The 72,089-nt window shown below is 32.7% G+C and overlaps 3 protein-coding genes and 2 long non-coding RNA genes across 6 annotated transcripts in view; 4 read left to right on the top strand and 1 right to left on the bottom strand.

The window, feature by feature from the left end:
- Nucleotides 1-8,163, bottom strand: part of LOC139520638 (poly(U)-binding-splicing factor PUF60-like) — a 15,580-nt gene extending 7,417 nt beyond the window's left edge. Inside the window, exons 1-7 of one of the 2 annotated variants that reach the window (XM_071313461.1) lie at nt 8,037-8,151; nt 7,302-7,356; nt 3,359-3,436; nt 2,418-2,623; nt 1,868-1,926; nt 1,346-1,559; nt 590-717 (exon numbers count right to left, since the gene is read on the bottom strand). In XM_071313461.1, coding sequence (XP_071169562.1) covers nt 590-717; nt 1,346-1,559; nt 1,868-1,926; nt 2,418-2,573 — 557 coding nt within the window. In that variant the 5' untranslated portion in view covers nt 2,574-2,623; nt 3,359-3,436; nt 7,302-7,356; nt 8,037-8,151. Of the gene's footprint in view, nt 1-589; nt 718-1,345; nt 1,560-1,867; nt 1,927-2,417; nt 2,624-3,358; nt 3,437-7,301; nt 7,357-8,036 lie in introns of both variants that reach the window. The other variant, XM_071313460.1, reaches the window with a different exon arrangement.
- Nucleotides 8,164-14,564: 6,401 nt separating this feature from the next.
- LOC139520637 (grpE protein homolog 1, mitochondrial-like) lies at nt 14,565-19,821 on the top strand. The gene is made up of 3 exons (XM_071313459.1): nt 14,565-14,719; nt 16,420-16,600; nt 18,469-19,821. Exons 1-3 carry the CDS (start codon nt 14,631-14,633, stop codon nt 18,895-18,897), a joined length of 699 nt encoding a protein of 232 aa, XP_071169560.1. The 5' UTR covers nt 14,565-14,630; the 3' UTR covers nt 18,898-19,821.
- A 3,368-nt stretch (nt 19,822-23,189) lies between these two features.
- On the top strand, nt 23,190-37,689 carry LOC139520635 (uncharacterized). Its single transcript, XM_071313458.1, has 7 exons — nt 23,190-23,960; nt 24,713-24,966; nt 25,386-25,532; nt 34,275-34,498; nt 35,036-35,326; nt 36,406-36,726; nt 37,049-37,689. Exons 1-7 carry the CDS (start codon nt 23,666-23,668, stop codon nt 37,341-37,343), a joined length of 1,827 nt encoding a protein of 608 aa, XP_071169559.1. The 5' UTR covers nt 23,190-23,665; the 3' UTR covers nt 37,344-37,689.
- Nucleotides 37,690-52,220: 14,531 nt separating this feature from the next.
- Nucleotides 52,221-57,385, top strand: LOC139520636 (uncharacterized). Its single transcript, XR_011663934.1, has 3 exons — nt 52,221-52,328; nt 55,144-55,762; nt 56,935-57,385. It is a non-coding gene; the product is annotated as an uncharacterized lncRNA (long non-coding RNA).
- A 6,783-nt stretch (nt 57,386-64,168) lies between these two features.
- LOC139520634 (uncharacterized) lies at nt 64,169-66,803 on the top strand. Its single transcript, XR_011663933.1, has 3 exons — nt 64,169-64,276; nt 65,876-65,975; nt 66,642-66,803. It is a non-coding gene; the product is annotated as an uncharacterized lncRNA (long non-coding RNA).
- Nucleotides 66,804-72,089: the final 5,286 nt, after the last annotated feature.

The following is a 72,089-nucleotide window of genomic DNA, read 5'->3' as shown; positions in this document are numbered from 1 at the left end:
ATAATTTTATGCTGGGCTTATTTTTGATAAGAATTATTTCACATTAAGATACGTTTATAGCATTTGTTTTTGTTACTGTTTTCTTTAGGTGACATGTTTATGGCCTAATTAACACCTTTGATGGTCTTAAATCTGTTGATCACCTTATCTTGGGTTAATTAGTGTTGTCACTACAATTTACCATTTTACCGGGTCAATGTTTACTTTGAAATTTACTTCAATCAAGACAATTTGTAACCTTCGTTTCTAAAGCTTCAATTTTTCAATTTTTTTTTTAGAAAACTAAAGTCCACGAATTTAAAAACGCACGAACATGTTAATATTTCTCAAACCACGAAAACTGATACCCACGAATTAAAGTACTTTCACAGTATTAACACATATTTTTTTAACCTGCTTGTAGTTTATTTCTAACCCATGAGCATTATTTGACTGTCCACTTTGTCAGTAGTTGTATATGTCTCTAACAATCTGTTCCATAGCAAACTTTATCTCATTTGAAAAGCAATTTCAAAGATTGTTTTTTAAAATCAATGCTTTACAATTACTAAGCTTGATTTAAATGCAGTTTCTAGTTTAAATCAACTACCTTTTGATATCATCTTCCGTTAAGTCTTGATGAATGGAAGCTATGTAAATTCTGTTGTAATTTTTGGCTTCCTCTGCTAGCTGTTCAATAATGGGTTGTGCCTGAGGCATATTACTCGGTCTTCCAACCTAAAAACAAACAAAAAGCTATATGACATTTTTCTGTAAACATTTTACACAAGAGTTTCGCTTGTATAATTTGCATTACAAGTTTGACATTGCTTAAGTCAGTTATTTGATAGTTATATCCTTAAATCATTCCCCCCTCTTCATTTTGACAGACATTTAAGATGGTTTATGATATAACTTATAATATTTTCATATTTTCATATTTTTGAAAACAGCAGTTAATATCAAAACAAAAACAACTTAATAACAATCTTGGTTTCTTTATAGCCACATCATATATGTTAAATTCCCCATCTTTTAACAATTACAGAGAAATATCATATTTGTGAAAACAAATAGAAGAATTAAAACTATTAAATAATAATTTTGAACTATCATCTAAAAAAGGTAACTTGAATTTTAAAAATATTCAGAGATACAATTTCATAGGACAAATTTTTTAATGTTTGGATGTAATCTGTAGAATCTGAATTTGATACCCATATATAGACATTTGTAATTGTGCAAATAGTATCAAACGACGTCTTGTTTTTTTCTAGGTTACTGTCTCTTTGACATATACCCATATCTCCAATTATTCATGTGGGTATGTAACTTTATTTTAAAACAAAAATAATTAAATCTATACCTTAATATTCCTCCCTCCTATCATCACACCATTCATCTGTTCTAGAGATAACTGTGCTGCTTCTGGTATGTCATATTCTATGAAGGCAAAACCTTTGTGTTTGTTTGTTAACGGATCCCATGACAAATTAACAGACTTGATGGGACCAAATGGTAGGAATGCCTGCTTTATGGTGTCTTCTTTGATTTCAAAGTTAATACTTCCTACATAAATTCTGAAGAAAAAAAACCCCAATAAACAATAAAACATTGAATCATTAAGTCTTTCAAAATGAGAGCTGACTGGTTCAAAGGTAGTTTGATACTTAAAGTGTATGTAGTGTATCATTATATAGATTTGTATTTGGCTTAATTAATATAGGAATTCACCTGGTCTGGTGATAGTCAAATATAATTGAATAAGTTTCCTTTATCAAAAGATAAGATAGCATTTGAATAATAATTTCCAAGTTTTTTTAATTTTAACTATAATATAAAATTCCTTTTTGTTTCATGTCTTTCTTATGGTACAATTTGTACTTACCTACACATAAGTGCAAGTGCTTGCTGTCTCTGCACTGTGTTCTGAAAATTTTGCATTTGCTAAAAAAAATAGAAAAATTGTATTATATTCGGCTGCTCAGAATATTATTTGTACATGTTTATTGTCAAAATATTGTAAAATTCAAAGCCTAGGCAAACAGAAAGTAAACATATATGTCAGATCCTTAAGTAACTAACATGCTTCCTTTTAACTATCTTTAATCAAGCGTCACTGATAAGTCTTTTGCAAACAAAATGCCCATCTGGTAATGGGTTTATGATTTAACTATTCAACTAACCTGCTGGACAAATTCAGTTAACTAGTGCCCGAGACAATTGAGGAAATTATTTGTTGGATGAAAGAAAAGACAAGGACAAGGTGTTTGCACCACTCCTAGAAGTTCAGTTTAATTTCAAATTGAAATTTTTACTAGGATAAATATCACATGGATCTTATTCAAAATATAACAGACTAAACATTTTCCTGCCCCATTTTCAAATAAGTAAAAATGTTATCAAAACTGTTCTTTAATTTATATTACACAAAATACCTGATGTTGATGAGCTATAGTTTGTTTCACCAAAACACTTTTAATACTTTGTTCCATGGCATACTTTTTGGCCCTTTGTATGGACTCTTGGTGAGATGAAGAAAGCTTAGGTAAAACAAAAGGTTTAACATCTCTCTTTGCCCCTGGACCTTCCATGAGAGTCCCCAATTGATCAGCTTGTGGACCTCCAATAGTGCCATTGAAATCTGTAAATTTGAAAAATACAAAATAAGGAACATTTCTTGTTGTAGATACCCCCCACAAGGATTAACATACAGAATGCTGAATATGCCAAATTAATTTCAACTACTTTTTCAAATTTTTTATGTCGATTTTCAAAAAGGTGATTTAATACATAATTAAACAAAACCAGCAAGCTTATCTCATGAACGCATACCCTATCTCTAATCGTAAAAATACATGTGCATAACAAATTCCATGTTTTGCTCAACTGAAGATCTCCTTGAACCCCTGCTTAGTAAGCAGGAATATAAAACATGTTTACCGCTTACTGTTTCCCCAAGCATGTTTAATATGAACAAAAAATACACTTTTCTTTTTCTTATTTCAAATTGAGTAAGATTTTATCAGAGGATATATTTTTTCCTTTTTTGGGGCAAATATTCAGTTCAATTTTATTTTTTCCCCCAGCTATTGCAAATTATTTGCGAAAAAAAATTACTTGAAAATAAATTATGTAAAATCTCTCTAAATATGTATTTCATTTAATATTTTTTTTTTTAGTAAATTTAGCTTGTTCTAGCATGCTAAGGGAAACAATATTTTCCTTACATTATGATTTGAGCTTTCGTTATACTTATCTTCTACAATACAAGACCTGAATAAATTGTGGATTCAGTTCGTGTTTTGCATTATTCAATTGCAATACAATTCTTAATAAGAAAATAAAATTGTTGTCCCCATCTTAACACAATCTTTACCGATAGTTCTCCACTGATGTTATGGCAAACAAGCCTTCAATGATTTTTGGTCGGTGGTGCATGTTTTTTCACTCGCTACTTTTATATGAAAAACACAGAAGTAAAAAGAAAGAAACCACATGAGTATGACAATCTAAAATTTTCCATAGCGTGAGTGGCACATATCTTATTTAATACTATGATAAACGATGTATACAAGGGGCAGACAATGTAAAATAAGTTCATTTAATTTTAGTTTCTCAAAATATTTAAAAACAAATTTACAATTTTCACATAATTTCTTTTGACAAAATATTGAATATAACTGTTTTTTAAAAGGATGTTGTTTTTTTATATTAATTTTAAAAATTCTGAGATTTTGAGAAACTAATATTTTATAATGAGCTAATTCAAGACATATTTCAAATTTAAGTGATAAAAGATATGATAATTTATCATTTACCGTGTAATTTTACATTTACTGTATATTTTCAATATATACAAAACTAAATTATAAATGGCTTACAACCAAATGATAATGAGTTTTAACAAAGAGAATTTATTTAGCTAATATGAAAATATGTCTTGTAAACTGAACAGTATGATATATATTCTTCTCTGGACTGCATAATCTTGTGATCTATGGAAAAAACAAAGTTTATTAGTAAATGCAGTAATGAACGCCTGCGAAGAAAAAAAAATATACTTATATGCAACTATTGAATAGAAATATACAATAAAACCTTGTTATTCTTAAGAAAAAACAAACATCTTCATATGAAGAATAAATGACAAATGGGGATATCACACTCATATAAAGCAAAATTTTAAATTTCATAAAAATCTATAAATTCTATCAAAAATCTACAAATTCAGATTGTATTAGTTATATTTTTTTTATCTACCAGTATGCCTGAAACAAGTTGCAATAAAATGCAGTTTTATTCAATCAAATTGTTTTATTTTCAGTGAGTGAACTTATATTGGAATGTATTTAGATAAACATGAAAATGATGAATTGTTATACAAATTTATAAATCAAGGCTCAAAGATAGTTTAACAAGGTTTTACTGTATTTACATAAGCCTTAATAAATAATACATTGGGGAATGTGAAATCATATCATTTAAGAACAAATATACCCTAATCTAATTAAATATTTTAGGAGAGAGAAAAAAAATCCCATATAAGCATTTTCAAGTTAATTCATCAATGTATATAGCTGGCTGCAATGAGGCTACGTGCATCACAAAAACATGGACTTAGCATAAGAATTTTTCTTTAAACTGATTCTGTTGAGAAAAATAAAAAACTTTTCTAGCTTAGTATTTAATAGTGTTGTTAATTGTGACAATAAAATTGTTCATCTATTAACCAATGACCATGATAATAATAAGTTGTCAGAACAAAATTCTACTGTAAAACTGAGTTATGATTTTTATGAATTTTTAACAAAAGCAACTTTATCTCTTTCAGTTAATTGTTTATTTCATTTCCATGAAAATTTCATTATTTTTATCATATCACTTGACCTTCCCTTAAGGTTGAAAAAAATGATAACAGTTAAACACTTTATTAAGTTATCATAATTCAGTACAATGTCAAAATTTGAAACACTTTAGATAGAAAAAATCCTCAAAACCCTGAACTATCGTAACAGATAGCAGAAAGTATGACATTATTTAGACTCATTCAAATCACTTATCACTTTTGTATTCAAACAATCTAAACCTAAAATACTGCTTCATTTTGTGTGAAATTTGTTAATGTCAACAGACTAAGTAATAAATTCGAAGATTTTTTCCCTAAACTGTCCCTTACAATTCTATCATTAAAAAAAAACATACATAAGTCTTTTTCTAATACCCTTTACAGATATTATTATAGTAGCACTTGAAACTTTAAATTCATATCAATCAATAACTTCGATTCTTTAAGGGCTAAAACTACAACATATTTTGACGGCTTATGTTATTATATTACATTTGGCCTTTCCAGATACCAAATTATATATTTAAGTACCAAATAAAGTCAAGAGATATCAAGAACCAAATTCATTGAGAGCATTCATTTTCATGGAATAAAAGATTGTAAATCCTATTAAACATGTGTTCAGTTTATTCTATGCAGCTCATAACTTTTTAAAATGATTTAACTTTTGTTATCACATGGTTTTCAGTCGTTGTGATATGATTTAATTCAAAACGGGCAATTTGAACATTGAAATGTACAACAAAACTTTACAAATTTTATCCATGAACATGAATTCATTGCACTTTTATCATTTTAAAACAGCCCTGAAGGTGAAGCCATCTACAAATGCCCTAAGGTGCCTTCAGCAGACACGGTTACAGCTGTTAAATCATTCCTGAAAGCAGAAATCAAATTCATATACATGTAGGTGTAGTCTACGAGAAAAACAACAATAAATCACCATCTTTTACTTTACCCCCAAAACTGTCAGTAAGGGGCATTAGAACTTTCACAAACTTGTTTCAAAAAAATAAAATTCAATTACAGGTATCATTACAGATTCTTATTTCTTTTTTAATTTAATCTTACTATAAAATTTCTATATGGCACTATCAAATTAGAAATTCTTGAGAATTTTTATTAAAAGAGCAGGAACTTAGAAAACAAAATTCTATGTTTCTTTGGAGTTTTGAATATATTCATTCAATAAGGTTTCATCAATCTCAAATCTTCCTTAATTTTTCCTTTCTACAAGTTACAACCCCTTGTCAATTTATATTTCCTATCACATTCATACAACAATTTCCATTTTCAAAAGAGGTCCACAAAATTCTTAGGTCATCTGGACATTCTTTTGGACAAATCTTGCCTGCTTTGGCCATCTCCAATTGTCAGTTACTGCAAATACAGAGAAAGAAAAGAGAAACTCTTTCAGTATGTGTCCATAAAAATCTTCTGTTGACATAACAATGTATGTATTTTATGTATTTTACACATAGAACACTTTTAGTTTATCTTTTTAATCGTTTTTATAGTACAGCCTACATTTATCATTTTTTTCTCCTCACACTTGTATTACGAATGAAAATATAAAAAAAAATCTAGTGTCTCCTGCAGTAACAGTTTAACAAAGTTTCAACATTAAACAACATTAGTATTGAATTACAAGAACATGGATTTTAAATATTTCAAAATTATTGTGTTGAAATTGTTAGCAAGAAAATAATGATTATGATATAAGTAATGCAACAATAATTTTTGGATGCACGAATGAACACTCCATTTGTTATTCTTTTCTACAGGTATCTTCTACGGCAGAGTGACTCTGTTCTTTTCAACTTTTGCTGCAAACCTGCTTGAAACAGATAAAACAGAAAAAAGAAATACCATTATTCTATTGGTAAACATACATGGTTGTTATAATGAAAAACTTGCAGGTCTAAAGATAATGAACAATGGTTCTTCTTTGAAGTAATTAATGAAAAGTCTAGAATCAATCAGTTTTAACCATTTTCAAACAAAAAAATGTCACTGATTTTAAATTTTCATAATCAAATTAAGGGGTCTGGTAAAAAAATACACAATTGGAAACTCACCAGATATTTCACATGAACTTATATATGTATATATAAAGCTAAGCGATTTCATGTAAGAAAATTTAATGAAGAACCTGCATGTTTTGTACATATATATTTAACCCAAAAAAATATTTCAATATACCTACAAAACTTATGAACCTATAAAAAATAACGATTATATAAGCTACATGTAGTCTCACATAAATATATACATGTAGATTTTGTATTTTTATATTTGGGGGAAAACATATTAGAAAATCACAAAGATATATCACAATAACATTAAACATGTCATGTTAAAGGTTTATTTGTATTTTTGCCCAAGTGTTTTTCTGTGCACTTTTGCTTTGTACAAGTTCTACAAACATATGTGACCAAGTTCATTTACTTGGCCCTATGAGATCCAAGTTTACCTAGAGCTGAAAGCTTCATCATCTTTAATTCTGGCTCAGCCATAGCCATCGCCATCTGAAAAATGAATGGAAAACATTTAATTTAAAGCTACTAAAAAACAGGATAATTTTAATTTACAGTTTTAATGTTGTTAGTGTTTACTCTAAAAAGGTTTTAGCAAGGTATAAACGGTACCTCGAATGACCGAATAACACTGTTATTATCCGAATAACACATGTAATGACCGAATAACTCTTCAAATATCAATATTAACACATTTGAGTGACTTTTAAACATATATTATTACAATTCGGCAGTGTCAAGTCTCGTCAAAATATATGTTCCTGGCGAGACAAACCCAAAAACAGTTTGTTCTGATAACAACCAGCATAGGACATATATGGAATTGTGATGTTGATTCTGTTAAAGTGTTATGGTAAAGTTTGTCAATAAATAAATGAGGGGGGAAAACATTTGACATGATGATGATTGAGGTATATTTTACTTTGCCAACATTTTTTTGATATTTGCTAAAATATTACCATGTCCTAAAAGCTTCTTCTCATTAAAGTGAAAACATGAATGCTAAAATCACACGCATTAATTGATTAAATGATTACAGTATACATGTAAATAAATGTTCCAAGTGACGAAAATGCTTGATGATGAATAATGAGTATGACACACAGAAATACACAACAATTGGAATAATAGGTTTTCTTAACTTTTATACTGATATTTATGACAATTTATACCTCTTCGTCTAACGTAAAACCATTTTCGGTAAAAGGAATGCTGCCAATATCGGTCGCCATTTTGTCTTTCTGTAATAAATAAATTTTGCACAAGCTAAAACCAACCAACATTTCCGTGAACGGGACCGTGAGATGTTTCTAGATGAAGGCTTTCAAGGTATTACGCAGTATAATGTGAAACGTGAAATATGCAAGAACATAAAACAAAACATTACATAATAAAAAAGAGGTTAATCTGTAAAGTAATAAGAATGTAGGAAAAACGTTACAGGAAAAAATGACATGGTCATAAGAAATAAAGTCACAATAATAAAATAAAAAAAGAAGAAGAAGAGTTAAATAGTATCATACAGACATATAATACATGTCTCTGATAGTATATTTCGTGTTTGAATATGAATAATATCAGAAGATATCATTATATATATTTTGATTATGATGTAGACAGAACAATATATGTTTTATATGACTCTACCATAGGAACAGCCTATATCTATATAATACGTTCCTGATCTATCACATGGAAATGGCCGGGCACAACTTGAGATAATCATTTCACCTGAATTTGTTTGTAGTAAAATATCACTGAATATAGAGTTTTTGAAATAATCCAACTAATTATTTTTTCGGCTTAAAGAATTATGTCCCCTTTATAAGTCTTTAAGAAAAGAATTTTATGATCATATTTCAGTAGGTTGTAAAAAATTTGAAAAGTTAAGCACAAGTGCCAAATTTAATTGGCTTTTTATTCAAGAAAACCTAGAGGTATTGAAAAATATTGCTATTAATATATTAATAAATGTTTTGAACTGAAATTTATAGTATAGATATTGTTTTATTAAAGATGTTGAGAATATTTGCCTGTTAATAATAAATATATTGTTATGCCTTTTTATGTATATGGCTCTGATCTGGTTGTAGATTAGCATCTAAGAAATAGTTAAATTCATGTTTATGATTTGTGTCATTATTGTTTCATTATTGTAACAATTATAAAAATCATTGTAATAAATTGCTTTGCTCTTCATGGGTCCTTTAATTGGAAAAAAAAATCTTATCTTATCTTATCTTATTTATAAATTATAATTTCCATCTTGTAGATCAAGCAAAATAGACTCTGGTTTAAGTATCATCGATAATAATGTTTTTCAGAAAAATATTGTTTTCGGTTCGAGTTGGTCAGTTTTATGTAAATTTAATTTCGTTTCGTTTCGTTCTTAATCAGTTTCGCACTTGTGACAGGTATCCCCTTTTCAGTCCCTTTCCAATATTTTAATCAAAAATAGAAACATTTAAACTTTCAAAAAGCAAAACGATGAAAACGGGGTTTACAATTTCAAAATTTTAATTATAATCATGATAAGGAATAAAAAGCACGAAATATATCAAATATATTTATTAAAACTTGCAAAATTCGGAAGATTTAAAGTAAAAGTCGTTTTTTTTTTAAACAAATTGGACATTTCATGAGATAACAGTATCCTGAAAATTTTAAGGTTTTGCATCTATTGAAAAAAAAAAACCTATTTAAACCTGCATTAGACAAGTGGATTTACGTTTTAAAAAATCTCTAACATAAGCTTTATACTATGATAGCGTTTCGGATAAATAATTCAAAACTTTTAGGTTTTCCCAGCGCCCATCATTTCAGAGTATAAGTGAAAAATGACCAACTCACAGTAGGCCAAATAGTCACATGATGGTATAGGGTTGAGTATGTATATATTTATATATTTTCTTCTGAACTTTAAGCAATAAAATTTCTCAATACACGCGTGTATTATCTCAAATATTTCATATTTTTTTGTTTTGCTCTCGGACCTCTTACTATCTGCAACATGTCGGCAGATGTAATCATTGAATGTACATTTTGAATGATCAATTTTAATAAACATTTTATCAACTATTTCGGTTGTTATATAGTGTTGGCCTTCAAACTTTCGGTTATTGAGCGTTACTGATGAAGGTTTGCCCAGAAAAGCACGTACTTCGGACGCATGCAATATCTAACGTTTGGTTTTCCTTTTTCATCGATTACATGACGATCATGAGGGACTGAGGTTGTTGATATCTTTTTTAGAATGTTACCCGCTCTTTTTCATCGATTGCATGAAGATCATGAGGAAGGTTGTTGATATCCTTTCTACACTGCTACCCGCTATACACGCTGAATTTAAAATAAGTCAAATATTAGTAGTTTAGCCGTGAGCCAGGATACTGTTTTAAAAAATGTATATAATTGCTCACTAAGACAACGTTCGGACTGCTGGTTGTAAAAAGTATATGCATTTATCATATTTAGCTCCATTTGGGGTCCGAAATCCGCCTCTGTTTTTTTCAAAATCGAATAAAATGAAACGGGATTTTTTTTGTCACTAAGGGATAGTTCCATATTTGTTATTTGTGCATTTTTTAGTTATCGCACGACAATCAACTTAGAGTAATTTACAAGTATGCAGCGAAGTCTAGTCAGAATGAGGCATGTAGAAAGAGTGCCAAACTCTCTTCACTTTAAGAACCCCTCATGATCAGTAACTCGTTGGTTTGTTTCAAGGCAAAATTTCTGTCCCTATCCAATATACCCTCATTTTCCAGTGGCATAAATTTACCAATCTTCATCCTGAACGGACTCTTGAAGTACCTAACTATTGTATGTATTGTTAATTTATTATCGTCCTGAGCATGCATGAAATATTTGCCACTGGCAACCAACAATCAATCATTTTCTATGTCGTTTTCATGCGAATTACTAAGAAACTGAGGTTTCAACTCCCTCGTGATAAGAAGCCCTTTATAGATGATATTATTAACTTTCTTGTGGCCATACAGCTCTTCCATTGTTTTCAGGTTCTTGGATTAACTTGACTTTCAAATTTTCAGTTTTCTGCCAATCTAATTAAACCATCGATCTCTGATTTCGTTATACTACATATGAATCTAATTAAAATATTGATATAACGAAATCAGAGATCAATATTTTAATTAGATTGAGTTTTCAGCATCCCGTAGGTAAATGCTTCACTTATAAAATAATGTTTTTAAACTATCCAGGTTTTTCTAGAGCAATATTAATGTATGGCCAAATTGGACGTTAAAATAGCAAAATCCATCCTGCAGAGAGCGTAGTACTCTCTCTCTCTCTCTCTACACACCCCATGCGATGTTTAGAATTTTAAATTTTAATTATTGAGTTACTGTAGGATTCTTAAAGTGAAGAGAGCTTAGTACTCTCTCTTCACGCCCTATTCTGACTAGACGTCGTAGCTGCGTATTTGTTCTTTGCTCAAAGTTGAGTGTCAGTCGTGCAATAATTTTAACTTAAAATGCGCAAAATACAAAAAAAACTATCTATTGATAAAAATTATTCCGTTTCCTTTTAGACACGTTTTAAAAACAGATGTGATGTTTAGAATTTTAGAATTTTAATAATTTGGTATGATTTAATTTTGACAAAATAAGCTATTGCGAACCCTATCATAGTTTTCCATAGATTCACCTGCAAGTTACCTGTCCATTTAACCTTTTGTAAGTTCTATTGTCCCATTGAACAAATACAACAGGTATTGTTCTCTGTATAGTTTATTTGATGGGACCTTTAAATTACTTCCAAGAGAAATCTATCACTCTAGGTGGCTAGACTAAACCAGTACGAAAGGAATGATCAATCTACATAATTTCGAGCCCATGTCTCTGTAAATTGTTTATTTTAGACTTTTTGTAATTTGTATTGATGTTTTACATTGTTATAAATCAAATATGAGAATTTATGAGGCGCCGTTTTACTATTTATTCCTTATTTTCTGATATCAAAAAATATTTCTTGATATCAAAAAATAGAATTTCTGATATCAAAAAATTGAATTTCTGATATCAGAAAATATTTATTGATATCAAAAAATATTTCTTGATATCAGGAATTCAATTTTTTGATATCAAGAAATCCATTTTTTGATATCAGAAATTCGATTTCTTGATATCAGAAAATAATCGTTATTTCTTGATATCAATAATTCGATTTTTTGATATCAGAAAATCATTTTTTGATATCAAGAAATCCATTTATTGATATCAAGAAATAGATTTTCTGATATCAAATAATACTGACGATTATTTGATATCAAGAAATACATTTTTTGATATCAAAAATTTGAATTCCTGATATCAAGAAATGATTTTTTGATATCAGAAAATAAGAAAAATATCAATGATTGCCCCCTGTATATAAATAAAAGCTTCCGAGCTCACCCATGAGCCCTAACATTTGGTAAAGTGTTTCGGTCTTGTTTAAGGAAAGAATATTACAGAGTTTGGATTCATTAGTTATAAGAAATTTTGTATGATTGTGTATCTCACATATTTTTTTCATAAGGTTTATAGTCAACAATTGTATTTCTTGATTGAAAAGCAATTGTACGTTCCAGTTTCTTTTATAAGCAATTGTTAGTTTCCTCTGAAACAGAATTTTTCAACTAGGTTTTTGTGAATTTAAGCCCAAGTATTTGGTAATATCGTTTTTTAAGGTTTTTTTTCCAGTCGATGATGTTGCGAATTTAGTAAGTCAATTAGTTCTGTTTAGTATATAAAAATCAGGAGATGTGGTATTATTGCCCTTGAGACAACTATCTACCAAAGTCAAATGAAATGAAGTGGATATAAGAAATTATAGGCAATCGTTCGGCTATTAAAAATGAAAAACCCCATACCGTAAAGTGGGCTATAAAATGTCCCGGCATGAAAAATATGAAAAGATTTATTAAGAAAGCTAACGGCCTAATTTATAACAAGAAAAATACGAAAAACAAATATGACAGACACGAACCAACGACAATTATATATCCTTACAGGCTTCTTACGTGGGACAGACACTTAAAGATTGTGGCGGCCTGGGACACTGGTGTTTTGTCATATAATACTGTAAGAACAAACAATTTATGTTTTTATTGGTATTAATATTGATTTTGTTATCAGTAAATTCAAAGCAAACTGAATATTATTGTCTTTTTGTATATTGGATATAGAAGTATCCGGCCACGTCCACTCTGTGTAGTATTTGTACTTGTATTCATCTGATGAGCTAAGCCTTTTTCAACGGATTTTTATAGTTCGTTCTTATGTTGTACTGTTACACCCCTATCCTAGGTTAGGGGAGGGTTGGGATCCCACTGACATATTTAACACCACCACCATTCTGTATGTATGTGCCTGTCCCAAGCCAGGAGCTTGTAATTCAGTGGTTGTCGTTTGTGTATGTGTAACATATCTGTTTTTCGTTCATTTTTTTTTAACATAAATTAGGCCGTTAGTTTTCTCGTTTAAATTGTTTTGCATTGTCATTTAGGGGCCTTTTATAGCTGTCTATGCAGAATGGACTTTGCTCATTGTTGAAGGCTGTACAGTGGCCTATAGTTGTTAATTGCTAAGTTATTTGATCTCTTGTGGAGAGTTGTCACATCGGCAATCATACCACATCTTCTTTTTTATATATAAAAATCAGTTAAAATGGTCTTTATTCATCAGATCGATACAACGAACAAAAACAGCCAACAAAAAAACACAGACTGGACGTGACAGTATAACAATACCAAGAAGAAGAAAAATACAGATGGGAAAGCATTCTCACCTACTTACAGCTAGTTCAAAGCCAATAGCAACAAACATTTCTTGTATTTTAAAATATTTCTTCTATTTACGTGACATTTTTTTAAAGACTGCTATAGCATCTATTATACTGCGCCTTCAGTGGCGGATCGAGAACGTTTTAAAATAGGGGGCCCACTGACTGCCATAAAAAGGGCCAACTACAGTAATGCTTCAGTGATTCCCAAATATAAACAACCAAATTCTTGACATGATATGTTTGACCGGGCCATCTAGATCCGCATATGGCCTTGTATTTAAGAATTGAATGCTCCTTTTTATAAATTCATTGGGGTATACAAGCGTTGACCGAAGTACATTGTGTATGCAGTGCGGAAGACCTTCCTTCTAAAAATGTGCGCACGGTCAAAGCTTTTACAACCCTACGAATTACAAAAAGAAGCATTCGATATTATAATCACATTTTTAGCTAGGATAATGAAAACACAATTTCTGTCAAGTTTTTCTTTAATTTACATGTGCACTTTATTGTGGGAGTTCGGGTCATCACGAATGTTACATTTCATTGTGTAATGAAAGTAAATTTCAGAAGAAATGAATTTTTGATATCAGAAAATATGCTTTATTTCTTGATATCAAGAAATCGAATTCCTGATATCAAAAAATAGAATTTTTGATATCAGAAAATAAGTATTAAATAGTAAAACGGCGCCTCATAAGAATTTGAGTCAAATCGGTGAACATGTTCTTGACAGCTAGTGACCCTTCAAGTAATAAAACTTTGAATAAAATTCTCAAAATTTAAAATTTGAAAAAAAGATGAATTGATAAGTGTTACACGGACCCTATATCAATATTATTTCACCGTGGTTTTGTAATTTGATTTCAATATTTCATCATAAATTAATCACAACTATCATAATACACTGGACGGAAGATAAAATCCGGAAATAGTAACCTAACTATCCGGAAATCATTTTGTATATTACTATCAGGATGGCGACAATGGCGAACATGTGGATACGGTCAGCTCAAAGACTTTCGAATATTACTCAAATTCATGCAACTAGGCAAGTTTCAAGAAGGTAAAATAGCTTTTTGAGAGTCGTATTAATATATATGTATATAAAAATGATAATTTTGAAGATAGAACATTCAGAAATAGATGCATTAGTTAAATGATGTAATGCCCTTTTGACGTTTACATAATTTCGTTAACAAGATTGTCAAGAATCTGTTTTTGTTGAATATGAGTGACTTAAAGTCAGATATTTGTGTGACACAAGCCATCCAATGACGAATTTGAGCATTCATGATGTCAATAATTGCATGCTTCAAGACATACCATTTAGAAGCAGTATCCAACATTTGTCTAAAGGTCAAGAATGTTGTGGCAGCTGTAATTTCATTGTCATTGATGTTGTATCAAAGACTTAAATACCCTGTCCATAATTATATATAAACAATGAAATGTCCAAGATTTTTTATTTATATAAGACACAGCAATTGGATTAAATATCTATCAGGTTGTTCACAGGAATCGGAAGTTCTATCAATCAAGTTCTGTAAATAATAAAGTCGACTATCAATAGAGCTTCTAAATAATAAAGTCAACTATCAATAGAGCTTTTTGTAGAAGCTCTATTGATAGTCGACTTTATTGTTTACAGAATTTTATTGATAGAACTTCCGATTCCTGTGGTTTGTTGTTACTTGCACATTTTGTTCTGTACATTTTTTTCAATTAATATAGCATTAGCATGATAAATTGCTAGTAATTAAGCACATATTATGCACACCATTGTTTAACCAAAAGTGCAGAATTATTATAACTGATGGCAACTGCCAAACAGAAGAAAAAATCTCTGACATAATTTTGATTACCTGAAACATAAATACTATGTGACCCCTACATTTTGTACATCCTTCAACATTCGTGTGTACAAATTAATATGTACATGGACTATTAGCTGCATACAACATGTTATACACTGTATTTAAAATTATTGGAACTGATTAAGAAAAGAAAATCTGTTTACGAATGGCTGTTTTTCAAATTACATTTTTAAAGAAATTTTGGCTGTACATCAATCATGTCAATAAAAAACAGCTCAAACACATTAAAAGCCAAAATACATCTCAAGGTCCATGTGGTAGCTTGGAGTAGCCGCTAGCGGTATGTCTAGTCCTCGGTAGAAGTCTAAGTGGAGACACACAATTTTGAAATGAAAATTATGAAATTCATGCTCTCCGGTTACATTAATTGGTGCCCAACAATAAAAACCCACGCTTAGAAGAATAACCTATCCAGGGAAATGCATGTACATGTATATAAAAAATGGAGATATCATTATTATAGAGTATAAAGACTTGTCATGCTTGTGAGGTGGGGGAAATGTGACAGGATTGCTTCCCTTAGTAAATGTGGTACAAAGATACTTAGTCAGCCGTAAGTGGTTGAGCTAAGGAAGTACTTCTTTAGCTCAGTCAGTATATGTGCTGCCTTGTAACATAGAGGTCCTGGGTTTGAGTCCCAGTGGGGACTAGCAATTTTGCAATGAAATTCATGTTCTCTGGTTACATCTGAAATTACCAATTCACAATAACCAGCTGTATAGACAATTATATAGGTCTTTAATAAAGATTCACATTTTTTGTTTTTCATTTATGCAACTCGTTGAAATTATATAAACAAACAATAACAGTACAACAGCTAGAATATTTATGTGTTTTTTCCCCCTTTTCTTAATCTGTTTTTTTACTTTGTATAATACTTAATTTACAGTGCACACAAGTCAAGATTTTGGTCAACAACTGCATCAGATACAAACAGTCAAACAAATGATGCACCAAAGACATCAGAAAATACTGAATCTAATGATGCATCTAAATCAGAGATTGCACAAATAGAGTTAAAATGGAAAGAAGAAAAATCAAAACTAGAAGAAGATTTAAAGTCTTTTAAAGTAAGTTTCTTATCCTTTTAGCCAGAGAAACTTTAGGATAGATATAAATTTTTAGCAATTGCTTCCTTTTTGGAAGCTCACCTGACTCCCAAGGTCAAGTGAGTTTTTCTAATCATTTGTTTGTACACAATCATCAAATAGGTCATCAAAGCTGAAAATCTCAGTTCACTTTTAATTGAAGTTATTGCACTTAATAAAGATAGCTTTTACATACATGTCAACCTCTGACAATGGGAAATCATGTCATGACATGACATGACATGTCAAAAAGCATGTAAAAACGCGTGACATAGATGCGGACTTTTTAATATGAATGTGGTAATGTTCTTAATTCACATAAAAATTTGTTTATATACAAAAAACAATATATATTCTACTGTGAACTTTTATTGTATTAAACAGTGGTCTGTTATGTTGTTTTTAAGGGTCCACCACTAGGCACATATTCAAAACAACTGCCAGTTTCAAGTTTAGTTACATTTATTTGATAACAGCATACAACAATGTACAATATAAATCTAACATAGTCAAGATCTGATCAGAATTCAGTGTCAATATTTCTTTATAATTGAAAAAGCTCTCCCACAGTAGGAATTGATATTTGAAAGAATGTCATTATGTTGTTTTTTTGGCAATGTAAAATGTCATCTATTATCTCTGCCATTGCTCCCATTACCTGGTCAAAACTGGGTAGTTCATCAGAAGATAGCTGGTACTATGAAAGCTGATTCAACAGTTCTGTGATATTTTCATTCCCATGGCCTGTAGTGAGTGTAGAATCTGTTGGCTATATTTGAAACTGAAATTAAAAGAGAAAAATGTTTTATAAATTTGATTTCCATTAAATAAACATGTTAAATGGTTATTCAACTAGCTACATTGTATTTCTCCTCTCACATGTATTGTTTTTGATCATTGCAATAAAGAATGCACAATACGTTACTTGTCACTCGATCAATAAAACTCGAACTCCAAAATATAATTTATAAACATTGAATCTTGGTACGTACACATCAATCGGCGCTTTAGACGACGGTACAGACCTGGAAGCGACCTCTTTCTGTGCACATTTCCCCTATAAAGTGAATTTGAAAGAAAGTAACAAAATCGTTTAAACTAATCACAAAGTACTTACCTCTTACTGTTATGTCTATATAGAAAAATAAACAATATGGCAGACAAACTTCGAAATTTTCAGTATTTATCGCCTAATAAGGAAAAAAACCGAGAATAGCGATATCACTAACGACCACAAAGTGAAAAGAACGAAAATGTGTGTAAAGTGTTGAAAAGCGTGTACACGCCATGTGACAAAATCCTCGCGTGTAAACCGTTGAAAAAGCTTGTATTACACGCGAATATCATGTCACTTGACATGTATGAGCTTTTGGACAGAGAGAAACTATATAAACAATTATCAGTAATTCAAGATCAACAAAAAAGGTTAATTTAATAGACAAAGTCAACTGGTTTATTGCATTATAGAAAAATCAAAAGATACAAATGTATTAAAAACCTTGTTGAAAGATTTCTACTTGACGTAAAAAAAAACCACAATCAATCAAAATTTCTGTCGGGAATAAGACGAAATTAAAATAAGAATGTCTTTTTTCATTATTTCTTTATGTGTAGAGTTTGTCTGAAGGATTTCTAAATGTTTATTACCTTATTGTTTATTTGATGTGGTTTTATTTGTCTTTTATACAAATGTATAGCAGACATTTTGTGGAAAACACTAAAATGCAAGGTGTAAATCTTTAGTTCTGCAATTAAGGATTGTATTGAATTTTGCAACTGAAAATAAGTTAGACTTTAAAATTGCTATTAAAAAAATGATACATTTATTATATACATCTTATCTTTTGCAGGATAAATATGTACGGTCGTTAGCAGAAACGGAAAATGTGAGACAAAGGATGATCAAACAAATAAATGATGCTAAAGCATTTGGAATACAAGGCTTCTGTAAGGATTTACTGGAGGTGGCCGATGTGTTAAACATGGCCGTTGACAATGTTCCAAAAGAAGAAGTACCAAAAAATATTCATTTGAAAAATTTATTCGATGGTTTAACAATGACTGAATCACAGTTACAGAAAGCGTTTAACAAGCATGGCTTGGTGAAAATAGAACCAAAAGTAGGAGATAAATTTGATCCTTATGTACATGAAGCCATGTATCAAGTTCCCACAGAGAATAAAGAATCGAACTCAAATGTTGCTGCTGTCAATAAAATAGGGTACAAGTTGAAAGAAAGAACAATACGGCCAGCAATTGTAGGAGTATTTAAAGCATAGGTCATGTGATAATATTGTAAAGTTTCATCATTGATATATTCAGTCAAACCTTTTTGTATTGTGTTATGTATTTGAATAAGAGTTGTCTGCTATTGGTTAAGGTGAAAGAATAAAGCTGTGTGTAAGTTTATATCTTGTAATAGCAATTGAAACGAGCCATGAAATAGGGGTTTGATAAGAAAATATGTTTATATGTCACAATAACAAGTTTTAAACAAGTTGACTTGTTTCAGAATCATACCATAAGTATTTGCATGTAATTAATAACAAACTAGATGTAATTGAAAAATATTGTTGTACCGTAATCAGCATGGATTTGGACAGACAATGACAGATGATCAGTTTCAGTGCAACACAAAATAAAGTTCATTTATTTTTGACCTATACACAAAGTTGCATTCATTTACTTTCATGACTTTATTTGGTCTTAGTGGGTAGTTGGCCTTTTGGCAATCATACCACATCTTCTTAATTTTATAAAAATGATAAAACCTGAAAAATAGAAATATTGAAATGAATGAGTTTTGATGACAATTATTTTTTTTCAAATCAGCTATAAAATACAAATGTCTTGTTCAATAATTTGTTTTAGAAAAGAGTAAAAAATATAGATTTCTATATCATTATGTATTAATTTATTAAATTTTGAAATAAAAAAAAAATGATAAACTTTTATCATTGGCTGGTTGACTAACATGAGTTCATTGAGATGTTGGGCTTCAAAATTAATTTTTCACATGTCAGAAAAATATTTCATTAAAATGAGCAGCTACAGTTGATTTAGATATAATTTCAAATAAAATATGAGTTGATAGTGAACATTATATATATATGCATGTTGTGAATATTTTAATTTGTATAATGTTTACAGAATACTGAATTGCAAACTACAGATCAAATACATTAAAGCATTATTATTTAGAATTATTTCCTTATCTGACTTGCATAAAATGTACATGTATATGCCAGTGGCATAGCTAGGTCATTTTGAAGTGTGCACCCGCCCTTCTTACCATAACCTGAAGGTTCAAGACAAAACACCTCCAGGTAGGGGGTTTGAAAGGGGGCATAGCCTCCAGAAGCTCATGTGTTATTGAGAAACATAATAAACCATTTCTGTACCTGGTAATTAAAAAATCATCAATAACATTAACATTATATATAAACATAAGGAGATATGGTATGATTGCCAATGAGACAACTCCCCACATGAGACCAAATGACACAGAAACAACTATAGGCCACTGTATGGACTTTCAACAATGAACAAAGCCAATTCATCATAATCAGCTACAGTATTAAGGGCCTGGCAATGACAAATGTAAAATAATTCCTGAGTGAAAACTAACTACCTAACTTATGTACAAAATAATGAATGAAAAAAATTAAATATGTTACACAGCAACAAACAATAAAATTTAGATATATCAATAAGAAGATGGGGTATGATTGCCAAAGAGACAACTCCCCACATGAGACCAAATGACACAGAAATTAACAACCATAGGCCACTTTGAACTTCAAAAATGAGCAAAGCCCATGCATCATAATCAGCTACAGTATTAAAGGCCCGGAAATGACAAATGTAAAATAATTCCTGCGTGGAAAAAATCAAATATGTTACACAGCAACAAACAATATAATTTAGATATATAAATAAGAAGATGTGGTATGATTGACAATGAGACAATTTCTCACCAAGGCCCAAATGACATAAAGGTTTAAAACTATAGGTCACCGTACGGATTTTAACCATTAGTAAAGCCCATCCCACATATTGAGCTTATAGGCCCTGCAATGATGAATGTAAGAGTCCATTGTTTTTCTTATTTTTCATGTTTAATCTTCGTTGCTGTATGAAAGTCAGTGATAATGAGATGTGGTAAGATTGGCTATATCCAACGGGGTTTAAATGAACTAGAAGTCAGCAATTAGGTCATCTTTTGAGAGCAATACCATATAGTCAGCTACAAAAGTCCACAACAGGAAAAATGTAAACAATTCAAAAAGAATTAGCTAAGGGACTAATTTAGAACAAAATTTAATGAAGAACACAACCACTGTACTTTTGTCTCATTGGCAATCATTCCTCAACAAATGTAAAACGCAATGTAATATTAATTGATATGTTTTTCTGTATACCTTTGTTCAACTATTAAGGTGATACCAGAATAAAATGATATACACAACACATAACACTACTAGCTCCTGGCACATAGAGAATATGAGGGGTAAAGGGGGGTGGGGGTAAACATGTTTTTGAGTCCCCAGCCCTCTGACTAACATGGTACAGTGATGTAACAGTACAACATTTAGAATGAAATTCAAAACAGTGTGGCTGTGGCCATTGATTGACACATTAAATTCATCCATTGACTGGGACATTTTACGTGAACGTTTGTATGTAACGACCACTGCTCACTATGTACTGACACTTAAACTATGGGGTCACCAAAGGTTCTCAACACCTTAATAAAGTAATTCGAAAAAATTAATCAGAAATAACTCGATGTTTTGATTTATATCAATTATATAAATCAAAACTTAAAGGTTATTCCTGATTATTTTTCGAATTATTTTATAATTAAAGGCGTTAAGAAACCTTTGGTGACCCCACAGTTTAAATGTGTCAATCAATGGGCCACAGCCACACTGTTTTGAATTTCATTCTATAAGAACAATCTGTAAAAATCAGTTGCAATTGGCTTAACAAAACAGATTGGAACAAGGCACAAAAAAATATACTAACATTAAAACAATAAACTCAAAGCACCAAAATTAGACTACTCACAGTTAAATCAACTGCAATTTATACAACAAATTGTTTATTTCAATTTTGGAATCCATAATGGTCATTGGTTTAAGAGAAAAATTTCCAAACCAGTTACTGGAAAATATAATTTATAATAGGAAAAGTGGGCTGAAACAATCAATTGAAAAAAAATTGGAATTGTAGAAATAATTACCAGGCTCATGTGCTTTAATTTGAAATTATTTTAATTTATCAAGAAAACTATGTTTTTTCTCTAACTGAAAATAGTGCAAGTATTTATACATGTATTATTAGGAAACTTATTGACCAGATGACTAGAAATTAGATGTGGTATGAGTGCCAATGAGACAACTCTCAATGTGTTACAATGTGTAAAAAATATATATAGGTCAAGGTACGGTCTTCATCACGGTCGGAGGTTTGACTCACACTGAACAGTAAGCTATAAAGGATAAAAAAAAATGACTATTGTAGTCCAATTTTACCAGGAGGACCAACGGCTGATCTATATATAAAAAAAAGAGAGAAATACTTATGAACCACATCAACAAACGACTACCTCTGAACAACAGATTCCTGACTGAAGCATTTAAATTCCAAAAACAAAATTATTTGGTTCATGTACGATTAAAGTAGAAAAATATGTTTGTTCCCCGTGAAGAAAGGGGGGGGGGGGGGGGGGTGCACCCACCGATTAAATATGAGTGAATGGCTGATACCTAAGTTTGTGTCGTCCATTTGGTGTTTTTTCAAGCCATGATAAAACTTGAAACCCGAAAGATAACTGAGGAAAGTGGGTAATATTTTTTAATTGTGATTATTAATTCAAGTTCTATTCAGTGAAATTAAGGTTCATGTGGACCCTATGGCTAAAATGGCCGTATTTTCACCTCAAAATTCACTCTGAGTACAGACAAACCTGCGCATCTGTAAAAAAAATTCTGGCATAGCATGCCCTAGATAAATGACTTATAAGTATGTTTTATGTTTTAGAAATATAAAAACTTACCAGGATTTTGCTGTGCACTTTTTTTCATTCCCCCAGAAGGTGCCAAAATAAACTAAGTTGGGAAACAGGTTTGAGAACTTCCCCACAAGTAAAAATTAAAGTGAGCATTTTTAATTGACACGGACATTAGATGGACAATAGATACCTTACAATAATTGGTTAGACCATATCAAAGTAAACTCAACTGATTGTTAATTTTATCATCTTCTGCAGAGACGAAAAAAAGTGTACGGCAAAATCCAGTTAAGTTATGAATTTTCTAAATCATACAATGCATTTGAATTCTATTTATCTAGGGCATGCTATGCCTTAAAACTTTTCCAGATGCACAGGTTTGCCTGTACTCGGAGAAAATTTTGAGGTGAAAATACGGCCATTTTAGCCATAGGGTCCACATGAACCTTAATAGAGAGAGAAAAGGAATACAATCCATTCCTCTTAAAAAAATATAACAAAGGTTTCATATACATGTCCCAGATGACCCCGTAATCCATTCGACCTTTTGGCATATGGATAAGAGATAAAAATAGAAAAGCTGAATGATGCAAAATATTGCAATCGTGAATAAACAAGAAAATCCATTGATTATTTATAGAATATATAATATAACATATTACTGCGCCGATTTGTGTATTTCACAAATTGCCCTTTAACTCCTTATATTGCAGTACTGAATTTAATATTAATAATATATAAGTATTGGTCCAATTGTAGTGAGCAGATACTTATGTTTTGTCTTTTCATTACATATATATTGAGGATTACTTTCGGTCGTAACTATCCAAATGTTTCTTTAACTACCATCCTAGTTTCATTTTGTTGTGCAATCCCCTAAACCGAAAGTACACGCCTCCGTCAATAATCTTATAAAGAATGTGTGTTAAACTTCAAACACATTTAAAACGAGAATGAACACAAGAAATTAAAGCTATTTGGATCTTATTTTGTTAGTTATCTTATATATAAGTTTTCTTACAAATTTTAAAATGTCTGGAAGAGGAAGAGGTCGTGGTAGAGGAGGGTCAAATCGTGGCCGAGGAGGTAGACGGGGTCGTGGAGGATTTGGTCGCAGCCGAGTTTCAAGATCACATAATTGTAGGTCGCGATCCCCATCACCTGTCGCTACTACAGAAGTGGCAGAACCTTCGATGGATGATGTGAAGTCGTTTTTTATGGGGAAAGTGTCTTTTGAGCAGCACTATCAAGGACAAGAGGAAAATAGAGATAAATATGCTGCTGCTATATCTACAATGATGAACAGTGGTGTAGATGTTGTACAAAGTAAGTAAAATGTTATTCTGTTTTTAATTATTCCTCATTAATATTTTTATGAAGACATTAAACATGTTAATGACTTGTACGAATACTACCTGACCAACTTTTTATTTTTAGATATCAAACTTATTCTTAAATTCTTTTATTTGAATTTTTTGGATGAAATTCTTGAGTACGCTTTTCGAAAAATTGATTCTGAAAAAACTCGCAAGTATCCATAAAAGTAGCAAGTGGTATGAAAAAGGTTTGTCCCCTTAATTCTCCCAAAGAACAATGTACCTACCTTTACTTAAATCATATTGAAACAATATTTATTGCTAGCATAGGCGGATCCCGTGGGTGCCCGGGCCCCCCTTTCGTGGGAAAAATTTAGTTGATATATGGAATCACTTAAGCGTGACTGAAGCCCTCTCCCCCTTTACAAAAGGTTCGTGAGCCATCACTGGTCAGCAGAATAATGATATGCTATAAATGACACTGGTGTGGGGATTTCTGAAACATGAGCATGAAGGGACCCAATTGGAAACAAGCTTTAGTTCATTCTTAGTATCACCCTTCATTAGTTGAGATTGTTTCGTTTTCATATAAATTAACAGTAGGCATGGTAGGTGCAATATAACTGCCGCCATTTCCTGTCTGCTTTGTATTATAAGTAACTTAAATATATATAGTTACAACCTTGTCGTAGACTTACAACACATACACGTGGATTTTTTTATAACATCTTATATTAAAGACCTATGTTAATTTATTTACAGATGCACGAGTACGTGCGTTAGCAGCAAGCTGGGCAAGAAAGGACCAGGAGCTGGCCGGTGCATTGATTTCTGTCCGCAGTCAATACACATTTGTAGAAGTCTTGAAAGCATTAACTATCTTGGATGCAGGAAGGTCGGCACGTGTTGTTGAGAAAAAAATCAAAAGGCTACAATGTCAGAAAACAAAAGTGTCAGCCGCGAAGCTCGGGAAACTAAAATCAGAGCATGACAATTTGTTAGCTCTTAAACCGAATGTAAGTGCATTTTTTTTATGGCGTTTTTAATACATAATGTATGTTTCGTTCTTTATCCACACTACAACTTTCAGTAAAAAATAAATTAAAAAAACAAAGGTTATTGTTGCAAATAATTGACCTGAGTATTGAAATCTATTAGGTAGGTTTAACTTCATTATTTTCATATTATTTATACAACTCGTCTAAACATCAACCCAACAATGTTAGATCTGTAAATTTGCTTTCGCAAATGTTTGGTTCTTCCCTCGCCGGGATTCGAACCCATGCTACTGTGATATCGTGACACCAAATCGCCTGCACTGCAGCCGTCCCGCTAGACCACCTGGGCTATATATATATTAAACTATATATAATAAACTATAGTGTCAATATATTTAAATTTTTAGTATTAATTATTTCATAATTATTTCATTCAGATCGGAACAGCAACTGGTGCCGTTGTAAAGCAGGTGAGTAAATGGGTGAAGACGTTTACAAAAGATGAACTAGAGTTCTTTGCTTTACATTTCCCCGTAGACCCTTGGAAGAAGCTAACGGACATTTGCCACTTCAATCCTGAAAAAGTAAGTACATGTATTCTTAAATAATGCCCACCCTTCCAGAGCATATGGTATCACAGTGTTTATAGTCTACAAAGTTGATGGCGCGTCTGGTTTTGTTGAACAGTTGTTCGGAGTTTTTGCGATCAAATATTGTCCTCGGGACTTTAATTATCCGATTGCACTGTTTAAACATTTGCTCTCATGCTGTATTTATGGACCGACTAGTGCAATTATCGCCTTTTTTTTTTTAGCTCACTGGTACCCGAAGGGCCCCATGTGAGCTTATGCCATCACTTGGCGTCCGTCGTCGTCCGTCGTCTGTCGTCGTAAACAGTAGTCATCCCTATGAGACTAGACCACTTTTTCCCCATAGACCCAATGTTAAAGCCGCCATTTTGTTTGGAGGAGGGAATTTTCGACAAGGGTCAAGTGGTCATTTTTTTTTTTATTAAGTAATATAATTAGGGAAATGTTGTGTTTTCTTTATTAATAATTAATTGTGACAATTAATAATATAATTAAGAATATTGATTAAGTTTAATCAATATTTAGTGATGACAATGGTTCAAATCTAATTAATATTATCGATTTATATCTACTCTTGTAGCGCAGGTAATAGGGTTTGACCAAATCAATTAAAACAAAACCTTTTTTTTTGTTGGTGACCAGTGGAAGAATAAACAGTATGTCATCTTTTGTGTTAAAACAATACGTATACCATTGTAAACAACGGCGTATTCCAAACTATTTTCTTCAACATTGTCAAATGTAAATGACCTACTAAATGAACCTTACATTCAATGTTTACATGAGTATAAATAGATGTTTGTGTACATATGTTATTTTTTTTATTTAAGAGTGAACGTTTATTCTGTTTTTGTTTGTGAAAGTCGGGTGATATCTATTATGTAAATTAGAGACAATTGTTTTAAATAAATATGATTAAATAGTGATAACTTGGGTCATGTTTACATTTTGAATATGTTAAAATTTGACGCTATCTATTATAACTGGATTAAACCGGTTTATACCTATTCATGAATAAACATAGTATGTCGGGTTAATGAAATACTAATTTCAATCCGATTTTTCTTTTTTAATTCTTCAGAACGTTTCTCGTAAATGGCATCAGAAATGTTTAGATTTTCATGTATATTTATCTATTTTTATGATTATTAGTTGGTATATACGAGAAATTACATATGCAGTAAGATGGAAAAAAAAGTTTGGTATAAAAATAATATACACTGTCAATTTCAAATTTTTTATTTGTAATACATGTACAATTATAAAAGAAATCAATGAGATTGAAAGTCTTTAACATCACTGGCTTTCACCCATGAATTAAACTTGGTTGGCCAATTTAACCATTTGATATAATATTGTTTATAGGGTCCTCTTCCTTTTGTTTTTATAACTTTCTCAATTTTCCACAAGGAATTGTCTTTGACGTTTATTCGTTGAAGTTCAGATTGGTAGTAGGATCCAGAAATTTCTTTTCCATGGTAATCTTTGATGCGATATAACGGTGTCATGCTTCTCCAGAATCGTCCGGATATCGTGAATACTTCACCCGTCCATTTTTCGTCATATTCCCGAGAAAAAATATTTCTCAAATATGTAAGTCTAACTCGATCTCCAAGTTTAAACCTGAAGTGGTACTGTTTCTTTAACATTCCAGAATGCGGTCTTGAAAAATATGTCGATAAGCGAATAGCTTCTTCATTTTCCTTTTTCACTTCTACAGGTGCCATGTCGATAGTGCTATGAATAGTATGGTTGTATCCATTTACAAAGCTTTGAAGCTTGTCTATGTATCTGTAAGACTGATTGTACGAAAAGTAGCGATATATTTTCGTTTTTATTGTTTTTATAACACGCTCGGACACTGATGCTTTGACCTCATTAAACGCATAAAAATGATTAATCTCTTCCTTTTTAAAAACTGTCTGAACTCTCTTTGCCTTGAACTCCTGTCCCATATCCGTTCGTATTTTATTTGGAACTCTTCCTGTTTGAAATATGTCTTGAAATGCAGTTGCCACGGACTCTCCTTTTTTGTCTTTTAGTTTACGTAGCCATAAATACTTTGAAAACACATCAATGACTACCAATACGTATTTATATTCTTTATTGTATTTTGAAAACTTCACCATATCCATAAGGTCAGCAGACCATTGGTCATCTATCCCGGCCACAACGATTTCCGTTCTATTCTGTGGTCTCCTTAATGGTCGTTGTAAACTGTATGGTTCCTGGCTTTGTAACCATTTTCGTATCTTATATTTACTAATTTTGAATTGCCCATCTTTTTGTATATAATTATAAAGTTTGTCTGGTCCCGAAAAACTAGCAGGATTTGATGGAATGTAGTAGATTTCCTTTAGATATTTCTCCAATGCAGACATGTTGTCAATACAAATATTAAAATGGATATAACGAAATCCATGTAATACAGTATGTTATAAAGGACTAGTCTTTCTCCTGTACATCTTCGTCAGTGTCCTCTTCATCGTCCTCATCGTCTGTATTCTCAGTGTCACTAGTCGTTTCAAAGTAATCATCATCAAATAATTCATTAAATTGATGTCGATTTTTCATGAGAATACGCCGAATTTGAGTTTCGTCATCTGTATTGTTTTCAACAACATCCTGAATTTGTCGTACAATGTCAGAGTGCACATTGCTTTTATCTAGGGGAACAATCAGTTTCAACAACTCAGTATAGCGTTTAAAAAACTGACGTTGAACAAGAGGGCTTATTTTTTGATTGCTTTGTTGAATTGCGTCTTCCTCATTCATACCCTCTTTCACGTACTTGTCGTATTTTTTATCCCAAGTGTCTTTCGCTGTATCAATGGCTGCATGTAATATGGTTTTGTATCCTTCATTGTCGTCTATATTAACATCTTCACTACTATCGTCTGAACCACTATCATATTCAATCCATTCTGAGGCTGACTTTTTTGAAGGATTTTCGTTATCTAGGTCTTTGCTGTCTCTTTTTCTTTTGAAAGATTCGTTTTCTGGACACCAATGTTTGATATGTCTTTGCAAATCGTGCATACTGTCAAGCACTACTCCACAATCGTCACAAGAGGGCATATTTTCATACGTCTGTTTACTAGGATTGTCTTGGTAAGAATAAGGAGCGGCTGAATGTTGCTCTGTATTTATATCATTTGAAGTAGGAATTACTTCATTGGTCTTTGCTAATTGTTGCTGTAAAACGTTTCCAAGCAATCGGTTCGATTCTGATGTCGTTGGTTTTAAATCCACAAGAAGATATCCAAATGGTTTACTAGTTGCTTCTTCAAATTTTTCTAAAAAGTATAGTACTTTTCCCGGATACATTTGTCTGCATAGAGTCATTATCTGTTGCTTATCGACAGGGTTGTTAAATAATACCAAGTAGTGACAATTTCTTCTTTGTGTAGGATCTTTACTGAAGTAAAGATTCTGATTTAATACTACAACTGATAGATTCCTATGATGGCTACCTTCCGTAAACAAGTCAGTGATTCTAGGATCTTTTGCTGATGTTGACATTAAATCGTCCAAAACTATCATATTTCTTACACTTGGATCAATAAAGCTATCCTTCTCTAAATCAACTGGTATCCCTTGTATAAATTCGACATACGGTCTAACTGTCTTTTGAATGTCGTCGTAGAGTGGTTGCCAACGTCTGTAAAGCCATATTATTCTCTGAATAGTAGGCTGAATAAATCTTGAATTTTGGAGAAGTTGTTTCACAAAAAAAGTTTTGCCACATGATGTTGGTCCGCTTACTGTCATCGTGAATGGATGTTCAAAAACCAAGTGTTCTGTTTCCTCCTTCTGGGGCGCCGCCGTATCCTCATCATGCGGTGGCGGCGGCGGCGGCGGCGGCGGCGGCGCTGTTCCTTCCCTCTGCGGCGGCGGCGGAGGTGATGTTCCTTCCCTCTGCGGCGGCGGGTCCGCATGACTGGTCAGCGGATATGGTTCAGTGATTCCATGTTTATTTCTATGATGTCGCATCATAACATCTTTTCTAGAAAATTGAAGTTTACATACGGGACACGTTTTATCGTCCATCTGTTCTCGTATGAAGGAAGCTGTTAACTGATATATCTTTCCAGTGTTTCAATTTATAAAGACAACAACTGGTTAGTGTCTTTAAATATCAGCTGTATTTGTACGAGGCTAAGAAATAGGTGTACTGCGAGCTGTAGCGAGCCATTCCTGTTTCGGGCTCGCTACAGCTCGCAGTACACCTATTTCTTAGCCTCGTACAAATACAGCTGATATTTAAAGACACTAACCAGTTGTTGTCTTTATAAATTGAAACACTGGAAAGATATATCAGTTAACAGCTTCCTTCATACGAGAACAGATGGACGATAAAACGTGTCCCGTATGTAAACTTCAATTTTCTAGAAAAGATGTTATGATGCGACATCATAGAAATAAACATGGAATCACTGAACCATATCCGCTGACCAGTCATGCGGACCCGCCGCCGCAGAGGGAAGGAACATCACCTCCGCCGCCGCCGCAGAGGGAAGGAACAGCGCCGCCGCCGCCGCCGCCGCCGCCGCCACCGCATGATGAGGATACGGCGGCGCCCCAGAAGGAGGAAACAGAACACTTGGTTTTTGAACATCCATTCACGATGACAGTAAGCGGACCAACATCATGTGGCAAAACTTTTTTTGTGAAACAACTTCTCCAAAATTCAAGATTTATTCAGCCTACTATTCAGAGAATAATATGGCTTTACAGACGTTGGCAACCACTCTACGACGACATTCAAAAGACAGTTAGACCGTATGTCGAATTTATACAAGGGATACCAGTTGATTTAGAGAAGGATAGCTTTATTGATCCAAGTGTAAGAAATATGATAGTTTTGGACGATTTAATGTCAACATCAGCAAAAGATCCTAGAATCACTGACTTGTTTACGGAAGGTAGCCATCATAGGAATCTATCAGTTGTAGTATTAAATCAGAATCTTTACTTCAGTAAAGATCCTACACAAAGAAGAAATTGTCACTACTTGGTATTATTTAACAACCCTGTCGATAAGCAACAGATAATGACTCTAGGCAGACAAATGTATCCGGGAAAAGTACTATACTTTTTAGAAAAATTTGAAGAAGCAACTAGTAAACCATTTGGATATCTTCTTGTGGATTTAAAACCAACGACATCAGAATCGAACCGATTGCTTGGAAACGTTTTACAGCAACAATTAGCAAAGACCAATGAAGTAATTCCTACTTCAAATGATATAAATACAGAGCAACATTCAGCCGCTCCTTATTCTTACCAAGACAATCCTAGTAAACAGACGTATGAAAATATGCCCTCTTGTGACGATTGTGGAGTAGTGCTTGACAGTATGCACGATTTGCAAAGACATATCAAACATTGGTGTCCAGAAAACGAATCTTTCAAAAGAAAAAGAGACAGCAAAGACCTAGATAACGAAAATCCTTCAAAAAAGTCAGCCTCAGAATGGATTGAATATGATAGTGGTTCAGACGATAGTAGTGAAGATGTTAATATAGACGACAATGAAGGATACAAAACCATATTACATGCAGCCATTGATACAGCGAAAGACACTTGGGATAAAAAATACGACAAGTACGTGAAAGAGGGTATGAATGAGGAAGACGCAATTCAACAAAGCAATCAAAAAATAAGCCCTCTTGTTCAACGTCAGTTTTTTAAACGCTATACTGAGTTGTTGAAACTGATTGTTCCCCTAGATAAAAGCAATGTGCACTCTGACATTGTACGACAAATTCAGGATGTTGTTGAAAACAATACAGATGACGAAACTCAAATTCGGCGTATTCTCATGAAAAATCGACATCAATTTAATGAATTATTTGATGATGATTACTTTGAAACGACTAGTGACACTGAGAATACAGACGATGAGGACGATGAAGAGGACACTGACGAAGATGTACAGGAGAAAGACTAGTCCTTTATAACATACTGTATTACATGGATTTCGTTATATCCATTTTAATATTTGTATTGACAACATGTCTGCATTGGAGAAATATCTAAAGGAAATCTACTACATTCCATCAAATCCTGCTAGTTTTTCGGGACCAGACAAACTTTATAATTATATACAAAAAGATGGGCAATTCAAAATTAGTAAATATAAGATACGAAAATGGTTACAAAGCCAGGAACCATACAGTTTACAACGACCATTAAGGAGACCACAGAATAGAACGGAAATCGTTGTGGCCGGGATAGATGACCAATGGTCTGCTGACCTTATGGATATGGTGAAGTTTTCAAAATACAATAAAGAATATAAATACGTATTGGTAGTCATTGATGTGTTTTCAAAGTATTTATGGCTACGTAAACTAAAAGACAAAAAAGGAGAGTCCGTGGCAACTGCATTTCAAGACATATTTCAAACAGGAAGAGTTCCAAATAAAATACGAACGGATATGGGACAGGAGTTCAAGGCAAAGAGAGTTCAGACAGTTTTTAAAAAGGAAGAGATTAATCATTTTTATGCGTTTAATGAGGTCAAAGCATCAGTGTCCGAGCGTGTTATAAAAACAATAAAAACGAAAATATATCGCTACTTTTCGTACAATCAGTCTTACAGATACATAGACAAGCTTCAAAGCTTTGTAAATGGATACAACCATACTATTCATAGCACTATCGACATGGCACCTGTAGAAGTGAAAAAGGAAAATGAAGAAGCTATTCGCTTATCGACATATTTTTCAAGACCGCATTCTGGAATGTTAAAGAAACAGTACCACTTCAGGTTTAAACTTGGAGATCGAGTTAGACTTACATATTTGAGAAATATTTTTTCTCGGGAATATGACGAAAAATGGACGGGTGAAGTATTCACGATATCCGGACGATTCTGGAGAAGCATGACACCGTTATATCGCATCAAAGATTACCATGGAAAAGAAATTTCTGGATCCTACTACCAATCTGAACTTCAACGAATAAACGTCAAAGACAATTCCTTGTGGAAAATTGAGAAAGTTATAAAAACAAAAGGAAGAGGACCCTATAAACAATATTATATCAAATGGTTAAATTGGCCAACCAAGTTTAATTCATGGGTGAAAGCCAGTGATGTTAAAGACTTTCAATCTCATTGATTTCTTTTATAATTGTACATGTATTACAAATAAAAAATTTGAAATTGACAGTGTATATTATTTTTATACCAAACTTTTTTTTCCATCTTACTGCATATGTAATTTCTCGTATATACCAACTAATAATCATAAAAATAGATAAATATACATGAAAATCTAAACATTTCTGATGCCATTTACGAGAAACGTTCTGAAGAATTAAAAAAGAAAAATCGGATTGAAATTAGTATTTCATTAACCCGACATACTATGTTTATTCATGAATAGGTATAAACCGGTTTAATCCAGTTATAATAGATAGCGTCAAATTTTAACATATTCAAAATGTAAACATGACCCAAGTTATCACTATTTAATCATATTTATTTAAAACAATTGTCTCTAATTTACATAATAGATATCACCCGACTTTCACAAACAAAAACAGAATAAACGTTCACTCTTAAATAAAAAAAATAACATATGTACACAAACATCTATTTATACTCATGTAAACATTGAATGTAAGGTTCATTTAGTAGGTCATTTACATTTGACAATGTTGAAGAAAATAGTTTGGAATACGCCGTTGTTTACAATGGTATACGTATTGTTTTAACACAAAAGATGACATACTGTTTATTCTTCCACTGGTCACCAACAAAAAAAAAGGTTTTGTTTTAATTGATTTGGTCAAACCCTATTACCTGCGCTACAAGAGTAGATATAAATCGATAATATTAATTAGATTTGAACCATTGTCATCACTAAATATTGATTAAACTTAATCAATATTCTTAATTATATTATTAATTGTCACAATTAATTATTAATAAAGAAAACACAACATTTCCCTAATTATATTACTTAATAAAAAAAAAAATGACCACTTGACCCTTGTCGAAAATTCCCTCCTCCAAACAAAATGGCGGCTTTAACATTGGGTCTATGGGGAAAAAGTGGTCTAGTCTCATAGGGATGACTACTGTAAACTATTTAAAAAATCTTCTCCTCTGAAACTACTGGGCCAAATACCTTCAAACTTAAACTAAATGTTCCTTAGGGTATCTAGTTTTTAATTGTATCCGAAGTTCTGATCCATTGACAAACATGGCCACCATGGCTTAAATATAGAACATAGGGGTCAAATGCAGTTTTTGGCTTATATCTCAAAAACTAAAGCTTTTAGAGCAAATCTGACATGGGCTTGAATTGTTCAATTGGTCAAGATCTATCAGCCCCGAAATTTTCAGACTAATCGAACAACCCATTGTTGGGTTGCTGCCACCGATTTGGTAGTTTTAACAATATTTTGCAGTTTTTATAAAACTGCCAAATTTTTTTGCAGTTGATATTGGTATATATGACGTTGGCGTCGTCGTCGTCGTCCGAAGACGCATTGGTTTTCGCACTATAACTTTATATTGATTGTACGAGTCGTTCGTGTATTGTCCTATTGAGCACAGATAGCAATACATTCGATACGTTTATCTGTTAGTTCGCGTCACTGGGAACTATGATGTTCAAAATGGTATCTGAAATACAAGGATAATTAAACATGTTTAAATAGGGAAACTTCTGCTGAAATTAAAATTATTAAATTAATTTTCTGTCAAATTTATGTTTTAAGGACTTTCCAGCGTTACCATGGTTCCTAGGATTTTGTTTTGGAAACACAGCTCCAGAAGATTCAATTGTACGCAGTTGTAAAGATATAAACGAACATAATGTAAATGAATTGGTCCAATCACATCCAGTTCCGTATGGTCACGTGAAAAGTCTGGACAAACACCTTACAGATGACAGTAAGAGAGCTATAGCTTTGAAAGAGAAGAAAATTGATACATTATTGTGGTAAGATTGAACACATAAATAGGCGGATTTGTGGGATTAGAAACTCTATTTGGTAATATTTTCTTCAAAATCGTGAACTCGTACTAAAATTTTGCCAGAAACACCACCCTTCTGTGATATGAGCTTTCCTGATAAAGTTGAATCCAGACGCAACAAATTTTGATTGATTGATTGATTGATTGATTGATTGATTGATGTTTATTTTAAAGGTATATAATTATATATATACGAGTCTAAATTGAAAACTATGTTCAAACCTATGATTGCGTTGGATAAAAACCGCAATTTTTATACGTGTGCATGTAAAACAAATTTCGTTGTAGAAGGGTCTAAAAACAGCACAAACAACATTTTCCAAAAGACCAAAAAAAGTGAAAAAGTATATTTAAACAAAACGCATTTGACTAACAGGTCGAAAAACTGATGTTCTTAAACCCTGCTGACTGCCATTGGCGATTGCCAAATAAAATTGATCACAAGATGTAACAAATATATATAAGGAAAATTTGACATAACGTTGAAATCTTTATTTTGAAGGTATTATGAAAATTTGACCTGTGCATCGTTCGACAAAGTTTTGATGGAACGGTTAAATGAAGGCGAAAAAGTAACATTGGCAAATGGCAAATTAATGGAACGTTTATTGATCCTTAAAATGGCCAGAGAGGGCATAAAAACAAACCCAGAAGAAATATATTACACATGGGATTGGGATGCACAGCCAAATGGACCAAACCTAGAAAATCAGGAAAATATAGTTGATGAATCGAAAGCTCCTTTTTTAAATCATCTAATCGGACAAGCTGATGAAAATATCAGCAAAATCAGGTATGTATCAAAAGGAATTGACATCATTGACAGGAATGATACGGATAATTAGTATAAAGATAATCTTGAAATGTACATGTATCAGGGCAAGTGGAGATTTATAAATAAAATATGTTTGAACAAATCAAATCAGAGTTTCCATATATTTGAAATGAAAAAAACTCCTTTTATATATCAGGATTATGATTTAGAATGCCAGACTCGCGCTTCGTTTACACAAGCCTCGCCATTAACGCTCGTATCAAAACAAAAGAGAGGCCAACTCAATCACAAAATTGAAAAAGTGCCAAATATGGCTAAAGTTATTTATATAATGACTGGTAGAAAAGTTCTGGGCTATAAGTGTTCTGAAACAAAACGTCTACAAACAGTTGCATCGACCGGGTCACTCAGAGGTTGCGAAAACTCAACAGATACCAGCCTTATAACTAAGTAAGCCTGATTGTGACACGTGTTTTTGTCAAAATAAGACTAACCTTTGGCGCTAGAATCAAAAATCAATAACGAAGTAGAAGAGCACTGCAACGAATAAATACAACAAGTTGTGAATAATGTTGCTAATACAATCTTTGCCCAAAGGTAGGACACCTTACTGTTTCTTTTTACATAATATGATCCATAGGCGGATTCAGGGGGCCCTGGGGGGCCCGGGTCCCCCCTTTCGTGGAAAAAATTTGGTTGATTATATAGGGAATCACTGAAGCATGACCGGAGCGGCCCCCCTCTTAGGTCAGTCAGTGGGCCCCCCTTATAAAAAGTTCTGGGTCTGCCACCTGGATATTTATATCCTTTTCCCAGGTGCTTCAAATTGGTTTTTTTTCCATCTTTTTATCAGCAGTGAATTTACAGATAAGCATTTATTACCAATAGCCATGTAACTTGGTCATCTATAGATCAAAGGAAGAATCCTCATGATATACGAAAATGTACCAAGTATCAATTCTTTATAATTTATGTTGAGCTGCTTCCAATTTTCCTGCTATTAAAAACCATACATACACTGAAGTAAAAACCATTGAATGTTTATAGATTCTTACTTTTTTTATATATACATTTAATCGATCTTGGTTTATTTTCAGTTTACCACTTGAAGAGCCGATTGTTATAGTTGGTGATGCCTCAGGTTCGATGGAAGTTGCTATCAAAACTAGTGTTATAATTGCTGGAATTTTAACAAAAATTACCTCTGCAAAATTGGTTTTCTTCGACGATCACTCTAGAGATGCCCCTTATATCCCCGAAAATGTAGAACAAGTTTTAGATTTAGCACTATCCACCATAGCTGATAATGCAACAGCACCAGCTGCTAGTCTGTATCCATTCTATAAGAACAAGGAAATTGTGAAAACATTTATCATCGTGACAGATGAAGAAGAAAATGAACAATGCGAGGAATTCTGGTGAGAACTTAAAAATATTTGTAGTGTGTAAAGTTCAGAATCTACCACCCTGTGTTAAAGAAACGCAACATGCAATTATCAAACCAATAAAATTGTTTAAAACATGTTTGAAATTTTGAGTACTTTCAAGCGTCAAAAGCCTCATGTAAAAAAAATGTTATTTTAAAAGCAATAACCAAATAACCCAGACAATAGCCTCTAGATTCTCAATAATTAAGTTGAAACAAATAATTAAGGTGTTTAATTCTGTTATAGCTTACAATTACAAAAATTGTAGTCAGAAATATTTCACTTTACTAGTTTATAATTTGTATATTTTCAGGTTTGCAGAGTTATTTGACAAATACTACAAAGAGGTATTCCCAGCTAAACTTGTCTTTGTGTCGTTTTTACCACAACATAGTGAAGGTCATATGGTCAGAGCGCTCAAGGATAAGGGGTATAGTCCACTCCAGTTTAAACTTGATGACCACAAACCAGATTTAACTAAACTCGATAGTCTTATAGCTTTATTGTCCCTCGAGACTACAGACTTTGACGATGAGGTCTTGACAACAGAACAGAAAATTAAATTAAACGGACTATATTCGGTGTTTTCAGAATTGAATTTAAAATGAAATCAAATGTTTGTGTACTTAACAGTAGTTTGGTCATGTTGAGATCACCAGATAACCAGAGATAACCAGCCAATTGCTTACAGCGTCCATGGTTGGTCTTGGAATGTTTTAAGAAGTGAATGTGTACATACATAACATTTATACATTGGCTATTATATGGTCGTTGTGTGAAGATCATATTTAAACGAAAAGAATGAAGAGAGGAATTTGTATGACAAACACTTAGTGTCTAAAAAAAAAGACGGGAAAAGTGCAATATGTTATCTCCTAATTTCCAGTAATATGTACCATATGGGCTTTCAGTCAGTTTGAAAGTTTATTAATTAATGAAGTTATATTATATTTAGCTGTTATGATTTTATACTTACTACTCCATATTTAAAAGCAGACGTTTCTTCGGTACTCAAAAAGAATTTCTATATATATTAAATGTGGACACCATGCTAAATAAGGGTGACTGAATTATACAGAAATACATGTACGGGCACTTTTAGTCTTTTCCCGACCGACAATAAATGGACATCTTGCCAAAGTGGGACATCCGTTTACTTGTGATGAATGTATAAATTCGCAGCCACGTTCTGTCCGGTGCCTCGTGTTTTGATAGTGTCATGCTCCCTGTACGCGAAAATATACTGACAACATTTCATTGAGGAGTTCGTCCTTTGCGAAAACGTTGCCCGATCCATGACAACATTGTTTTTAAGTGGCTGTCCAAATTTCCCGTCTTTCAACCCGGTCGACCTCAATTACGTGACCGATTTATTGTATTTATATTGTTAATTTGTTCCAAGTCCTGGACAAGAAATCAATTTTTCTTACACTTCAATTCAAATGAAGTAAAACAAGAAATCAATCTGGTTGACGCAGCAATGACAATCTGTTACACAGAATAATAGTGGTGCATTTCTTTCCAGTGGGTCTCAATCAACACTGATTTACAGAAATCTTGGTAAGAATTTAGTCTTAGATGCTTGATTTTTTTATTATTTGTTATTGGCTTTGAACAAGCTGTCAGTAACTGCGTGTAGTGGCGGATACAGAGGGGGGCATGAGGGCGTACGCCCCCCTTTTTACTTGAACTTAGACTAGACTTCGTAAACTTTGCCATTTCCCGTGTATTTAATTTTTATGAGACATTTCTTTTCATATACAGATTTTTTTTTTCGCCAGTATTTACTGATTATTTCAAAAGTAAAACTACAAAATACTGAACTCCGAGGAAAGTTCAAAACAGAAAGTCCCTATAATCAAATGGCAAATTCAAATGATAAAACACATCAAACGAATGGACAACAACTGTCATATTCCTGACTTGGTACAGGCATTTTCAAATGTAGAAAATGATGGATTGAACCTGGTTTTATAGTGCTAAACCTCTAACTTATATGGCAGTCGCATCACAGTAGAGTGATTCGGTATGGTTGAGCTGACCAGTTCGTCGAAAAAACGTCACTCAGTCATTTTGAAATTCAAATTACAGGAACACATTTGCAATTCTGAGCATGAAAAATCATGACACCTTCAAAGCGAGAATTGTCCATGTCAATTTTTTACTGACAAGTCCCACATCAAATATATCAGTTCATAGCTTTTGACCCATACTATAATTTTATGATAGACAATTTATGTATGGGGAGAATACAACATCAAAAATGTCCAACTCTTACACTTAACAGCAACTATTAAATATACATGCCCCACGTCAAGAACCGTTTAAAAAGTGCATTTTACACTTATTTTATGTTTTTTTAGCTCGGCGAATTAAAAAAACTTCGCCCCACTTTGCAAAATCCTGGATCCGCCCCTGTATTCTATATGTAGTATGTCAAAACTGTCCATACAAAAACCCTATATTCACTGGGAAAAGACATCGTGTAGCAGGAAATAAGCAGAATGGGGGGCAAGTTTGGGACATTAATACTAAACTTAGTCTTGTACGGTAAGACTAGATTTCCCCTATTTTAAAAATTATCACACCATTCGGAACAATTAAAAATATTTTCAAAGTATCGAAAAGGAAAGGAACAACATAAATTAATACTGGTCATAAATTATCCGCTGCTGTCAGTCAGTCATATAGATGACACTAAACTATAATACATTTAAATTTTTAACCTTCTTTACGGTCGGAACAATAATTTAATATTCATACAACAGTTTTTAGACTATAACAAATGAAAAATAAACAAAAATGATGTTTCACGATCATTAATCCATCGCTACATTTTGTATTCTGACGTGTTTGTTTTTTTCTAATGGTGTTTTCTTTCACGTCCGCAATTTTGTTGAAAGTTTCGATGTTAAAAATAGAACACAAATCTTTTTAATAGATACATGAACATTTTACTATAAACAATAACCACAATAAACCTATTTCTCGTATCAAACATAAACTAAAAGAACTAGCCAAGGAATTTTTTTTGTCCCGGCAGATAAAGCTGCTAATAATATTATTATTGTTTGACGTAAATTTTACATTGAGGTTTTGAAAAAGGAAATCACCAATTCGTCAACATTCCAACTGACTCCATTTTCAGAAAACGAAATCTGTAACAAACATAAACTTTTAGCCACCGCTTTACAAGCAGAGCCAAATACAATGAAAGTCCCAACTATGTATTGGCTTCCGAAGCTACACAAAACCCCTTACAAATATAGATTTATTTCGTCTTCAAGCCATTGTTCAACTACTAAATTGTCTATTCTTCTTACCAGCACACTTGGTACAATTAAAAACCTGATAATAAATTGTTCAAATAAGGCCTTCGAAAATAGTGGAATAAATTACTTTTGGAGTGTCAAGAACTCGTTGGAAGTACTTGATAAATTGCATGCTTATATTGGTGATTTTGAATCTGTTCAAAGTTTTGATTTTTCTACCCTGTATACCACATTGCCTCACATTCTCATTAAGAAAAAATTCACACACCTAATTAAATGGGCATTCAAAAAATCAGAATGTGAATTTATATGTTCAAACTCTTTTAGGTCATTTTTTAGTAGCAATAAACAAAAAAACTATGTTAATTGGACATGCTTTGATACTATATATGCCCTTGAATTTTTACTAGATAACATTTTTGTTCGCTTTGGAGATTCCGTATATCGTCAGATTATCGGAATTCCAATGGGGACTAACTGTGCACCACTTATTGCGGACCTGTTTTTGTATTGTTATGAGTTACAATTTATGACAAAAATAAGCAAAGACCCATCGAAACAACATCTGATAAACAAATTTAATAATACTTTTAGATATTTGGATGATATTTTGGCTCTCAATAATGACGACTTCAGTATGTATATTAATGGAATTTATCCTGTTGAACTTACTTTAAATAAAGCTAATACTAACAATGACCACTGCCCTTTTCTCGATCTTGATATCTATATCACTAATGGAAAGCTGAATACTAAAATTTATGATAAAAGGGATGATTTTTCATTTCCTATCGTTAATTATCCGTTTTTAGATGGTGACGTTCCCTTGTCACCATCTTACGGTGTTTATATATCTCAACTTGTACGATTCGCTCGTGTATGTAACAATGTTTTCGATTTTAACGAGAGAAATTTATGTATTACTGAAAAATTATTACACCAGGGTTTTCGATATCACAAACTAGTCAAAACATTTACTAAATTTTATCATCGGTATAAAGACATCATTCGTAAATATAGCTCAACATGCAGACTTCTAATACGTTCAGGTATTTCACATCCAATTTTTTATGGTAATATTCTTTATAAAGCACAAACTGAAAGGTGTCAGTATTCACCTCCGAAACTTACAAAACCTTTGAATAGACTTATTAAGAAGGGATATAATTACGATACTGTTGTCAAGTCATTAAAGATGGCATATTTTGGCGTTAATATTGAGTCACTGATAAGGTCTTTGCATCGGAACTAAACACATTTATTCAACAGTTGTTGGCATGACACGGGTTATGTTCTTCTCATATATGTTATGATGGTATGATACTAAACCCCTAACGGGAAGGATTGTGCCTGATGTTCATATGATGAAATCATAATCTTTCAGTCAGTTTAATTGAAGTCTGGAGCTGGCATGTCAGTTAACTGCTAGTAGTCTGTTGTTATGTATGTATTATTGTCATTTTGTTTATTTTCTTTGGTTACATCTTCTGACATCAGACTCGGATTTCTCTTGAACTGAATTTTAATGTGCGTATTGTTATGCGTTTACTTTACTACATTGGTTAGAGGTATAGGGGGAGGGTTGAGATCTCACAAACATGTTTAACCCCGCCGCATTTTTGCGCCTGTCCCAAGTCAGGAGCCTCTGGCCTTTGTTAGTCTTGTATTATTTTAATTTTAGTTTCTTGTGTACAATTTGGAAATTAGTATGGCGTTCATTATCACTGGACTAGTATATATTTGTTTAGGGGCCAGCTGAAGGACGCCTCCGGGTGCGGGAATTTCTCGCTACATTGAAGACCTGTTGGTGACCCTCTGCTGTTGTTTTTTATTTGGTCGGGTTGTTGTCTCTTTGACACATTCCCCATTTCCATTCTCAATTTTATGTATAAATAGTTTATGGTTTAAAGAGTTATACATGGAATATTATCCTAATAAAAGAACATTCAGTGGATCCTTAAAAGAATTGTCTTACTAGTATTGATTCGTATGGTTGTCTCCTCAAAGGAAATTGTTCTATATAAAAATTATATATAATATATGGGTAAAAATTAACCGAATAAAAAAAAAAATGTACCCTGAAAGTAGCATCTCAAATATAGAATAGAACTGTTCTCAATTCTATTTCACCCATAAAACTTGAAGGTCGAGAACGAGATTATATCGATCATCTCTATAAGTAGTGGGGAAACTACCGGTTCTGGGCCACTTTTTCTAATGTTAACCCTATGGGGAAAAGGTAGCCTCCTAAGAGGTAGCCTCCCGATGTGAGGCTAATTTTTATGACGTCAATTTAAGTTTTATGACACTAATTAATTAAATTAATTACTTTGGAAGATAAGGTCATTATAAAGTGTTACTAATTACGGCTAATTAATTGGCGTTATTGAATAAGTATAAATATATATATTCTTTATATTTGATGACAATTCCCAGTCTATAAATAGATACACAGGAAAACCCCATCTAAGTGTGTATTTACAGATCATTATTGTATAAGATGTCTCTGGTATTATTTATTCACCTACGGCTATTTATCTCTGATTATTAAATCAATATTGAATGCGTGTTTAAACTTGACCATTATTGCATGTAGTGACCTTTAACATGTTGATACGTGTCAATAAATCCGCCATATTGAATTATTGCGTCGTTCTTTTGAAATCATTAAATAGTTATTATTATTGGCACTAATTAGTATAATATATCTTAATAATTATGGGGTTATTTTTTTTTTTTTCTTCAAGTATTTGAATTCATAATATAATTGCTAAATCACTGAAAGCGTGCGTTAACTTGTCTCTGTCGTACTATATTATCAACAGACCGATCTACGTGGGATTCACAAAACTCGATTTGTCAAAGACGCGTATGTACGATTTCCATCATTATTACCTGAAGAATAAATATGGGTCTAGAGCAACACTCTTGTTTACGGACACAGACTCACTATGCTACAACATCAACACTGATGATATATATCAAGATATGACGAAGGATAAACACTTGTTTGATGTGTCATAATATAGCCCCGAACATCAGCTTGATAGCACCTTTAGTAAAAAGGAGGTAGGAAAATTAGTCACTCATATCCGCTGAGCAATGATGCATATCCACCGCCGCCGAGACTTGAAGTTAGTCTTTCCTGGGTAGTTAACTCTCGGCGGCGGAGGAGGAGGAGGAGGCGGGGGTGGAGGAGGCGGCGGAGGTGGTGGTGGAGACGGTGGTGGTAGTGGTGGTGGTGGTGGTGGTGGCGGCGGCGGCGGTGGTGATGGTGGAGGTGGTGGTGGATGTGGTGGTGGTGGCGGCGGCGGTGGATATGCATCATTGCTCAGCGGATATGAGTGACTAATTTTCCTACCTCCTTGATAACCAACTAAGTCAACTCTATTCTTTACGATCGTATCGATCGTATTCAATCGTTACGATTGTGCCACAGTTGATCAATATAACCAACTAAGTCAACTCTATTCCCTACGATCGTATCGATCGTATTCAATCGTTATGATTGTGCCACAGTTGATCAATATAATCAACTCAGTCAACTCTATTTTCATATTTTAAACGTTGCACGATCGTATCGATCGTATTCAATCGTTACGATTGTGCCACAGTTGATCAATTTAATCAACTCTGTCAACTCTATTTTTTCACATTTTAAACGTTGCACGATCGTATCGATCGTATTCAATCGTTACGATTGTGCCACAGTTGATCAATATAATCAACTCAGTCAACTCTATTATTTTTACATTTTAAACCTTGCACGATCGTATCGATAGTATTCTATCGTTACGATTGTGCCATAGTTGATCAATTCAATCAACTCAGTCAACTCTATTTTTTTTATATTTTAAACGTTGCACGATCGTATCGATCGTGTTCAATCGTTACGATTGTGCAACAGTTAATCAATTTAATCAACTCTGTCAACTCTATTTTTTTATATTTTAAACGTTGCCCGATCGTATCTATCGTATTCAATCGTTACGATTGTGCCACAGTTGATCAATTTATTCAACTCAGTCAACGCTATTTTCACATTTTAAACATTGCACGATCGTATCGATCGTATTCAATCGTTACGATTGTGCCACATTTGATCAATTTAATCAACTCAGTCAACTCTATTTTTTTTTATATTTTAAACGTTGCACGATCGTATCGATCGTGTTCGTGTTCAATCGTTACGATTGTGCAACAGTTAATCAATTCAATCAACTCTTTTTTCATATTTGAAACATTGCACGATCGTATCGATCGTATTCAATCGTTACGATTGTGTCACAGTGGATCAATTTAATCAACTCAGTCAACTCTATTTTTTTTTATATTTTAAACGTTGCACGATCGTATCAATCGTATCAAATCGTTACGATTGTGTCACAGTTGATCAATTTAATCAACTCTATATCTTTTTACATTTTAAACGTTGCACGATCGTATCGATCGTATTCAATCGTTACGATTGTGCCACAGTTGACCAATTTAATTTAATCAACTCAGTCAACTCTATTTTGTTAACGTTTAAAACGTTGCACGATCGTATCGATCGTATTCAATCGTCACGATTGTGCCACAGTTGATCAATATAATCAACTCAGTCAACTTTATTTTCATATTTTAAACATGTCACGATCGTATCTATCGTATTCAATCATTACGATTGTTCAAAAGTTGATCAATTTAATCAACTCAGCCATCTCTTTATTAAAATTATAAAATGATAACGAAAGTATAAATCGTATTCATTCAATACGATTATGCCACACTTGATAAATATGGTCAACTCAGTCAACTCTGTATTTTAATAGATGTTCTTATAACCTTAGTCTAATACAATAACATACGCATGCGGCGCTAGCCGGCGTATTGACACAGTCTACGGTGATATAAGGCATATTGACACAGCCTACGGCGCAAGAAGGCATATTTAATACAGTGTTATACTTTAACTCTAATCTAAACCTTAACCTAAGTCTCATACAATAACATAGCCTACGGTGCCGCTCGGCGACATATATACATAGCCTACGGCACAAAAAGGCATATAACCCTAACCTAAGTATGACACAATAAAATAGCCTATGGCACTAGGTGTTATATTGTGTAATTTTCAATTCTCAGTACATGTGTTTTTCATTTTTGTAATCTCAGTGCGTCTTTAGGAAATCTCAGTGTGTAATTTTTTATTCTCAGTGTGTAATTTTTTATTCTCAGTGTTTAATTTTTAATTCTCAGTGCGTAATATTTAATTCTCATTGTGTTTTTTCAAGTTTTTAAATCTCAGTGTGCTTTGTTGTAATTCTTAGTATGTGAATTGTTCAAAAATAGTTAAAACATAGTTTTGACGAGAACGGCTTGCCATAAACATACACATACGGCGCTGGCGGCGTATTGACACAGCCTACGGCGTTAGAATGCATATTTAAGACAGTCTTACTATTACTCTAACTTTAACCCTAACCTAAGTCTGATACAATAACATAGACTACGGCGCTAGGCGGCATAATGGCACAATCTACGACTCTAGAAGCCGTATGTATTACAGTTTTACTGTCACCCTTACTCTAACCCTAACCTTATTCTGACACAATAACATTATGATAGACTTCGGTGCCGGGCGATTTATTGACACAGCCTACGGTGCTAGAATTAAGGCACATCAACACAGTCTACGACGCTAGATGGTTTATATTTGATACATTCTTACTATAACCCCAACTCTAACCCCAACCTGAGTATGACACAATAAATGAGTATACGCCCCTTAGTGTCATATTTACACAGCCTACGGCGCTAGAAGGCATATTTATTACAGTCTTACTATAACCCTAAATCTAACCCTAACCTAGGTCTAACACAATAGCATAGCCTACGGTACCGCTAAAAGTCGTATGTATTACAGTCTTACTGTCACCCAAACTCCAACCTTGGAACAGTATACAGTAATATATATGTTTCTACTCCAACCCTAACCTGAGTCTGACACAACAACATAGACTTCGGTGCTAATCGATAAATTGACACAGCCTACGGCAATAGAAGGCACATAAACAAAGTCTACGACGCTAGATGGCTTATATTTAATACAGCTATAAAAAAATGTATATGCGCAATTAAGCCAGCATATATTTACATACTACAGCACAAACAGGAACAGTGAAGTCTCTTTCCTCTAATATTCATTTAATAATAATATTAAAAAAAATCATGTTTGTTTACTCACTTCAGTTTCTTCATTTTAATGATCTATATATACTACTTTCATAAACTGGCTACTACAATACACATTTTTGTCACATTCATATTTTTATCTCACAAAACTGTTGCTATAAAACTTCTTCAAACTTGAATTAATGTTAAAAATGTTTTATCAGTGTTAAAAGTCTTTGAAAAAGCAAATTCCTATGCTTCAACTTTTGTATATTTTTCAATTGTGTGTACAATTTATGTTCACTATATTAATATCTCCGTATCCATTCTTACATCCCAGCTCCTTTGTTCTATCAGATCATACCAGTTTGAGTTTCTTTGTTTTGCATGCTTTCCTTTGTTCTGTAACATTTTGGCGGGAATGTCAAATCCACTATAAAACTTATAATTAAATATGGAAAAGACTATCTGTCAAATTTCACGTAGAAAAAATCCAGTGTATATGCTGGGATTCGAACTCAAGACCTTTCGCATATCAAGCCACGACACAACCACTACACCAAGACGACTGGATACGAACTATTAGTAATTTAACATACTTAAAGGAAGCAAGATATTTTTTTAAGTGGGGCGAGTTGGCAGACCTTTATTCAGTGGGGTTTAAACCCTTTTCGTTAATAAGTGAGTTGTCAGTGATTGTTCAGTTTGATTTTACACTTTTCAAAAGTGGGGCAAGTCGGTAAACAAGAGGGGGGGGGGGCGATTTTTTTCATAAAGTGGCGATATGGGTTGGGCCGATTGGCCAGTGGGGCGAGTTGACATTGTTTGATATCTACTCATCGTGTTCGGGGGTCAAAAAGGGTATAAATTATATAGTAATGTAAAAAGTATATTATAATGGTTGTGTAGCGTTCTAAACAAGATTTTATGAATTGTAAATGGTTTTTCGTCTAATCTAAAACAGCTGGGATGTAAAATAGTTATCCCACTCGGACTTGGTGTGTCAGTGTTAGATCACCCTCTGGCCTCCGGCCATCGGGGTGATCTTACACTGACACACCGCGTCATCGTGGGATAACTATTAATGACATATATTATGTGATATAGATACAATGAATAAGCGTTGATTCTTGAAAAAGAAACCATGAGCCCGGAGGGCGAATGGTTTGTTTTTCACGAATCAACGCTTATCCATTGTATCTATAACTTAAACTATTGTGTTAATGTCTTTTAAAAATTAACGCCTATACTTAATTAGAAGGTATTGTAACTGAGTTTAAATAACCATGTAATCGTGTCAAACGATGGATTACAATAAATTAAATATCACAATTAAATGGTTAAAAGATACAAATCTGTTATAACACAACATATCTGCCCTTAAAGATCTTCATACTATAAGGCATCTGAATATTGTCTGCTTTTACAAAATAAGATATATTCGAACTTATTTCTATTTAAATTGAAAATAGAAATGAAGAATGTGTCAAAGGGAAAACAACTCGACAAAGAACATATATATAGTGCATATAATAAGTATGTTTCCGAAATTTCTAACAAAAAGCCTAAGTCTAGGCACATCACGATTTTCTAGCATAGGTATTTGCGAATTAACAGTTGTAAAATTATGTTATATAACAGATGAAATCATATTATATTAATTTATAAAACAAAAATGGCCAAAAATAATGTAATCATTTTTGTTTCAAACATGTGGAACAGCCAACAATAATCCGATAATAAACTACCAAACTCGCTTTTATTACACAAAATATCCACAATAACATACAAAATAAGAACAAAACTGGAAAACTAGAAAATAAAGACAACAAAGAGAATTCAGGGATTCGAACCTAAACAGACAAGTCCGTACCTGAAACTCATTTATCTTACCCATGAAACCTCTCGGCTACTAATTCATACTACACGTTTGCCTGTTATGTTTATATAAAGGTACAAGCCCTGTGTGTCTGTTGTACCGATGTATCTCATATATGTATTTATATATATATAAAATACACATCTAAATCGTAACCGATTGGTAGCCCAGAGGTTTCGTCGATATGTTGATGTCAGTAACACGTAACAGAATTTATGGACGGGTTCGATTCCCAGTGAAGGCATATAGAAATCACAAAAAAAAAAAATAAAGGTAAGTTTTTAAAACAATTCCATTAGTGAACAGAAATCAGTAAATTAGTCTATTCAAATTTAATGAAATTAGGCACACAAAGGAAACAAAACAATATAATATGGTGAGTCCATTTCAGCGACAGATTTAGGAAGTGTTGATTCTAGAAAAAGAATCCACGGTAAATGAATAGGATGACGTTACCACAATGGTTTAATTTCATAGAGTTTATCTCCATCAGTGCTGAAGTGGGAAATACAGTAATACAAATTATTTTGTTAAATCTTTATTAATAAAATTTATTAAGTAGTTATCATTAACAAATTGAGTTAATTAATTCCATATATGGCGTTCAATCGAGTCTTCCGGCATGAAAACACATTGAGTTGATTGATTCGACATTTGACGTTCAATCGTTATCGATCGTATCGATCGTTACGATCGAGTCTTCATCAATACACATTGAGTTGAATGTTCAAAATAAGAACAAAACTGGAAAACTAGAAAATAAAGACAACAAAGAGAATTCAGGGATTCGAACCTAAACAGACAAGTCCGTACCTGAAACTCATTTATCTTACCCATGAAACCTCTCGGCTACCAATTCATACTACACGTTTGCCTGTTATGTTTATATAAAGGTACAAGCCCTGTGTGTCTGTTGTACCGATGTATCTCATATATGTATTTATATATATATAAAATACACATCTAAATCGTAACCGATTGGTAGCCCAGAGGTTTCGTCGATATGTTGATGTCAGTAACACGTAACAGAATTTATGGACGGGTTCGATTCCCAGTGAAGGCATATAGAAATCACAAAAAAAAAATAAAGGTAAGTTTTTAAAACAATTCCATTAGTGAACAGAAATCAGTAAATTAGTCTGTTCAAATTTAATGAAATTAGGCACACAAAGGAAACAAAACAATATAATATGGTGAGTCCATTTCAGCGACAGATTTAGGAAGTGTTGATTCTAGAAAAAGAATCCACGGTAAATGAATAGGATGACGTTACCACAATGGTTTAATTTCATAGAGTTTATCTCCATCAGTGCTGAAGTGGGAAATACAGTAATACAAATTATTTTGTTAAATCTTTATTAATAAAATTTATTAAGTAGTTATCATTAACAAATTGAGTTAATTAATTCCATATATGGCGTTCAATCGAGTCTTCCGGCATGAAAACACATTGAGTTGATTGATTCGACATTTGACGTTCAATCGTTATCGATCGTATCGATCGTTACGATCGAGTCTTCATCAAAATACATGGAGTTGATTGATTCGACATATGACGTTCAATCGTTATCGATCGTTACGATGTTACGATCGAGCCTTCATCAAAACACATTGAGTTGATTGATTCGACATTTGACGTTCAATCGTTATCGATCGTATCGATCGTTACGATCGAGTCTTCATCAATACACATTGAGTTGAATGTTTCGGCATTTGACGTTCAATCGTTATCGATCGTATCGATCGTTACGATCGTGTCTTCATAAAAATACATTGAGTTGATTGATACGACATATGACGTTCAATCGTTATCGATCGTTATGATCGAGTCTGTGTCATAACACGTATGTATTAACTCGGAATGGAACACCATAGTCTATAGACGATGTGTTAGTTGTACTTCATATATCAGTTATAGATAACGCATTTTTTTTTTATGTCTGTCGGAATTTTCATGCATTTTGTTCACTTTTCACAACAAAAAGGCTAAACTTACTTTGTGAAAGTTATAATCAATGTCAAGTGTTTCATTCGCCAAAAATCTCGTGCGTTTCTGCGATAAAAATCACGCGCAATTTTGTGAATGAAAGGAGAAAGTAGATCCTTACGCGTTGCATTCGCGCATGTCATTTGCGTACTAACCCAATAATTTTTATATCACGGCCAGTTCACTGATACTGACATTATCAGCGAGTACACATCAAAGGAAAAATGTACAAATTACCGATAAAACATAAATACATGTATTCTAATGATCCAATGACACTTATTTTTCTTTAAGATAATGTAATGTTGTTGATTTTTACAAATTGTCGACAGGTTAAATCACTACGATTTGACTTACGACTGCCTGTTAATACTCGTAAGTTTACGATCAAACTTGCGATAAAATTCTACTTACGATTGTTTATGAAACGGTCAAAAACTTACGATTTGACTTACGACCGACGTACGATCTAAGATTGTCGTACGATTCTTTGTGAAACGATGGCCAGAACATAAACGTAATTGTTACCACTGAGCCTAAAGCTTATGGCAATTATCAATCATATAATAGTTAACTGATATCTTTATTGATTGATTGATTGGTTGTTTGTTTGTTTGTGCTTTACGTCACTTTCAGCAATATTGGCTATATAGTGGCGTTCAAATTTTATTTGTGGAGGAAACCAGAGTTGTCGGAGAGAAGCACCGACCTTCGGAAGAAAAGCTAACAATAATAGTCAATTGAGATTGGAGTCTTGGACGCTACTGCCGCGTGAAAGGTTCTAACATACAGCCACAGTGTGGAGAGACTAGTGATACAGTAGATGGACTACTTCGAATACTCGGCCACATAGGTCCTTATTTCTTATAAATTAAATGCACCCATGCGAGAGGCGGCTAATTTGAAACCAACTAATATCTTAGTCCGTCTGTCCAATTAATATTTTCGACACATTTCTCCGGTATCACTGGAACTTGAGAGTCTCTCCATTTTTGAACTGCATGCCATCTTTTCGTCACACATTTCTTCTGTATTACTCAACATAACGACTTCATATTAATATATGGTCTCGTATTGAAAATGATGACTGAAGTAAGTGACGAAAGATATAAAAAAAAAACACGTAGGACGACAGGAAATTTGGCAGAAAACTATAACGATTAAATCCAAAAACCTTACATCAATCTGGAAGCAACCTCTGCTGTGCCGAAAAGGTATTAAGCAGTTCCTTATCTTCTTGTGTCACCTGTTGTGTTGTTATTTGTACTTTATAAATTCGCATTTGAAGTAATTTGTGGCTTTTTAGAAGTGGACATTCGTGGCACGAAGTATAACCACATCTCAAAACAAAAAAAGCATTGCAAACCGCAAGGTTTCATATACATATTTATAGGAAAGCATAACAGCGTGTCACCTCAACACATCTTAAAAACAGAATATAACATTGCATACCGCAAAGTTTACTACAAATAATGAAGCAAAACAGCGTGCCATCCCAGCACATCTTAGAAATAAAATGACATATAACTTCTATAAACTTGTATTCGATTTAACCTGTCAACCAGTTAACCCATCGTCCTGTTAACTAATCTACCTAAGTTCCTGTCTAACTTTAATCTAATAAAAAACCGAATTACTCATTAACTTTACTTTAATTCAAAATTGAAAAAAAAAATCCATTCTCCCAATATGAAATTAATCTAAAATTAAATATAGCTGAATTCTTTCTTTAGTCTAAAATTGAAAGGTATCTATCTTGTTAAACTGTTGGTTTTTTTTCAACCAATTTAATCAAAGCATAAGTATGCTGTCGATCTCAGAAATAATTTGATGATTTATTCTTTAAATAATTCAAACTTGCACCTTCAAAATAACGTAGGAAAATAAAAACTCGACTTCTGCAAGAAGGGAAGATCGGTTTACAACCCTATGTTTCCAGTAGGTCAGTCGGCTAATGTCAGAGGACTGCGCCAGGTTGCGCTTTGATCTTCATAATTCAATCTAATATTTTAATGTTTAGTTTTGTTAAATATATTTTCTCTATATTTCTTCTTGTTATTGATTCCATTTTTACAAGATATATATTTGTACACAGCTGTTTCTATAAAAACTTAAATAAATCGACAACATTTGTCTTGGTGACATCTTATTATCCTGCTCAAGGCCTTACATACATATGACTATGATAAATGAATACGTAAGTATTGACATTTTTCATGAATATGTATTATTTTTTTATAAACACTATCTGCATGTGTGTTTACTTCGGACTGTCTGTATGTCTCCATTAATAAGTAAGGTAAGTTTTGATATGTTTTTATTGTTATTTCTATTACCGTTAATAAACATTACACTTCTTGCTTGTATTCAATCAGCTACTTTTCATGGTTATTGTACAGGTTCAAAGTCAAATTGTTGTACCTTATTACTTTTACACATTTATGATGTAAAAATGTACATTTCTATAGTTAATTAAAAAGACAAACTTTTCACACTTGTGGTCTGGAATATTGTATCCCTTTTGATGACAAAAGAAAACATTCTTGATTCTTCCGAAATAAATGTCAGATGTATACACTGTTTCAATTATTTAAATTGAATTGTCTACCTTCAGATATTGAAAACTTTAAGAAAAATACTGATCTTATTATTATAAAAGAAAACAAACGACTGCTAATTAATGCCAAACATTTATTAGATTTACAATTAGACTGATAATTAAAAACAAAATTGTTTCTTGCCGAATTATGTGACTTACATCGCCTATTATCTTTTTAATTTTACCCTGCTTTTAAATCTATAAACACAATCTTTCAAACATGATTGTGATTATTGCTTGTTAAACGTTCAGTGGAAAGTATTTCATACATATCCAGTTTACAATAAATCTAGTAGGACGATCTGCAAAGATTCGATACTAAGAGTTGCAGGATTGGAAATTTGAACTGGAACTGCATGGATAATGCGTTATTTTAGTAATTAACAGAAAAGAAGGGCGAAAGATACCTGAGGGACAGTCAAATTCATAGATAAAAAAATAAACTGACAACGCCATGGCTAAAAAAGAAAAAGACAAAGACAAACAGACAAATAATAGTACACAAGACACAACATGGAAACCATAAAGACTAAGCAACACGAACCCCACAAAAAATGGGGGTGATTTCAGGTGCTCCGGAAGGGTAAGCAGATCCTGCTCCACATAAGGCACCCGTCGTGTTGCTCATGTTATTACAAACCCGGTAAATAGTCCAATTCGGTAGTGTCCCTTTAAGCAGGACTTGTACGTAAAATCAATGGTTCTTTATTGTGCAGAAGGCATTCTGCATGACACTTTTTATATTAGAGATATCAAATTCCGGCCCCACTCAGCTGCAAATTTCTTCATCCTGTATATAGCCAAAATTATGCCCCTTTTAGCAGAGAGAAACTGCTGGAAAAACTTAGTCTTGTGTCTATATCCGGGGACCCTCGGTTTGGATCGTGAAAACAAATTTCAATTAAAATACTAACAATTACTAAATTGGCTGCAAGGAATTGATCAGCGGTTCTAACAGTTAAATGATTTATAACAAATTGGAAAACAAGTCTATGACGTATAATAGTAATTCATCAAATTTGTACTCCAACTAAATAGATCAATCAACATGCACTTTTTAAAATGTCACATATATTTTTAATAAGATCAGTATGTTCTTTATAAAAGCCCTTAAGATGTTGTTCAATTAGAATAAATAGACGAACTTGTACATGTATTAAATATATAGGTGAATATATTAATATGTTAATCATATAATAGTCATACCTCTGGGTGTGTGATTTTCTCGCTGCGTTGAAGACCCATTGGTGGCCTTCGACTGTTATACATCCGTTAAATATATATGTGCTTTGATCGGGTTGACATATATTCTCATTACCATTCCCAATCATATACTATGTAAGTATGAACGTTATAATTACTGATGTAAATACAACAATTATGGAAGATGTGAACGGGGAAATAAATAATCGATTCATTGATTATTGGTATTTATAGCCACTTTTAGCACATTTTGCTATATTGCGGCGACCGGGTTTTATTGGTGAAGGCCACCGGGTTTTATTGGTGAAGGCAACCGGATTGTATTGGTGAAGGTCACCGGGTTGTATTGGTGAAGGCCACCGGGTTTTATTGGTGAATGCCACCGGGTTTTATTGGTGAAGGCCACCGGGTTTTATTGGTGAAGGCCACCGGGTTTTATTGGTGAAGGCAACCGGGTTTTATTGGTGAAGGCCACCGGGTTTTATTGGTGAAGGCAACCGGAGTAACTGGGGAGAACCACCAGCCTTTGACAAGAAAACTGGCAACCCTATTCAGAGTAGGATGCACCTGGTCACGAGCGGGATTCCCGCGAACTCACATGTCCTCAGTGTTGACATGCTTTTGATATCTGAATATGAACTTAGATGACACCACTGCGGCAAAAAAAAAAAAAAATAGAAAAAAGACACAAACAATATCTTGTGATTGATTCGAGTAGGGGCGAAGTGCATACAAATCTTCCCAAAATAAAATTGCATTGCTACGGTCGCTGCTATATTTACAAGTTCGACATCCGTGCCACCATTTCTCGAATCTTAGATGCTATCCTGGTAGCTTAATAAGCATTACACAGAAAACTGACGATTGAACAACACGAAATACGATTAACAGCATATATAAGATTATTATTTGGTATAGCATTAAAAAGAAAAAGAAAGTATAGAAATGAGGTATGATTATCAAAGTTTTCTTCGGTTTTGGCAGTTCTGAAGGAATACATATGCATGGGGCAAAAATCGACTAAACTGATTGTTTAAAACAAACTTGTAAAGCTGGAATCGTTAAATGGTAAATACGATTGTTTGAATCTTTTAATAACTAATCAGTCTTATGAAATCGAGCTATAACTTATAAGGTATAACATACCCAGACAGCAATCGAATGACACAAACACAAAAACAAATATATTTCTGGGTAAACATGCGATCTTGGTACTTGAGCAGAAAAATATGTACAGGCAAATACAAATATTTCATAAAGTAAAGCTGCTCGCATTTAATGAATATTTTACACAATCAAATTTATATTTTAGTCCAGCTAAATGACGAACTCTTCACATAGTGATTCCACCCTGGAACCGGTCACCATGGAACCAGTTTCAGTATTTTTGAGTTTTGCTATAGTATTTGATGTGTTCCAGTTTCTGGTGATTATCACGTCTCTCTGTGGAGGTCTTATCCTGCTTCTTGTATTGCCCATTATCAAAAGACGGAACTGTTGTACACTATGGTTACTCATTCTCTTCGGATTCTTACATGAATTTTACAGCGTTATTCTATTAATGGCGTTGAAATCAAAGATACAACCAGCAATACATTGTGTAGATATTCGTATTATGTCGATGCTTGTAACAACTTTTATTCTATGCACCATATTGACATCAGCACTAAAAGTTTTGACCAGATCGTTTTTTCTTCGAATCTTCGTATGGATTTATGTCTTGTGCATAACTTCATTTTTATCTAGTAGAAAACTGAGTGAAAACAACAGCAAGGACCTCAAAGTTGATGTACAACCTACATTTCACCTCCGTTTGACGTCATGTGGAATTAATTTGCCTATTCCATATTATTTGATTTATGAATACCTTTTAATCTATATACCGATGGTCATAACTTTCATTTTAATCAGAAAGTTTCAACCAAGTACAGGTAAGTCATCTTTCAATTTTTTTTTTTAACAATTTCAAATAAGAATAGGGGGCACAATATTTAAACTACTGTTATTGTAATATCAGGGAATAATGATAATCTAACAACTATGGTACTTTAAAAAGGACGAATAAAGGAGATGTGGGGTACATGTCAATGAGACAGCTAACTAACGACACGACACACGTATAAAAAGGGTGTAACTAAATTTTGAATACGGTATTGTGTACAATATGTATATACATACACGTTTCTTAAAATAGGTCGATTTAGAGCTGCAGCTTTATGTCCGATGTCGTTGTTTGTGTGAGCCGTGTTGATGTATAATGTAACGCATACGAACATATTTCCTATTATATATTCATGAAAAAGTCGATATGCAAAAAAACTAGCTTATATTGCCTCGAGTTTTGAACTAAATGAACACAGAGTATCAAAGATCAGGCATCAGCTACAAATTGAAGGACAAAACATCTAGTTTTACTGTAAAGACAACTATTCACTGATGAAATTTACAATTCGAACATTTATACATACACCAAAAACAACGAAACACGTATATTTTCATACTGCATTATAAGGAATCGTAAAATGATAGCAGTAACCGAACGCAAGCTTATATGCAATACTCAACAACAAAAAGCTGTAACAGTTGTAGAAATCCTAAGTAAAATACGCTAATATCGACAGCTTTTCCTTGTATTGGGGTATATTTCAAAATATACTGAGTCGGAATACTAAAACTCCTTTAGAAGAGAAAAGTTGTCTCTTGTGACTTTCAAAAGTAGCAGACGATCTCCATATCACGCTTTAATGTACAAAACTAAGCAGAACTAAATACATTTATTTCTAAAATTTCAAACAGTTCTATCTTTTTTTAAACTATGACTAATGAAGCTACAACTTTATTAAATAGAAAAAGACAAATATTATAATAATTGTGTAGTACATATAATACTGACAATTTTGTACTTATTACTGACAACTTTGTACATATGACTGACAAAATTTCTACATATAACTGACAATTTTGTGCATATCACTGTCAATTTTGTAGATTAACTATTTTCCGTATTTCTGCTAGTAGGTAACTGCAAAGAGAAAGCACATAGTGTTCTTTTTCATAAGAGTTACAATGTAAGCTTTACTTATTGAATGTCTTTTTATTTCAGATTTCCGTTTCTGGGATTTACCTTTTTTGTCTGACAACTCACCTAGTGGTTTGTGCAGCAGATGCTCAAAGGAAAACAAAGCTATACAAATAACTTTAGTATACTTAAGTGCAACTGTTTATATTATTCGCCCTTTAATGGTTGCTTACCATCTCGTATATGGAGGGTCTTATTATGATATCGTCACTAGTATAGTTGTGATGGGCACATACTGCTTTTTGTGCATTGAAACCTTTATTGGGATTGGAAGATGCAAAGCTGGTTATTTATTTAGTGAAAAATTTACATTATGACATTTACGTTGGAATAAATGATTATACAATGGGAATAAATTCTAGAAGATTAATTGTGTGGATATGATGTTTATTAAAATGGTTTTAAATAAAGTAAATGTATGTCAAATGCATGTGCAAACATAATAAATAACAGAATAGGTATCCTCTCAGCATACTGGTATGAAGTAGAAGATAAATTTAATACTGAACCCAAAAAATGACGTATTTTCAGACAAACGCCTCAGTCCAGCCCGCCTCCGGGTGCGCCGCGGGATTTCCCTCAGTGTTGAATGTCTATCTGTGACCTTGTCTGTTTTCTGCTCTTTGGTCACGTTTTTGTCTCTTTGACACATTCACTGTTTTCATTATCAATTATAATATTATTTAATGGCTGCTTGGCCTAAACTGAAAGTGGTATACATGGTATAGTTCATATTGAAAATCAAGCCGTTAGGCGTTTACTAGTATCACACCATTATAAATTTTACGAGATGAACATAACCGACATAACCCGTATCCTTCCAACAACTGGTTTTATGGGCTGTTCTCGCATTCTTAAACAAGAAACAAAATACAAAAATCGCAGGCAAAAACCATTGAATAACAGACTCCTGATAATGAATAAGAATGTGGTGGGATTATAAATGTATATCTGCGCTCAACAATGTCCTTTTAGTTTATCAAATTCTACAAAAAGGCCTGTTCATAACATTGGTGTATCTCTGTATGGTTACAACGATATCCATTTGTTTGATTGATGTTTACAAATTTATCGAGTTGTTTTTTATAATCTAATAAAAAAAATCAAATGTTCAAAATGTACAGTAAAATACAAACTTCACCGCATTTGCATAGAAAATACTATGTACGAGTCCTAGCGAACATCTGTGCACATTATGTTGAAAGAGTTCGACTATTAATCATCTATTATATGAATGATACGTACATGTTAATAAAATACCAAAAAATGTGCTTGGGCATTTTATAATTTCTATTTTTGTTACTTTATAACATCACGAGTAGTTGTGGTATCTTTAAAAAAAAATGTTCACTAGTAGTAACCTCGTTTCTTACAGTGATTTTGTCATAGTTTGGTCAAGTTGAACATGGTTAAGTTAAGTTACTTACTTCCGGAACAATTGCCTCAGTTCTATTCAAACGAGCAAATAAAAAGCAAATAAGATGTTTGAATCTCTATTGTTAGCTAAACGATTCACATTCAATTTGGAATTGTTGTTTCAAGATTTAAATGCATAATAAGCAAACTATCGAAATTGCTATGGTTTGGTTAAGTGATTGACATGGTTCGATTAGGTGTTTAGAAATTCGTTATAGTTTTGATCAAGTTTGTCATGGTTTAGGTCCAAATTATTATATATGTATTTCAGTTCAATATTTATAAAAATTGAGAATGGAAATGGGGAATGTGTCAAAGAGACAACAACCCGACCAAAGAGCAGAAAACAGCCGAAGTCCACCAATGAGTCTCCAACGTAGCGAGAAAATCCTGCACACGGAGGTGGTCCTGAGCTAGCCCCATAAATAAAATTGTGTACTAGTCCAGTAAAAAGGGACATCACACTAAACTCAAACATATATTAATGGACTAAAAAATATATAAAAGACGACCAAAAGCCAGAGTCTCCTGAATTGGGACAGGAGCAAATATGCGGCGGGGTTAAACATGTTTTGTAAGGTCTCAACCCTTCCATATACCTCTAACCAATATAGAATTAAAAAAAAAACACAGCTAGCAATACGTAAAGTAAAACTCTGTTTAAAAGAAGTCCAAGTCTGATGTCAGAATAGGTTACGACCGTGCAAGGGCTGTATGGCCAGTCAAGGTCGTTAAAAACTTGCATTTGTTGTCAGAATAGGTAACAAAAGAAACTAAGAAAAAAGACATTGGTACATAAATGATACATAAATGAACAAAGGACTAATAGCGGTTACTGACATACAAACTCCAGACCTCAATAGTTTGTTTGAATAAGCATGTAATTAAACGAAGTTATACAACTCACCAGCTGATTAAAAAGAAAAAAATACTTTTAAACCAAATTTGAAGCGTACCGGCTGTTTTCTGCTATTTTGGTCTGGTTTTTGTTTCTTTGACATATTCCTCATTTCCATTCTCAGTTTTAATAAACAACTTTACTTTTCGTGACCTGTCTTTGTATGCAGATCGTACTACTACGAGTGCCTTGTGAAAGAATAAGGAATAAATGTAATCCCACATACAAAAACATCATCTGTCAAGGATCAAATGAGATTTTGTCGAATCATATGTCCTTCGTGGCTTAAATGAATATTACATTGAGCAGCAAATCGGAGGACTTACAAAGAATATTGTGCTATGGTAAACTTTTTTTCTCAACTTTTGTTTTTGTTACGTGCTTTGTCTATATATGTCTTTTTGTTTTTCTTTGTTGACATATTTGTTTGTTTTCACAGTGATTTCAAAGATTATAACACAGTGTTGACTTTGTTCACACATCCTTGTCAATTAATATACAAGGCCGTAACTACCATTGAGGCAAGTGAGGCAATTGCCTCACTAAAATTTCGACATGCAGTGATTTTTTTTTTATGGTAAATATTAAATACGAAATATAATTGTCATTTGTTGTTCTGTCTCAACCTTAATTTCCATAACTTGTCATCATTCCTTTTAAATTATTCTTCCTGGATATAACTCGGCATCCCAATGGGTGATGTTTCTCAATTAAATCAACCTAGTAACGATAATCATTGTGGATCTCTGGTTAAAAACAGGCTCTTGCAGAAAAAATAAAAGCGATACTGAAGGTAAATAAAGAATAATTCTAGTAAACTAATGCTGTTTGTGAACAGAATCTGAGTATTGAATATAACTTCATTGGAACTAATCCAAAAACCATAACATGGATAAGTAGACTGACAAATCAAGTACTGGGCATCGCAAGGGGACAATCCTGTCTGCGTATTCATTTCTCCGTTTCACCAACTTTACTTGTTCTCTGTTTACAGATAAACAAAATATAAATAATATGAAACATGCATGGATTAATTTTTATCCATGTTTCTTTAACCTTAAAAATTGAAAGAACATCCCGTATTCCAATTTGACATTAATGAGGAACGGTAGGACCTTTAAAACGGCATTTTGTCTTTACTTATTCAGGACTACGGAATTTCGTGTCTTTATATTCGTGATTTCGGAATCGGACACCCCAACCACTAACCCCTAAATTTATAGATTCTGGAACTAACATATCTTACCACCGACTATTTCCCGAAATAATTTGAAATCACGGACCTACATGGAAACGGCGAAAACTTCATTCCAATTCCCCTGTACCCATATCATACAAGTAAACTAACTCCAGATAGAATCATATTCATGTATCTTATCTCACTCTATTCCAAGTTTGTTTACTCTTTGTCAGCATAAAAGCGAGTTTAATATTTTGTAACAGCGACAGTATGATGGTGCTAACAGAAAAGCTAAATTCCCTTTTTTCCAACCCAACTGTTACTACCGATGCTGCTATCGAATTGTTGATGGAGAAGGAATCAGAAGAAAACGTCGATCATTATGTTGATGATAGTGTGCTACCGCTAAAAACACAGTCTGTCCTGAAACGATTGAAAACTTGGGAAAGGGCATGCATGGGTGGCGAGAGATTGTGCTGTCTTGCCATGCTCCATGTTCATCGCGATAAGGATATCAGCAGACAAAATATTCTGAATCGATTTGACGAAACCGGCCATAGAAAAATTGGCAAACTTTACTGAAGTGATGTCTGTTCTGTTCAGACTCAAACTGATATTTGAATGTTTATCTGACATTTAAATTTAGATAAAATAGTTAAAAATTTAATGTTTGTAAATGTTTTTAAATATGAAAAATTTATATAAAAAGTGTCCAAATTCAAAACATTGTCAAGCTCTCTTGAAATGCCTAGAATGCAGGATTTTGCACCATTCATTTCATACTCTCAAAAAAAAATTTCGCCTCGCTTCGCTCGGCTCAATTATTATGCCTCACTAAAATATAAGGCCTAGTTACGGCCTTGATATAATTGAATTTTAAAGGACTGTCATACAAGTGAGAGGTTTAGCTGGCTATAAAACTAGGTTTAATCCACCATTTTGTACATAAGAAAATGTCTGTACCAATTAAGTCAAGAATATGACAGTTGTTATTAATTCGTTTGATGTGTTTAGCTTTTGATTTTGTCATTTGGTTCAGGGACTTTCTGATAATAATTTTCCTCGGAGTTCGGTGTTTTTGTTATTTTATGTTTTCCTGTGATATAGTTTAGATAGTAACTGTTCTTTTAAACTAGTTTTCGATATAATAATTACAAAAAATAGAAAGCACTACTTCTATTTCACATAGCATTACTTCTCCGTATGTCCATGATGGTCTCTGTCGCGGATATCGGCATCTCTTGTGAAATAGTTAAAGTCATGTCAAACTTAACCAAACTAAGACAAAATCACTGTACTACACCCTCCTCGATATGACGAGGTTACTACCCGTGAACATTCTATGAAAACAGATACCACAATTACTCTTTATCCTTATTTTATATTTTGGACACGGCTGTCAAATTTTATTTCGATCAAATATTTAGGATTCCATTTGCGACATAAGGTTATAATTCAGATGTGACAAGACATGAAATACTCACTTTCCACTATTTTAAGGTAACATTAGATCGCATCAGAAAGCAGAGACATATATATTGTTCGTTGAAGAGGGGTCTAAATACAGCACAAACAACATTTTCCAAAAGACCAAAATAGTGAGAAAAAAAAATATGTTAACAAAACGCATTTGACTAACAGGTCGAACAACTAATGTTCTTAAACCCTGCTGACTGCCATTGACGATTGCAAAATAAATTGATCACAAGGTGTAACAAAATTTCATCATACAACCGTTTACATACTTTCAACTACGCATTACATGCCCTCGCTTTCGCAGGTGTGTTCTAGTTTTTTGTTTATTTTTTGTGTTGTTTATTACACATTTTAGATGTATAAAGTGAATTTGTAAAATCCGGGACTTTGTAAATATCCTTGAAATTTCAAGAGTCTTTGTATGATCATCCCTGCACGGTTTATGACATGGAATCCAGTGCCAAATATTACAAGCATATCAGGATAAGACTATGTTAATGTGACGCAAAATAAGTGTTCTATTATTAATATGCGGCATATGAAAAGACGTTTATATACACAATATAATTGAATATAAAAAAAGACAACAGACCATCTGGTTAAAAAACTGTATGATGTACACGCAACCAAGAAAAAGAAGGACAATGTGACAATTTGGTCATGCTACATTTATAGTAACTTTAATCATACCTCAGACACTGTTTGGTATATATATGTTATCGCATTTGATTTATAATAGTGCAGAAAATCCTATTTCAATATTAATGGTGGTAGGGAAAATGATAGAAAGTGTCCAAATGTTTTATCAGAAGCTTTAAAACTTTACATGGAACTTTGCTAGGAATTTCATCTCAAAATACGTAGAACTGCAAGTAAAGACATTGTTGTTTAGTTTCTAATAAGCAAATAGTTCTTTTCCCGATTACATGTTGATTTGATAGGCATGCAATCTTTTAAATATAATGACCATACGGTTCTGTTATCTAAACTAAGTTGTAGTTGTCTGCCCATTCTCATTAGCACTCATAGCTTATATATCTATAAATGGAGTAATTATTAGTGCACATCATTTGATATCTTCCTTTATTTTGGTGCTCCAAAAATTCTTCGAAATGTCGATGGCGTAGAATTCAATTAAGACATCATTTGTGAGCTTAAAAGTTTATGACCGGAATGTTATATATAGGTGTGTCTGTCCAAAAACAGTGCAATCGTGTTACATCTGTCATCAAATTTAGCATGCAACTTACTGTAACTTAGTTTGAACTAATTGTTTATTATAAACATTTATTTTAAAGACTTTGGTAAATTTATATGAAGAAAAACAAAGTTATAATTAAATTTTAGATATGTGTTTTAAATGGATTTACAAAAGCCCAAGCTATATTTTTCAGTCAGATTTTATAAAATCTATACATATTAAAGGATTTAAAAAAAAAAAACAGGCATTGAAAGACGCAGAAATGTATGAATATTTTTTTTTCCAATGATGATTTGGTCATAATGGTAATCATTTTTTTTCTTTTCTTCTCCTGGTGCATCAGTATTGTATCTATTTCAAAAGTTTCCAAATCTGAAAAAAAAAGAAAAATTTGGAAAATCTTTTTATCTGGATATTGTCTGAAAATGTCTGAATACATTTTTTTTCCAATGATGATTTGGTCATAATGGTAATCAGTTGTTTTCTTTTCTTCTCCTGGTGCATCGGTGTTGTATCTATTTCAAAAGTTTCCAAATCTGAAAAAAAAGAACAATTTAGAAAATCTCTTTATCTGGATAATGTCTGAAAATGTCTGAATATTTTTTTTTTCCAATGATGATTTGGTCATTATGCATGTTATGGTAATCATTTTTTTCTTTTCTTCACCTGGACGTGCATCGGTATTGTACTGTATCTATTTCAAAAGTTTCCAAATCTGAAAAACGTAAAATTTAGAAAATCTCTTTTTCTCTGGATAATGACAAATCAATATTTTGTTTTTTAATACAGATTTTAGTTTATACATAAAAACAAATTTCCAGGGCAGGCAGGGAAAAAAAAGAGACAAAAGTTAAGATAAATGAATAGAGTTATTCCTCTTTGTACTGGCTCTCTCTCTTATCATATACATGATATTTTTTTCATAATCATGTTTCCACATTTGTTCTAAATCATATTTAATTATTAACAAACAGTAGGTATGTTCAATTGCATGTGTTGTTTGTGTGGATATTGTATGAACTGTGATTTGTGTTGATTTACATGTTCATTATATATATTTGTATAATGGTGAAGAGGGAAAATGGTACCGGGTTCGGGGCTTCTACGCCTATTATCAACACCTCATTCACAGTTGTCACCCTTACCCCAAGGTCACGGTTTGATTTGCATGACTGTTTAAAGTCATCAGAAAAAGGTAGTTTTCAATTTTACAAACACAGATAAGATATGTTAAACCTGAAATTGCCATAATATTTGGTGTTGAAACAGTTTACAAGGAAAAATGATAATTTTATGTCTTCCACAACAAAAAAAATACCGTTTTCATAGTTTTACTTATCAAAAATACTCTTGTCAGTCTTGAGAATAGAAAGACCTGAACTGCTGCTTGTGCTGGTCAAGTTTTAAATACTAGCATTCATTATAGATATATAAAAGCTAAAACATTTTTTTTTCTTCAGAAAAATAAAATCTTTTTTTTGTATTTTGTCATTTTTGAAGGGCATATTTTTATCACGACACCACTGCAGAAGAGGGTAAAATAAAACATCTGATTGATAAACATTGTATCACTATTTTTCGCCATCACTGGACATGAGTCGCATCACAAGAGAACATGTCGGACGTGGACAAATATAGCCGTATTTTCACCTCTAAAACTACTCGGTGTACAGACTTACCTGTGAAGTTTGGAAAGTTTTAAGCCCTGGGCATCCATTAGATATATATTAAAGTTAAATGCAATTTGTGCTCCAAAAAGATAAAATCTTTTTTTGATTTTGTCAGATGGGCATTTTTTTTCGTAGGAAGGCCTCCCAGAAAAAAATTAAAATAGCCTTGCCAGACGTCATAATTATTTGGACTAATGAAACTTCAAAAAGGAAAAGTGATTGTTGTACCAAAAATGTATGCCGTCAAAAGTTCAGATTTTTGGGTCAAGGTTCACAGATTCCAGAGTAACAAAAATGTATATTAGATCAATTAAACAAAGTATTCTATTAGCATGATTAGAGTTCTCGAAAAGTGGTTGTCAGAGTGATTTGGTTACCGCTATTCAATAAATTGATCTCTCCAACATTGTCCAAGGACATACAAATGCAAATTTACAAAAAATTATAGTTTGAAAATTAATTGTAAAGCTGTGAACCAGGCTACAATCCAATTGGGCAAAATGATGAGCACCTGAATTTCATTTGAAATGATCCACTCATGTACATGTACACTGTTGAAATGATCACTTAATTATATTGTTGTGCAATTGTCTATTGTCCATGTCAATCTAAACAGCACACCTACATTATAAATTAGCGAAGATGTCAATCTTTTTTCCAAACTTAATATGGCACCTTCTGCATGTTCTGTGGGGAAAATAATAGAGGAATTGCAAAATCTGTAAAAGTTATAATTTTCTGAAATATGCAAAGCATATATATTTACTAGCTAAGTGCCAATGTTTGCCTGTACTCAGAATAAAATTTGTGGTGTAAATACAGCAAATAAAAATGTAGAATATTTGCCAAAAGGTTGTAATGAACCTTAATTTTAGCATATATTCTAGATGAATTTGAAACCCAACATTTTGAAAGATTTTGTCTAAAAACTGCTACCTTTAATCATAATTAATTTATATTCTTGACTAGATAGTCTGTTGATGGTTAAAAATTTGGAATAGATTATGTTTTTTGTAAGTTTAATTTCCACAACTTATATTTATAGCTTTTGGTGATGTTATATACTCTTTATGATTAAAACTAAAATAGGAAAGGTATTGAAATCAACTTTTTTTCTTCTGTAGGTAATTCAAGATGAGTTTAGATGGATTACCAGATTCAACATTCAAAGGTCAAGGATGGAAATATCACTTCAATACATTTACCTTAAGAGGCAAATTTAATGTGAGTATACCATGCATGTCACACAAAATATGTTTTTATTTTTATGCAAACACTCTAGGTAAAGAGGCATTAAGTGATTAATTTTTCTGACCGTTTCATTTTTCGTTTCCAACTGAAGTTTTACTCATTTAAGTTTTATGAAACTCATACAGTTTACACAGTGCTATGAACCAAAACTTTAAACCGAGTTTAAATTTGGGCAGTGAGTCACTAACCTTTCTAGATTTTTACCTCTCTACAAGTTGGAAAATTGCTAATTTCAATTCATACCCAAGTTTGCCTCATGAAAATTTTACAATGATCAAAACCCTTAACTAATTCAAGTACAAAACCATTAACTGAATTGTAGGTTCCTGACTTGGGACATGCCCAAACAGATTCTAACAGGTTTGTGGTGAAACAGTACAACATAAGAGCAAACTGTAAAAATCTGACAGTTAAAAGGGCTTGTTAACTCATCAGAATGCATCAAACAGACTACATAAAAACTCAAGAACACAAAAATATAGATCTGAGAGTACTCCCAGTTACTTAAACTATTTAAAAGCCAATAACAGCTCTAATAAACATTTTTTTGTCTAAGACTCAAAATCAATTGGTGAAATGAATAAATACTATGTGAATTCAATTTCTATATTTATAATAAACCTATCATTCTGTTTTCAGCTTTCAGTTTTAACACTGGGTTGTTATACACTTCTAGGGTTATATAAGATGGGAGGAAAGAAGAAGAAGGCAGTACAAGGAGTGAAAAAATGACAAAATTCTAATTGTTGTTTGTGATATTTTCTAGAGTTGAAATGTAAATTAAAATATGTGCCTGATAAACTTGTATTCTTTTTCACACAACTACAAATAATGTAAAACTACAGGGTATCTCATTTATATTAGAAAATAAACCATTATAAAAATAGTTTGTAGCACAAGTGAACTTGAATAAGAAAGGTTCCCATGGGCAATCATAACAACAAAAGTTTACATATATTTGTATATTAAAAAAACATCATACACCTCTATGTCACATGGTCAATCTCCGTAGGTTCATCAGATATTGCCATGTATACACTCCAATTTTACTATGAGAACAGACAAATCTGTGTGTTTGGGAAAGATTTAAGGCATGGCAGGAACTAGGAATAAAATTTAATTGCATTTGTTAACTGATTCAGATTTTTTAAAAACTTTCCTGGATAATGAAAGCACTTCATATTATTGTCATATATTTTTCTGAACAGAATGACTATATTTGGTATGCAGCTAATGAGTTGAAACTTTGAGCACTTTTCAAATCTATCTGACAATTGTCTGCCAATCCTTTTCTTGTCATCACAACTCCTCTGAAACCACACAACATAATTTCATGAAATTTAGGTCAACTACATTTGGAATATGAAAATATTTTACTATGTACATGTCAGTCTAGTATGTTTTGTATGACCCTTACCACATTTTTAGCTCACCTGGGCCTAAGGGCCAAGTGAGCTTTTCTCATCACTTTGCGTCCGTCTTCGTTAACTTTTACAAAAATCTTCTCCTCTGAAACTACTGGGCCAAATGAAACCAAACTTGGCCACAATCATCATTGGGGTATCTAGTTTAAAAAATAGAACAATGGGGTAAAACGTAGATTTTATCAAGATGGCAGACATGGCTAAAAATAGTACATAGGGTAAAATGCAGTTTGTATCTCTGAAACTGAAGCATTTAGAGCAAATCTGACTGGTGGCAAAATTGTTCAAAATTGTTCATCAACTTTAGATATATCTGCCCTGAAATTTTCAGACAAATCCGACAACCAGTTGTTTGGTTGCTGCCCCTGAGTTAGTAATTTTATGGAAATTTTGCAGTTTTTTGCTATTATCTTAGATATTATTATAGTATCTATTGATATCTTATAGTATAAATTATGATTTTAACCTTATTTTATATGATTTCCAAAGCATCAGTAAATATAGGTGAGCGACACAGGCTCTTTAAAGCCTCTAGTTATCTCACCTGATCTCACCTGGCCCAAAGGGCCAAGTGAGCTTTTCTCATCACTTGGCGTCCGGCGTCTTCATTAACTTTTACAAAAATCTTCTCTGAAACAAATGGGCCAAATTTAACCAAACTTGGCCACAATCTTCATTGGGGTATCTTGTTTAAAAAATGTGTCCGGTGACCCAGCCAACCAACCAAGATGGCCACCATGGCTAGAAATAGAACATAGGGGTAAAAATGTAGATTTTGGCTTACAACTCTGAAACCAAAGCATTTAGAGCAAATCTGACATGGGGTGAAATTGTTTATTAGGGTGTGGTCTATCATTTTCCCTGAAATTTTCAGATGAATCGGACAACCGGTAATTGGGTTGCTGCCCCTGAATTGGTAATTTTAAGGAAATTTTGCCGTTTTTGGTTATTTTTTTGAATACTATTTTAGATAGAGATAAACTGTAAACAGCAATAACGTTCAGCAAAGTAAGATCTTCAAATAAGTCAACATGATCAAATGGTTAGTTGACCCCTTAAGGGTATATTGCCCTTTATAGTAATTTTTTACCAATTTTTCGTAACTTTTTGTAATCTTTTAGAAAAATCTTCTCCTCTGTAACTACTGGGTCAAATTTAACCAAACTTAGCCACAATCATTATTAGGGTATCTAGTTTAAAAAATGTGTGTGGTGACCCAGCCAACTAATCAAGATGGCCACCATGACTAAAAATAGAACATAGCAGTAAAATGTAGATCTGGCTTATAACTCTGAAACCAAAGCAATTAGAGCAAATCTGACATGGGGGTAACACTGTTTATCAGGTCAAGATCTATCTGTCCAGAAATTTTCAGATGAATTAGACTACCGGTTATTGGGTTGCTGCCCCTGAATTGGTAATTTTAAGGAAATTTTGCCTGGGTCAATTGTGTGTGGTGACCCAGCCAACCAATCAAGATGGCCACCATGGCTAAAAATAGAAAATATGGGTAAAATGTAGATTTTGGCTTATAATTCTGAAACCAAAGTATTAAGAGCAAATCTGACAAGGGTTTAAATTGTTTATCAAATCAATATCTATCTACCCTGAAATTTTCAGATGAATTGGACAACTGATTGTTGGGTTGCTGACCCCAATTGGTAATTTTTAGAGAAAATTTGCTGTTTTTGGTTATTATCTTGAATACTATTATAGATAGAGATAAACTGTAAACAACAATAATGTTCAGTAAAGTAAGATCTAATAATAAGTCAACATGACCACAATTGTCATTTGACCCCTTAAGGAGTTATTGCCCTTTATAGTCAATTTTTACAAAATATTTTCCTCTGTATCTAAAGGGCCTAGTCTATATAGATAGAGAAAATTGTAAGTAGCAAGCATGTTCAGTAAGTAAGATCTACAAACACATCACCATCACCAAAACACAATTTTGTCATGAATCCATCTGTGTCCTTTGTTAAATATGGACATAGACCAAGGTGAGCGACACAACCTGATTAGAGCCTCTAGTTATGGTAAGCTCAATGTTGATTTTGGGTTTTTTTTTGTCTGTTTTTCTGATACTATTAGCAACAGCTTGACTATATTTGGTGTATGGAATGATTGTAAGGTGTAAATGTCTGTCTGGCAATTATCATCTGACCATGACCTAGTTTTCATGGTTCATTGGTCAATCTTAAGATTTCCTGGTTTAGTTTGTTTCTTTGTTAACTATATTTGAAGCATATTTGGTGTATGGAATGATTGTAAGTTGTACATGTATGTTTATCTTACCATGACCTCATTTTGTTGGATTGTGTTAAATTAAGGTGATAGTTGTAATAAAGCTTTATATTTAAGACTATCACCATAATATAAATAAATGGCTTATAAAGAGGGCAAGACATTTCATTGTGTGCACTCTTGTTTTTCAAGGAGTTATGCCACTTTGAATTTGAATGTTGACCTAAATATATTAAGTGCAATAGTTTGTCATCTCAACACCAGGTTTTTTTTAAAAAATTATTTCAATGAATTACACATAGTTGGATCATAAAAGAAATATTGCTGTCACCTTAGTTTTGCTTGTATATAAAGAAACAGATGAGATGGTTATATGCTATTGTGCTTCTTCTACAGAAATTACATTTTCAAATGCAAATCTTTTTTAAAGTTTTTAACAGACCATGGAGATGCATGTGTAACATGCAGTCTTTAATGTTATAATTGTACCTTTTTAATCCTCCAAGACTGATATTGGTGGCAGAATATATCTGTTTTGCTAACAGAGTAATTCCAGTGTTGTTTTTTTTAATAATTTTAACCCTTCCCTGAAAAAATGGAAAAAAGGTGTGTAGATTTTGTATAATATTTTAGGTGTTCCAGGCCTGTAAATGCTCTTTACCAAAGATCCCTAGTTAAGTCAAACCACATTCTTTAAAATTAGTACATGTATTTGTACTATTTAGGAGTAAACTAAAAGACTGGTTGTTTTAAAACTGAAATAATGTGTAAACTTACATTTTGAACTTGCATTTTACATCATCATGTTCTCATCCTGATAGGCATGTAATACTTGCCACTGGATTCTAAACACATATCCACTCTTCATATTTTATTTCTCATTTACACAATAAAGATTCCAAGTTAATTTACCCTCAAGTTCCACATTTTAAAGAAAACAAGTTGGTTAAATGCAGTAGAACTAATGCATATTTGGGTCTTTGTTATTCAATTTCTGAGCAAATCTCATTTCATAAAGACAGGAATGATAAAACAGATGATATCAGTTCAGCTTCTTATTCAAATTAATGAGAGAAAAAATATGACTCATTTGAGTTGAACCCATGATTCTGTGACATTGTATCTTGTTCAGTTGAGACTAATGATATAAGCAGAAAAACAGTGCTAAATAAATGGTATTCAAAATTCAGTCTCATTAAAATCAGCCCCCACTAACCACTTGCATTTGTACCTACAAAATTGAACAATAAATTAAGCAGAAGTAATAATATTGTCAATGAAAAATTGTGCCAAATATCAAAGAAAACAAAATAGAATGCCCAAACAACTACAGTCTTCTTTAATGATTCTTTTTCTCTAGATTTGTTCATGACCACTATGTCTAAATCATAAAGGTAATAAAATTCTTTGCAGGTCACAGCTTGGTATGACCAGAGGTCCAACCATGAACAGCTGAGGCAACATTCAAGCTTAGTACAGCTCTGAATTTTGATTTTGATTAAATATTTGAATTAGCATAGGTTTATGACACAAAATAAATGTGGTCTAAGAACTTGAAAAATTTAAATTGGACATTTACCTATTGCTATTATAGTCCAATATCTAAAAAAAATACAAGGTTAACATCATGTTCTGGCCCCTTATTCCTAAATGCTTGAACCTTAAAAGCCAATATCAATTTGAGATATGGATTGATGATTGATTGTTTAACACCACTTTCAACACTATTGTGCTATTTCGTGGCAGTCAGTTTCCATTGGTGGGGAAGCCAGCGTGCCCTGAGAGAACCACAGCCTACGGTAGGAAAAGTGACAATCATAGTCAATTAAGATTGAAGTTGAGTGCAACTGCCATGTATGGTATTCAAACTCACAACCTAAGAGTAAACAGGCTAGTGACACAGTAGTTGAGGTCCCTTGAAGTATGTAGCTTTGTGGTACAATTTCATAGATTTCCATACATTTAAGTTTTTGTATTCTGTATTTAAAACAGAATTCATGTACAGCTACAAAATGCAGGCAACTAGTAAACATACTAAGAATAAATGTCTACTTGATAAAGTTGTCAAATTGTTGTAATAATTTTTATGTTTGCAAATGTATAATCTAGCAAAAATAAGAATAGAAAAAGATAAATAATTTTAAAAAGTCTAGATCCGGAACTGATTTAGAGAAATAATTTCACCTTTCACCGATAAGCGTGGAGATAACGGTATTGCTCTCCACTTTTTTAGCGTTAAAAATAAAAGGGAAAAAAAAAATAATTACATTCTATTTTTATCAGAATCGATACACATATATTGTAATGATTGTTTATACATACCTGTGAATTGCTTATATTAATCATAAATCATTATTAAAACTGGTATTTCCAAACCAGGAAGAGACATCAATACAATAATAGAAAACCGATAACG

This window comes from Mytilus edulis, chromosome 4, assembly GCF_963676685.1.
Source record: "Mytilus edulis chromosome 4, xbMytEdul2.2, whole genome shotgun sequence".
Lineage (NCBI taxonomy): Eukaryota > Metazoa > Mollusca > Bivalvia > Mytilida > Mytilidae > Mytilus > Mytilus edulis.
The sequence above is the reverse complement of the archived record's forward strand: the minus strand, read 5'-3'. Positions and strand labels throughout refer to the sequence as shown.

Bases quoted from the DNA above. Each gene is read 5' to 3' on its own strand.
- LOC139520637 (XM_071313459.1), top strand. From the start codon at position 14,631: ATGGCGACAATGGCGAACATGTGGATACGGTCAGCTCAAAGACTTTCG. The intron at 14,720-16,419 runs GTAAAATAGCTT...CTTAATTTACAG, and splicing joins ACTAGGCAAGTTTCAAGAAG to TGCACACAAGTCAAGATTTT. The intron at 16,601-18,468 runs GTAAGTTTCTTA...TATCTTTTGCAG, and splicing joins AAGATTTAAAGTCTTTTAAA to GATAAATATGTACGGTCGTT.
- LOC139520635 (XM_071313458.1), top strand. From the start codon at position 23,666: ATGTCTGGAAGAGGAAGAGGTCGTGGTAGAGGAGGGTCAAATCGTGGC. The intron at 24,967-25,385 runs GTAAGTGCATTT...TATTTCATTCAG, and splicing joins TGTTAGCTCTTAAACCGAAT to ATCGGAACAGCAACTGGTGC. The intron at 25,533-34,274 runs GTAAGTACATGT...TTATGTTTTAAG, and splicing joins GCCACTTCAATCCTGAAAAA to GACTTTCCAGCGTTACCATG.